Source organism: Triticum urartu, chromosome 4A, assembly GCF_056163025.1.
Source record: "Triticum urartu cultivar PI428250 chromosome 4A, HENAU_Tu73, whole genome shotgun sequence".
NCBI classification, from domain to species: domain Eukaryota; kingdom Viridiplantae; phylum Streptophyta; class Magnoliopsida; order Poales; family Poaceae; genus Triticum; species Triticum urartu.
The window spans coordinates 315163497-315235585 of NC_141876.1; the positions used below are offsets into that span (position 1 = coordinate 315163497).

Here is a 72089-nt window from a genome sequence, read left to right on the forward strand (position 1 = left end):
ATGCACTCACAGCTTCTTCCAGAATTCTTTTCTTCAACAAGATTGTACTTGTTTCCTTATCAAATCCTGGGTCATGTGGGTTATGAGCCCACTTAAAACTTGTATATCCTTAACTCATCCTTGGAGTTACTATTGTTCCATATTCCAACATTATATCTCCTTTAAATCCAATAGTACTTCATTCCTTCATATTCTTGGGGTAATCATCATAACTAAAACCAAACTCCAACTCATTTGTCCAAACTCCACTCTATGAAATACATTTTCCTTTCCACTGGTCTAGTGTTCACACAGACAAGTATCGCCAAAAAAATGCACTGGTTCATCCATAATTCTCTTCATATCAAATCCTTTATTATATCCTTAACCACTTCTCAAAACTCAAATTTCAAAAGTACTCTATTACAAAAGCTGCCACCCACATAGTTTGGTATGGTCAAGCATTACTTCCATCTTTATTCATTTGTCCTACTTGAAGATGTTTTACCCACCGGAATTATGCGATGTGATCCTTGAAATCATCGACCTTTTGCTTCATTGTGGTGGCCATGAGCTTCATCTCCATCATCTCTGCATGCACCTCCCTCAGGTATTCCTGAGTGTGACGGAGTCTTGCTTCTAGTATTTCTCCAATCTGACGTATGGCTTCCATAGCAGCTTCACGAACAGAATCAAAGAATGTTGCTCGTGGCACTCGAGAAATGAAAAAGTATTCTCCCATAGTCTTTGGGCAAACTCCCTTCACACAGTGGAGGTGTACCTCCACATACCAGAGTTCAACTCCCTTCTCCATGAAAGGATAACCCTTGTAAACTGCATCTCCTTCAAGATGAATATGCTTCATCATGTCCTTCAGGATCTTTGGGTAATCCTGATCACTAGTCAGGGTCATGATCGTTTCCGGGCCCTTCAGAAAAGACTCGTAAAGGGTTGTCATCTGCAGGCATAAGATAGAAGGGGTACTCAGGATATTGTATGTATTTCCTTGGGTGAAATGTGGTTGTTTTTCTGGGAAAAGTTTGGGGTCAGCTTGTCCATGGGTTCAAGGTTTAGTCTAGGTGACATAGTGAGAGAGGCACCCACAATCAACAAACAACTCACAACATCTCACATGATATTTCAAACATATCAACTTTTATTGCTTCATGAGCTATTACAATTTCCATTTCACAACTCAACTCAACATCCACAACGAAAATAAAAGTGTGTTCCAACTTTATTACATGTTATTCCAATATCAAGATCTCCACTACTCTGATCAAGCTCTCCTCGGGTCTGAACATTCTCTGGCAAAATGTCCTACTCCTTTGCAGCATAAACAAATGACTTCAGACAAATCCAGGGGCTTCTTGGTGGTTATCTTGGCTTCCTTGCTGGTCATTTGCTAGCGTAATGACCTAGATCCTTGCACCTGTAACAAGTGATTTGACATAGGTCCTTTTCTGCAGAAATTGGGTTGTTGTGGGGATACATGCTCTTTCTCTTCCTCGACTTCTTCGTTCCGATCAATTCCTCTATCTCTTGTCGATCAAACTCCACTTCTTCCATCGGGAAGTTTCCCAGATACTCTTGGCTTTCCTTCGTGCAATACTGTGAAAAATGTCCTTCTTCTCCACATGAATAGCAAGCATTGGAGTAAAATCTCTTTAGGCTTTCTCCATCAGGGTTGTTAACATCTTCCTTCATCACAGGTTCTTTTAAACTTTCCCTAAGGGCTTCTTTCACTGCTTCCTTCTGCTGCTTGGTAATTTCTTGTACCTTGGGGTAAATATGACACTGGGCAGGGTAGTGCGTAGTTCCTTCGCACAAGAAACAAATAACCTGCCTAGTTGGGCATTCTTCAGCTCGGTGATTTCCTTCACAATGAGAGCATCCATCCTTGTGTTTTTCATGGGTATGTCCTATCTCACCACAAATCTTGCATGCGCAAGGTTTCTTCATTTTATTGCCATATGGCTTCTGAATAAGACGAGACCTCAATAGAGTCATCTTGAATTCCTCCCAAGTTTTTGCTCCGTTACATCCTTGTATGGCCTGATGCATTTTCCACCAGGTTGCAACACTTTTTGTAATGTACTGAAGAGCGTATTGAACCTCATAATTCCTTGCAACCAAATTGCTCCTGAAGTGATTCTCCATGCTTTGAATCCATAGCTCTGCCTCCAACTGAGTGATCGGTTCAGAGAATGCAAGTCCATCTTCATTCATCATCTATTGGGTCCAAGGGTTTCGGGATGAGATAAGAGGGATGGAGAGATACACACAATACACACAATATAGTTTTGAAAATAAGTTTTATTTGTGGCTGTCAGGAAAAACATCAAACAATGACAGCTCACAAACATCGCATCTAACGTAAGTATACAACAGGGGTTTGGTCCTCTAAAGTTCATATAAATCTTGGAATTCTTCAGTGTCTTCAAATTCTTCAATTCATCTGAGGCTTCGACTATTGTAGCTTCAACTCTTCTAGTGTATGGTGAAGTCTGATATCTTGTCGTTCTCGGAGTGGCTTCAGTTCATCCTCCGTGTGGTCCAAAGGGAACGGGGTTTGTCTAACTATATGAGGTAAAAGTAAAGATTTGATAAAGCTCAGAAAAGAAGAGAGGTAAAGGACCTTTTTCAAAATAAAGTTTAAGAGAAATCCTTTCCTAAGGGCTTTCCAATTTCTAGGGTCATGTCCTATAGTCAACATGTGCTCTGATACCATCTCTGTAGCGACCCGACCTCAAATGGTCAAGCCTCTGTGTATCCGTGCCATCCCTGGATCGGTATGCTGGCACACACAGTACATCAATGTATATATCAAAGTGCAATCACATGTATAAATAACATAAAATTGATATATACCTCATAAGTCTCAGCGGAAACAACATAAGGGCATGGAGTCCATCAACGCCAACGGTAAGTTGAGTGTAGACCGTAACCCTACAACGTAACTCTTACTCGTCGTAGAAAAAAATCCCTGCAACATAAGACGTTGCAGCCCTGTAGGTTAGTACATTGAATGTACTGGCAAGTCACATCATAAGAATAATGAACCTATTTGTACATGCAATTTGGCTGGTGGAAAGCTCTAAGTTTAGTTTTTGCATAAAGCTAGTTTTTCCTAGAATAAAAGATATTATTCTACCACTACTGTATAGCATAGGATGAGTTGGTAAACCCAACTCAATCCATTCCCAATGTTTCATTTAAAACCCAACTGTTTAATTAAGAGTGATGAGATCTCCCAGCATTTCCACTACTAGATGCTCAAGTTGTCTGTAACCGGGGACACGGCTAATCGATTAGGTTTTAACACTCTGCAGAGGTTTGCGCACTTTGCCCCACAAGACTCGATCGCCTCCCTTGAAATTCTCGCACTGCTTGGTGTTTGAGAACAGGATGACCGAGACATAGTCTTTCGAAAATGTTCCCCCTTAACCCACGGATAGGCTGGTACACCTACATCATTCTACATCTGCTAGCCCATCCTGGAAGGGGTCGCACTAACTACTCAACTAATCCAGAGCCCATATTGGCTTGTGGCTGCACACGTAAGCTTCTAGACATGAGAATACAATTGATCTCTTTGAGCCTGGGCGGACGGACCACTAGTGGTGCACCACCATGGATTTCCCATGCATGCTCCCACTGTACTTCGCCACCATTCAAACCAAACCTCCGCCCAGGTAGTTCATTAAGTTATCTTGGTTCTACTTACTACTTTGTCACTCATCTCTCACAATGAACACTTCCCAATTCACATCTACATTGGCGAGGCAAAATTAAACTTACGCGGTGGTGACAAAGGTATATGGTTCAAACCTACCCCAATGAACTACTAGGTAACGGCATAGCCATTTGGCATCAATAAATCCTACCATGCAATCCTACCACAAAAGGACTGAGTGCATAATATAAAACATAGGTAATTGGAAGAATGGTCAAATGTGAACTTGCCTGGTAATAGTTTATGAAGATGATATCGCTCTCAGAAATTTACTTAATAGAACTATTCGTCACTCTCCGATGAAAATCTATAAAGTCAAACATTGCACTCACATAAGAAATCATTTCAGAGAACCAAGAAGAACATGAAAAGCAAAAGTCTTGGAAAACCAAATGAACATTCAACACACTTAACTAGCATGGAAATATCCTAAGTGCAAAACAACATGTGACATAGGGTGCAAAGATGTGATGTGTACTAAAGTGCATACATGGCATAATACTAAAACTATCATAGATACATCCTAGGTGTGTGAAAATATGTAACAATGGTCCAAGTGATAGGGTTTGGCAATGGTGACACGGTGCAAAAAGAATCACATCAATCGAAGCTACGGTTTAGGAGATATGGCCAGTTGAAGTTTGAATTCAAACCTGAATAAATTCAAATCTGAAATTGTCCAAAAGTTTTAAAAGTTGGCTCTCTGGATAGAGCTATTCGATACGAACATTTTGCCACTGGTTTCATCGAATTTGGACTTACGGTTAAAAAGTTGTGGCTATTCTAAGTTTAGGGGCTAAACTGCTAATTCCAGGGACCTAACCATGAAAGAAATAACTACGAACAGGCCCTGGCCATGTGGCGGCTTGCGGGTGGCTGAGCAGCGTTCGCTGTGGAAGCCTATATGGCGAACAGTCGCTATATAAGTAAAACAACGGTGGCGGCCAATTAGAACAAAAAACGATCGTTTTTTTAATTAAAACCCGCGGTTTAAGGAAACCTCGGTTAACCGATCTAATACTAAACCGATAACAAAAGAATAAAAGAAAACTAAACGAACCGGGAAGGTTTCGCCTTACAGAAGCGATGACGACGAGCAGGAGACGACGGCGCTGGCTTCAGGCGGCGGACGGCGGACAGGGCGGCGGCTCCGGCGGTCCTCGGCGGCGGCGAAGGGGTCGGGGAGGTCGGGCGCGGCGTGGGCGGCGTGTTGGTGGGGTCGGCGGGTGGCCGGCGACGAGCGGAGGGAGGCGGCAGCGTTCGGCGCTCTGGTGAGGACGCGGCACGTCGGGACGTCGTCTCCGGTGGTTCCTAGGGGCAAAGAAAATGTCAAACGGATGCTCATCGACCCCGGCAATATTTTGGTGAAGAAGAACAGGGTCGGGGCGGTTTACTAGCGGCGTTTTACTCCAGCAAGGAAGCTCCGGCTCCGGCGAGATCCAACACGGCAGTGCGGTGGTTGCGAGAAGCTAGGGACGACGTGGAGTGGCAGAATGGAGAGAGGGGGTCGAGGGCTCTTTATAGGCGAGGTTAGGGCATCGGGGAGTACAGGGATAAGCTCTACCCCGAGGGCTTCGGCCGGCGGGTTCGGGAGTGCGCGTGTGCGTGCTCATCCAGCGGGAGGTTGGGGGTGACTCGGGTGGGGCCCTCTTGCAGGGGGCACTGCGTGTGAGCGAGAGGGAGAGGCGGGGAGCGAAGGTGCTCGGGCTCTGGCCCTGGGCCGAATTGGCCAGCGGCTAGCGGCTGGTTGGGCCGCGGGGTGCTCCTCGGCCGAGCTGGCCACGGCCGAGGTGGTGTGTGTGTGTGTGTGTGTGTGTGTTTGTGTGTTTTTAACACAAAGGAAACTGTAGCAGAATAAAATAAAAATAAAAAAATAACATAGGCATATTATATATCAAAATGCTCAGAAAAATACCAAGAATAAGATGAACTATTTTCCAAGTTCAAACAAATTCCAAAGAAAATCATAAAAGTCAAATGGTGCTAGTTTTGCATTTAAAATCAATAAAAATCATTTTTAAAATAGCAAAATGATTTCAAATTTATTTTCTCCTAATTTTCCATTGAAGGGAATCATTTTACCCTTATTTACATTTATTTATTTATTTTAGGAGAAAATATTTTGAAAAGAAACTCAAATAACTCCCAATTGGATTTGAATTTGGGAATTTCAAACAACTTCGAATGGAAAAAATGAGTTTCAAATAACTTCAAAGTGACTTCCAATTTATTTCTTTGAAACTTCCAACTCTCTTTCCTCAAATATGAAGAAGTCATTTTATTTTCCCTCATGAACTCATTGAGTTGCTTAAAGTTTCTAAATTTGAAATATTTCAAATGGAATTCAAATCTTTTCGAACCCCTTTTCATTTCTTTAAATGGAAGAGGTCATATTCTCTTCACTCTAGGGTTTTGTAATGAAATGAATTTGAAATCAGGGAGATCAAAATGCAAGATGAAAGTTTTGGGAAAGTCCTTTTATTCCCCCTCATTCAACTTTCAAAAAGTTTCACACAATCAATCACACAAAAATCAAACAAACAATCACAACTATTTATTTAATATAACATTCCAAAATTTAGAATTTTGGGATGTTACAATGACATATATGTTGTTATTAGTTACCAAAATGACTCGGGGATTAGTTGAACTTTCACATTTCCATAGCCATTCTAAGATATATTGCTATGCAACTTCCACCATCTCGTTATTATGATACACTGACATAGTATTTATGGCTCACCCATCGTTCATCATTTTTTATACATGTTACGCTAGATCATTGCACATTATGGTACACTGTCATATAGAGTCATGTTTTGTTCTAGTATCAAGTTGTAAGTAACTAGAAGTATGATGATCATCATTATTTATTATTAGAGCATTGTCCCAAGTGAGGAAATAAAAAAAGGCCAAAAAGAGCCCACAAAAAAATGAGAGAAAAAGAGAGAAGGGGCAATGTTACTATCTTTTTCCACACTTGTGCTTCAAAGTAGTACCATGTTTTTCATATAGATTGTCTCCTATGAGTCACTTTCATATAACTAGTGGGAATTTTTCATTATATAACTTGGCATGTGTTGGGGAATGTAGTAATTCCAAAAAAATTCCTACGCACACGCAAGATCATGGTGATGCATAGCAACGAGAGGGGAGAGTATGTCTACGTACCCTAGTAGACCGAAAGCAGAAGCGTTTATCAACGCGGTTGATGTGGTCGTACACCTTCACGATCCGTCCCGATCAAGTACCGAACGTACGGCACCTCCGCGTTCAGCACACATTCAACTCGATGATGTCCTCGCCTTCTTGATCCAGCAAGAGGGGCGAAGTAGTAGATGAGTTCCGGCAGCACGACGGCGTGGTGACGGTGTTGGTGAAGAACAATCTCCGCAGGGCTTCGCCTAAGCACTACGAAAACAATTACGGAGGATAAACTAGAGGGGACGGGGTTGTCGGCACACGACTTCGTGTTGCTTGATGTGTCTTGGGTGCTAGCCCTACCCCTCTATTTATATGTTGAGCCTTGGGGTCGAAACTTGGAGTAAAAGCCTCCACAAAGTCGGTTTCACCCGAAAGGCAAGAGTCCTTCTCCGACTCCAGAACCCTGGACCCAGACGCCACGGACCCTGGCGGCTGGCCCCTGGACTCTGCAAAACTTCCTTTTGCGCTTTCCAAAAACCTTGTGGACTTTCCCCCTTGGCCCAAATAAAGTGTTCTCATACCCAAACATTTCGGGAAACATCCGGAACCAGTTTCGGTGAATTCTGGAACCCTTCCGGAGATCAAACACTATTATCCCATATATCAAACTTTATCTCCGGACCATTCCGGAGTTCCTCGTCATGTCCGCGATCTTATCCGGAACTCCGAACAACATTCGGTTTCCAACATACATAACTCATAAATACTATATCGTCAACGAATGTTAAGCGTGCAGACCCTACGGGTTCGAGAACTATGTAGACATGACCGAGACACTTCTCTGGTCAATAACCAATAGCGGAACCTGGATGCCCATATTGGCTCCTACATATTCTACGAAGATCTTTATCGGCCGAACCGCATAACAATATACGTTTGTTCCCTTTGTCATCGGTATGTTACTTGCCCGATATTCGATCATTGGTATCTCAATACCTAGTTCAATCTCGTTACCGGCAAGTCTCTTTACTCGTTCCATAATGCATCATCCCGCAACTAACTCATTAGTTACATTGCTTGCAAGGCTTATAGTGATGTGCATTACCGAGAGGGCCCGGATATACCTCTCTGACAATCGGAGTGACAAATCCTAATCTCGATCTAAGCCAACTCAACAAGTACCATCGGAGACACCTATAGAGCACCTTTATAATCACCCAGTTACATTGTGACGTTTGGTAGCACAGAAAGTGTTCCTCCGGTAATCGGGAGTTGCATAATCTCATAGTCATAGGAACATGTATAAGTCATGAAGAAAGCAATAGCGGTAAACTAAAACGATCAAGTGCTAAGCTAACGAAATGAGTCGAGTCAATCACATCATTCTCCTAATGATGTGATCCCATTTATCAAATGACAACTCATGTCTATGGTTAGGAAACATAACCATCTTTGATCAACGAGCTAGTCAAGTAGAGGCATACTGGTGACACTTTGTTTGTATATGTATTCACACATGTATTATGTTTCCGGTTAATACAATTCTAGCATGAATAATAAACATTTATCATGAAATAAGGAAATAAATAATAACTTTATTATTTCCTCTAGGCATATTTCGTTCAGTCTCCCACTTGCACTAGAGTCAATAATCTAGTTCACATATTTATGTGATTAGTTCACATATCAATGTGACTAATACCCAAAGGGTTTACTAGAGTCAATAATCTAGTTCACATCGCTATGTGATTAATACCCAAAGAGTGATCATGTTTTGCTTGTGAGAGAAGTTTAGCCTACGGGTCTGCAATATTCAGATCTGTATGTATTTCGCAAACTTGTATGCTTACAATGCTCTGCACGGAAGCTACTCTAGTTAATTGCTCCCACTTTCAATATGTATCCAGATCGAGACTTAGAGTCATCTAGATCGATGTAAACAACTTGCATCAACATAACTCTTTACGACGAACTCTTTTATCACCTCCATAACCGAGAAATATTTCCTTAGTCCTCTAAGGATAATTTTGACCGCTGTCCAGTGATCTACTCCTAGATCACTATTGTACTCCTTTGCCAAACTCAGGACAGGGTATACAATAGGTCTGGTACATAGCATGGCATACTTTATAGAACCTATGACTGAGGCATAGGGAATGATTTTTCATTCTCTTTCTATTTTCTTTCGTGGTCGGGTTTTGAGTCTTTCCTCAACTTCACACCTTGCAACACAGGCAAGAACTCCTTCTTTGAATGTTCCATTTTGAACTACTTCAAAATCTTGTCAAGGTATGTACTCATTGAGAAAACTTATCAAGCGTCTTGATCTATCTCTATAGATCTTGATGCTCAATGTGTAAGCAGCTTCATCGAGGTATTTCTTTGAAAAACTCTTTCCAAACACTCCTTTATGCTTTCCAAAAAATTCTACATTATTTCCGATCAACAATATTGTCATTCACATATACTTATCAGAAATGTTGTAGTGCTCCCACTCACTTTCTTGTAAATACATGCTTCACCGCAAGTCTGTATAAAACCATATGCTTTGATCATTTTATCAAAGCATATATTCCAACTCTGAGATGCTTGCACCAGTCCATAGATGGATCGTTGGAGCTTGCTCACTTTGTTAACACCTTTAGGATCGACAAAACCTTCTGGTTGCATCATATACAACTCTTTTTTTAAGAAATCCATTTAGGAATGCAGTCTTTACATCCATTTGCCAAATTTCATAATCATAAAATGCGGCAATTGCTAACATGATTCGGATAGACTTTTAAGCATCGATACGAGTGATAAAATCTCATCGTAGTCAACACCTTGAACTTGTAGAAAACATTTTGCAACAATTCGAGCTTTGTAGATAGTAACACTACTATCAGCATCCGTCTTCCTCCTGAAGATCCATTTATTCTTAATGACTCACCGATCATCAGGAAAGTCAATCAAAGTCCATACTTTGTTTTCATACATGGATCCCATCTCAGATTTCATGGCCTCAAGCCATTTCACGGAATCTGGGCTCATCATCTGTAACGCCCTCGATGCACTCACTACAGAGCAAGTCATGACAATCTAAGCATACACCCATCAAGAATACACATTATACAAGCTAGACATGGCAAGAACAATAGCATAGCATGCACGGATCAATTACAACATCCTCGGCAAAATCGCTAACAAGTAGACAATCTGCCCAGATTCACGAAATGACAAAAGTAGAGCTCGATTGACTCAAGCTAGGGTGCTCCATAATTGCAAACAAAGACATGGATGGATAGAGCACTACAAGATTAACAAAACATCCTTACTGATCATCCTCAAAAGAGGCACGGGTCGCTAGGAAACAACATGAACATATGACATATTGAGATAAACAGCTCAAGGACTTAGTGGAAATGCTAAGTCCTTGAAATCAGCATTAACGAATGCTCCACTTTGCAAGCTTGTGCTAGTCACCACACACATCACAAAAATACATGGATTGCACCTCTGGATAGATGGCAAAACATATAACAAAACTCATGAAGAGCTCAGGGGCATATCATGCACACAATAATCATGGCAAAAATGACAAATATCTAATTGGAGCAGCAGATCTGACAATTATCTCAAATAGCATTCTTCCAACAGCATTTCGGGCATTAAGATGAACTCAAATGAAAATGATGCAATGAGATGAAATGATGTACTCTCTGAGACGAACATTTTGATATGCTATATGCCCAAAACGGAGCTACGGATGAGGAGTTACGATGCTGTGAAGTATGCAAAAAATATAGAAGAGAGGGAGAAAGTCAACCGCGCAAGATCTAGGGTTCCTCGGCACGCGAACCGAGGTAAGTCCGACGAGGTCGATGGAGCGGCGGGGAGGCGAGGGAGAGGTAGATTCTGCCTCTCCCGGCCGGATCCGGCGGCGGGGAGGGCTCCGGCCACCACGGGGGAGGCGAGGAGGCGCGGGGGCGACCGGCGACGAGCTCCCGCCGGTGAACGGAGAGCGGGGCGGCGCACGGCGACCTGGGCGGCGTAGGCGGCGATCGGACGCGAGGAGGGCGAGCGGCTCTCGGGCGGCGGCGGCTCCGGGCCAGGAGGGCCCCGCCTGGGCCCCGGTGGGCCGGCGCGGCGATGTGGGCGCGTGGGCGACGACGAACTGGACGTTGACGCGTGGCGGCGGCGGGCGGATCGGACACGTTCGTCGGCGGCTATTTTGTCCGGTGGCGGCGAGGAGAGTTAGGGTAGGTTTGCACCGCGAATTTTGGAGGGGGAGGTGTATATATAGGCATAGGAGGAGCTAGGAGAGTCCAAATGAGGTGCGGTTTTCGGCCACGCGATCGTGATCGAACGCTCTAGGTGATGGAGAGGGTTTTGGTGGGTTTTGGCCCAAATTGGAGGGGTGTTGGGCTGCAACACACACGAGGCCTTCTCGGTCCCTCGGTTAACCCTTGGAGCATCAAACGAAGTCCAAATGGTACGAAACTTGACAGGCGGTCTACCAGTGGTAAACCAAGGCCGCTTGGCAAGTCTCGGTCCAGTCCGGAAATGTTTAATCCCCACACACGAAAGAAAGGTAGAAATGACCACCGGAGGAGAACGAAGCACCGGAATGCAAAACGGACAACGGGGAAAATGCTCGGATGCATGAGATGAACACATGTGCAAATGCAATGCACATGATGACATGATATGAGATGCATGATAACAACACACGGAGACAAAAAAACCCGAAACCGAGAAAATAAAATAACTTAAGGCCGGAAACGGCAAGAGTTGGAATACATATTGGGAAAATCATATCCGGGGTGTTACAACACTCCACCACTACGAAAGGATCTCGTCCCGAGAGCTAGGACTGAAAGAACGCCGGGTATTCAGAACGGAGGTGATCCTCGCGTTCCCAGGTAGCTTCACGGTCGGAATGGTGTGACCACTTGACTTTGAGGAATTTGATCGACTTGTTGCAAGTCTTGCGTTCAATCTCTTCAAGAATAGCAACGGGGTGCTCACGATAAGAGAGATCTTCTTGGAGCTCGATGTCCTCGAAGTTGACGGTGCGGTCAGGAGTCTTGAAGCACTTTCGAAGCTGAGAGACATGGAACACGTCATGCACATTTGCAAAGTTTGAAGGAAGCTCGAGTTGATAGGCGAGATCGCCTCTCTTGCTGATGATTTCGAAAGGTCCCACGTATCTAGGGGCAAGCTTCCCTTTGATACCGAAGCGACGAGTACCTTTCATAGGAGAGACGCGGAGGTAAACATGATCTCCGATCTCGAAAGCCCAATTACGGTGCTTACTATCATAGTAGCTCTTCTGGCGGGATTTTGCTGCTTTGAGGTTATCTCGAATGACTTTGCACATCTCATCTGCCTCTGTGATTAAGTCATTTCCCAAAAGTTGGCGTTCACCGGTTTCAGACCAGTTGAGAGGGGTACGGCACTTCCTGCCATACAGAATTTCAAATGGGGCCCTGCCCGAACTTGCTTGAAAACTGTTGTTGTAGGAGAATTCAGCATAAGGAAGACAATCCTCCCACTTCATGCCGAAGGAGATCACACAAGCCCTGAGCATATCTTCAAGAATCTGGTTGACACGCTCGACTTGACCGCTAGTTTGAGGATGGAAAGCTATACTGAAGCAGATGTTGGTGCCCATGGCCTTCTGAAAAGAATCCCAAAACTTGGAGGTAAAGATGCTGCCACAGTCTAAAGAGATCACTTGTGGAATACCGTGCAGCGAGACAATTCGAGAGATATAGAGCTCCGCCAATTGAGCTGTAGTGATTGACTCTTTGATAGGCAGAAAGTGAGCCACTTTAGTAAGTTTGTCGATGACAAAGAATATAGCATCATTGCCATGTTTGGACTTTGGAAACCCAGTCACGAAGTCCATCTCAATGTGGTCAAACTTCCATTCTGGAATGGCAAGAGGTTGGAGGAGACTAGCTGGCCTTTGGTGTTCTGCCTTCACTCTTCTGCAGACATCACATTCATTCACGAACTGAGCAATCTCGCGCTTCATTCAAGTCCACCAATAAGTCTGCTTGAGGTCCTGATACATCTTCGTGCTCCCAGGGTGGATGGAGAGGAGAGAATTGTGAGCCTCGTTCATGATCACTTTACGAAGGTCACCTTTGGGCACAACAATACGATCCTCGGAGAAGAGAGTGTCCTTGTCATCAAGGCGGTAGCACTTGTACTTGGGTTGACTCTTGGCAATCCCAATCTTCACCTTCTTCACCATAGCATTAGGAAGCTGGGCTTGGCGAATCTGGTCTTCCAAGGTAGGAGAGACTTGAAGGTTGGCGAGGAAACCTTGAGGAACAACTTGCAGATTAAGTTTGCGGAAAGCTTCACAAAGCTCGGGTTGATAAGGCTTGAGAATCAGACTGTTGAAATAAGCCTTCCTGCTCAATGCGTCAGCAATCACATTGGCCTTGCCTGGAGTATACTCGATACTCGGATTATACTCTTGAATCATTTCGAACCATCGAGTCTGCCTGAGGTTGAGATTAGGCTGAGTGAAGATGTACTTGAGACTCTTGTGGTCAGTGAAGATGTCCACTTTTCTTCCTAATAAGAGATGTCTCCAAGTCAAAAGAGCATGCACAACTGCCGCCAACTCAAGGTCATGAGTGGGGTAGTTCTTCTCGTTGGGCTTCAACTGGCGAGAGGTATAAGCCACAACTTTCTTCTCTTGCATCAACACTGCGCCGAGACCTTGGAGAGAGGCATCCCAAAAGATCTCGTACGGTTTGGATTCATCAGGAGGAGTCAGAACTGGAGCAGTGACCAATTTCTCTTTCAAAGTGTTGAAAGCAATGTCACACTCCAGAGACCAAACGTACTTGACGTGCTTCTGGAGAAGATTTGAGAGAGGCTTCGCGATCTTAGAAAAGTTTTCAATGAATCTTCGACAGTAGCTTGCGAGACCGAGGAAGCTACGGAGTTGCTTCACGTTCTGAGGTGGTTCCCAATTCATAATTGCAGACACCTTCTCAGGATTCACCGCAATGCCCTTGGCAGAGATGATATGACCAAGATAAAGAACCTCATCGAGCCAAAATTCGCACTTGGAGAACTTGGCGTAGAACTGGTGTTCCCTGAGCTTATCGAGTACCAAACGCAAGTGCTTGGCATGATCTTCCTTGTTCTTCGAAAAGACCAGAATGTCGTCGAGATAGACCAAAACGAAGTCATTGGTGTAGGCGTTGAAGATGAAGTTCATCATGCGAGAGAAAGTCGGAGGAGCGTTGACGAGGCCAAAAGACATGACAGTGTATTCATATGAACCAAAGCTTGTCCTAAAAGCCGTCTTGGGAATATCTTGCTCACGGATTCGGATCTGATGATAACCCATACGGAGATCAAGCTTGGAGAATACTTGGGCACCTTTGAGTTGTTCGAACAGCTTGTTGATGTTGGGAAGTGGGTATTTGTTCTTGATAGTCTTCTTGTTCAATGGACGGTAATCAACACAAAGTCGGTCCGTTCCATCCTTCTTCTTCACAAAAAGAACACCACAACCCCACAGAGAAGAACTAGGTCGGATGAGGCCCATTCTCTCTTGAGCATCGAGTTGCTTCTTCAGCTCCTTCAACTCTTCAGGTCCGAGCTTGTAAGGACGCTTGCAAACCGGTTCCGTGCCAGGCTCAAGATCGATGATGAATTCAACGGGCCGGTGCGGAGGCATTCCTGGAAGCTCTTCTGGAAAGACGTCTTGATATTCGCAAACGACTGGAATTTGCGAGATAGCATCCAGTTCACCCTTCTCATTGAGAGAAAACAGACGGATTGTATTATCTCGAGCGGCGAAGACAATTACATCCTCAGACGAATGAGTCAATTGAATCTGCCTGGCTGCACAATCAAGCTGAGCCTTGTGCTTAGAAAGCCAATCCATCCCAAGAATAAGATCAATATCCGAGTTACCAAGAACCATTGGAGAAGCCAGAAACTTGAAATCACCCATCATGATAGAAATATCCGGAACCATCATACTAGAACTCAGACGCTTAGCCGGAGAGACGACTTGCATAGCTCTAGGTAATGCCTTAGTACTAAAATTGTTCTCCGATGCAAATGGAAATGACATGAAGGAATGCGATGCACCAGAGTCAAAAAGTACTTTTGCGGGAACATCATTAATAGGAAGGTTACCCATGATGACATCTGACGAGTCCTCTGCCTGAGCTGCGTTCATCAAGTTGACCTTGGCGTGCTTGGGGTTATGCTTGACCACAGCTGTACTTGCCGATCTCACAGGAGGAGGAGGAGGAAGATGCCTCTGATTGAAGCACTTGTTGGCATAGTGACCCTTCTGTTGGCACTTGTTGCACGTGACCTCTGAAAGCGGACGGTGATACGGAGCACTCGATCTTGGAGCTTGAGACGAAGTCTTGTTCTGAAAGCCAGGGTTGGGTGGGTGGGAAGATCCACTGCCACCTTTGCTCTTCTGCTGATACGACTGACGGAACGGAGGAGGAGGAAGCCAATACTTCTGCTGCTTGGCCACTTGAGTAGAGGAAGAAGGAGTAGCCTCTCTGACTCTCTTCTTGGAAGCATCACACCTCAGTTGAGCGGCCTCTTGCTTCAATGCCATGTTGTAGAACTCATCGTACCTCAAGGGCTCAAAGAGAACAAGAGCTAGCTGGATTTCTTCCCTGAGACCACCCCTGAACTGGTATATCATGCTTTTCTCGTCAGGGACGTCCTGCTTAGCAAAGCGGGCGAGCTTCTGAAACAACTTGTTGTAGTCATAGACAGACAAAGAGCCTTGCTTCAGGTTGCAGAATTCCTCACGCCTGCTCTCAACCACGCTCTGAGGAATATGATGAGCTTTGAAGTCTTGACGGAATTCATCCCAGGCAATCACACGGCCACCTCTGGAATCCTTGTACTGCTGGAACCATTCTGCAGCTTGATCTTTGAGTTGGAAGGAAGCGAACTTGACGAAGTCCTCAGGCCTGACGTTACTGCACTCGAAATGCTTGCACAGATCCACGAGCCAATCGTCAGCATCAGTTGCCTCAACACAATTGTTGAAAGTCTTTGGCCCGTTGGAAGGAAATGGTTGAGTGTAGCAAAGTGATTCTGATTGTTGCCTTGGTTGCCTTGGTTCGCTTGATTGCGCTCTTGAAGAATTTGCATGATCAACTGTGTGTTTGCATTGGTTGTGGCCATCACAGCTTGCCATGCCTCCGGAGGAGGAGGAGGTGGTGGCGGATCTTGATTCTGATTCTGGTTGGTGCTCTTAGCGGGAGCCATCCTGAAGAGGGTGACAACCGTTAGCACATTGACAGATAAAATGAAGCTGAATCAAACGGGTTGAAATTGCAACATATAGTCTTCACATCCGAACATAAGAACGAATGCATTCCACTTGAAATGGTCACATATCCATAAATTGAGAAGCCACTTAGAATTTAGGTAGAGGAATAAATCAACAAGGTACGGATCAAGAACGAATACTCGGTAAGAAATCTCAATCTCAAACCAAATATCTGTGGAAGAAGAACTAGAGCTACAAGAATTCCCACCAATGAAACTCTAGAACCTTTCCGGTTATGCAATCAGGTGTTGGGGATACAGGGGAAGCATAATATCTCACCCAAATCTAGCAAATCCTACATCCAGCTGTATCCATCCTTCAACACATAACCGAGAAAACTTCGGAAACCATCTACCTCAACCTTCGAAAAGCATCCGTTATACAAGTTATGGTGATACTCCCGAACTCCCGCCCCAGTACTGGGTGGCGTCGAGGTTATCTCACCAACGAACTGCATAACAGAGATTTTCGATGTCGGCGTACTAAACTCAGGTATTCCAGAACTGCAACGATAAAATTGTGACGACAACACCTCGGAGCTCAACTCCCCGGGACACTGGCACAACCCCTAAAGACAGGAGGCACCAAGAACAATGTTCTCGTCACAAAACCATCGGAACGATTCCAAGATACCTGCGTGATCCTAATTTTTTTTGTGAAATTTGAGAAGAGAAGAGTCAAAACTCTACGTCAGGATGCCTTACCAGAGCGATGAGGAGACTGGGGAGTAAAAAGAATTCCTAAACTCTCCGATATATAATTCCTAAATGACTCAAAACATTTTTCTAGACTCAACTCGGCCGCTAAAAACGATCAAGCAATGGGGGCTCCTAAGGTCGGGGAAGGCTCTGATTACCAACTTGTAACGCCCTCGATGCACTCACTACAGAGCAAGTCATGACAATCTAAGCATACACCCATCAAGAATACACATTATACAAGCTATACATGGCAAGAACAATAGCATAGCATGCACGGATCAATTACAACATCCTCAGCAAAATCGCTAACAAGTAGACAATCTGCCCAGATTCACGAAATGACAAAAGTAGAGCTCGATTGACTCAAGCTAGGGTGCTCATTGCAAACAAAGACATGGATGGATAGAGCACTACAAGATTAACAAAACATCCTTACTGATCATCCTCAAAAGAGGCACGGATCGCTAGGAAACAACATGAACATATGGCATATTGAGATAAACAGCTCAAGGACTTAGTGGAAATGCTAAGTCCCTGAAATCAGCATTAACGAATGCTCCACTTTGCAAGCTTGTGCTAGTCACCACACACATCACAAAAATACATGGATTGCACCTATGGATAGATGGCAAAACATATAACAAAACTCATGAAGAGCTCAAGGGCATATCATGCACACAATAATCATGGCAAAAATGACAAATATCTAATTGGAGCAGCAGATCTGACAATTATCTCAAATAGCATTCTTCCAACAGCATTTCGGGCATCAAGATGAACTCAAATGAAAATGATGCAATGAGATGAAATGATGTACTCTCTGAGACGAACATTTTGATATGCTATATGCCCAAAACGGAGCTAGGGATGAGGAGTTACGATGTTGTGAAGTATGCAAAAAAAATATAGAAGAGAGGGAGAAAGTCAACCGCGCAAGATCTAGGGTTCCTCGGCACGCGAACCGAGGTAAGTCCGGCGAGGTCGATGGAGCGGCGGGGAGGCGAGGGAGAGGTAGATCCGTCCTCTCCCGACCGGATCCGGCGGCGGGGAGGGCTCCGGCCACCGCGGGGGAGGCGAGGAGGCGCGGGGGCGACCAGCGATGAGCTCCCGCCGGCGAACGGAGAGTGGGTGGCGGACGGCGACCCGGGCGGCGGAGGCGGCGATCGGACGCGAGGAGGGCGAGCGGCTCTCGGGCGGCGGCGGCTCCGGGCCGGGAGGGCCCCGCCTGGGCCCCGGCGGGCCGGCGCGGCGATGTGGGCGCGCGGGCGACGGCGAACCGGACATTGACATGTGGCGGCAGCAGGCGGATCGGACACGTACGTCGGCGGCTATTTTGTCCGGCGGCGGCGGGGAGAGTTATGGTAGGTTTGCACCGCGAATTTTGGAGGGGGAGGTGTATATATAGGCATAGGAGGAGCTAGGAGAGTCCAAATAAGGTGCGGTTTTCGGCCACGCGATCATGATCGAACGCTCTAGGTGATGGAGAGGGTTTTGGTGGGTTTTGGCCCAAATTGGAGGGGTGTTGGGATGCAACACACACGAGGCCTTCTCGGTCCCTCGGTTAACCGTTGGAGCATCAAACGAAGTCCAAATGGTACGAAACTTGACAGGCGGTCTACCGGTGGTAAACCAAGGCCGCTTGGCAAGTCTCGGTCCAATCCAAAAATGTTTAATCCACACACACGAAAGAAAGGTAGAAATGACCACCGGAGGAGAACGAAGCGCCGGAATGCAAAACGGACAACGGGGAAAATGCTCGGATGCATGAGATGAACACGTATGCAAATGCAATGCACATGATGACATGATATGAGATGCATGACAACGATAACAACACACGGAGACAAAAAAACCCAAACCCGAGAAAATAAAATAACTTAAGGCCGGAAACGGCAAGAGTTGGAATACATATTGGGAAAATCATATCTGGGGTGTTACATCATCGCTTCCTCATAGTTCGTAGGTTCATCATGGTCAAGTAACATGACATCCAGAACATGATTACCGTACCACTCTGGTGCGAATCTCACTCTGGTTGACCTACGAGGTTCGGTAGTAACTTGATCTGAAGTTACATGATCATCATCATTAGCTTCCTCACTAATTGGTGTAGGAGTCACAGGAATAGATTTCTGTGATGAACTACTTTCCAATAAGGGAGCAGGTATAGTTACCTCATCAAGTTCTACTTTCCTCCCACTCACTTCTTTTGAGAGAAACTCCTTCTCTAGAAAACATCCATTTTTAGCAACGAATGTCTTGCCTTCGGATATGTGATAGAAGGTGTACCCAACTGTCTCCTTTGGGTATCCTATGAAGACACATTTCTCCAATTTGGGTTTGAGCTTATCAGGATGAAACTTTTTCACATAAGCATCTCAACCCCAAACTTTAAGAAACGACAACTTTGGTTTCTTGCCAAACCGCAGTTCATATGGTGTCGTCTCAACGGATTTAGATGGTGCCCTATTTAACGTGAATGCAGATGTCTCTAATGCATAACCCCAAAATGATAGTGATAAATCGGTAAGAGACATCATAGATTGCACCATATCTAATAAAGTATGGTTACGATGTTCGAACACACCATTACGCTGTGGTGTTCTAGGTGGCGTGAGTTGCGAAAATATTCTGTATTTTTTCAAATGAAGACCAAACTCATAAATCAAATATTCTCCTCCACGATCAGATCGTAGAAATTTTATTTTCTTGTACGATGATTTTTCACTTCACTCTGAAATTATTTGAACTTTTCAAATGTTTCAGTTTTATGATTCATCAAGAAGATATACCCATATCTTACTCAAGTCATCTATGAAGGTCAAAAAATAACGATACCTGCCGCGAGCCTTAACACTCATCGGACTGCATACATCAGTATGTATTATTTCCAACAAGTCTGTTGCTCGCTCCATTGTTCCGGAGAATAGAGTCTTAGTCATCTTGCCCATGAGGCATGGTTCGCAAGCATCAACTGATTCATAATCAAGTGATTCCAAAAGCCCATCAGCATGGATTTTCTTCATGCGCTTTACACCAATATGACCTAAACGGCAGTGCCACAAAATAAGTTGCACTATCATTATTAACTTTGCATCTTTTGGCTTCAATATTATGAATATGTGTATCACTACGATCGAGGTTCAATAAACCATTCACCTTGGGTGTATGACCATTGAAGGTTTTTATTCATGTAAACAAAATAACAATTATTCTCTAACTTAAATGAATAACCGTATTGCAATAAACATGATCAAATCATATTCATGCTCAACGCAAACACCAAATAACACTTATTTAGGTTCAACACTAATCCCGAAAGTATAGGGAGTGTGTGATGATGATCATATCAATCTTGAACTACTTCCAACATACATCGTGACCTCTCCCTTGACTAGTTTCTGTTTATCCTGCAACTCCCAGTTCGAGTTACTACTCTTAGCAACTGAACCAGTATCAAATGCCGAGGGGTTGCTATAAACACTAGTAAAGTACACATCAATAACATGTACATCCAATATACCTTTGTTCACTTTGCCATCCTTCTTATCCGCCAAATACTTGGGGCAGTTCTGCTTCCAGTGACTAGTCCCTTTGCAGTAGAAGCACTTAGTCTCAGGCTTAGGTTTAGACTTGGGTTTCTTCACTTGAGCAGCAACTTGCTTGCCGTTCTTGTTGAAGTTCCCCTTCTTCCCTTTGCCCTTTTCTTGAAACTAGTGGTCTTGTCAACCATCAACACTTGATGCTTTTCTTGATTTCTACCTTCGTCGATTTCAGCATCACGAAGAGCTTGGAAATCGTTTCCGTTATCCCTTGCATATTATAGTTCATCACGAAGTTCTAGTAACTTGGTGATAGTGACTAGAGAACTCTGCCAATCACTATCTTATCTGGAAGATTAACTCCCACTTGATTCAAGTGATTGTAGTACTCAGACATTCTGAGCACATGCTCACTAGCTAAGCTATTCTCCTCCATTTTGTAGGCAAAGTACTTGTCAAAGGTCTCATACCTTTCGACATGGGCATGAGTCTAAAATACTAATTTCAACTCTTGGAACATCTTATATGCCCTGTGGCGTTCAAAACATTTTTGAAGTCCCGGTTCTAAGCCGTAAATCATGGTGCACTAAACTATCAAGTAGTCATCATACCGAGCTTTGCCAAACGTTCATAACGTCTGCATATGCTCCTGCAATAGGTCCGTCACCTAGCGGTGAATCAAGGACATAATACTTCGGTGCAGCAATGAGGATAACCCTCAGATCATGGAGCTAGTCCGTATCATTGCTACTAACATATTTCAACTTATTTTTCTCTAGGAACATATCAAAAATAAACAGGGAGCTACATCGCAAGCAATTGATCTACAACATAGATATGCAAATACTATCAGCACTAAGTTCATGATAAATTAAAGTTCAATTAATCATATTAATTAAGAACTCCCACTTAGATAGACATCCCTCTAATCATCTAAGTGATCATGTGATCCAAATCAACTAAACCATAACCGATCATCACGTGAAATGGAGTAGTTTTCAATGGTGAACATCACTATGTTGATCATATCTACTATATGATTCACGCTCGACCTTTCGGTCTCTAGTGTTCCTAGGCCATATCCGCATATGCTAGGCTCGTCAAGTTTAACCCGAGTATTCTGTGTGTGCAAAACTGTCTTACACCCGTTGTAGATGAACGTTGAGCTTATCACACCCGATCATCATGTGGTGTCTCGGCACGACAAACTTTGGCAACGGTGCATACTCAGGGAGAACACTTTTACCTTGAAATTTAGTGAGAGATCATCTTATAATGCTACCGTCAAACAAAGCAAAATAAGATGCATAAAGGATAAACATCACATGCAATCAATATAAGTGATATGATATGGCCATCATCATCTTGTGCCTTTGATCTCCATCTCCAAAGCACCGTCATGATCACCATCGTCACCGGCTCAACACCTTAATCTCCATCGTAGTATCGTTTTCGTCTCGCCAACTATTGCTTCTACGACTATCGCTACCGCTTAGTGATAAAGTAAAGCAATTACAGGGCGATTGCATTGCATACAATAAAGCGACAACCATATGGCTCCTGCCAGTTGCCGATAACTCCGTTACAAAACATGATCATCTCATACAATAAATACAGCATCATGTCTTGACCATATCACATCACAACATGCCCTGCAAAAACAAGTTAGACGTCCTCTACTTTGTTGTTGCAAGTTTTATGTGTCTGCTATGGGCCGAGCAAGAACTGTTCTTACCTACGCATCAAAACCACAACGATAGTTCATCAAGTTAGTGTTGTTTTAACCTTCTCAGGGACCGGGTGTAGCCACATTCGGTTCAACTAAAGTTGGAGAAACTGACACCCGCCAGCCACCTGTGTGCAAAGCACGTCGGTAGAACCAGTCTCGCGTAAGCGTACACGTAATGTCGGTCCGGGCCGCTTCATACAACAATACCGCCGAACCAAAGTATGACATGCTGGTAAGCAGTATGACTTGTATCACCCACAACTCACTTGTATTCTACTCATGCATATAACATCTACGCATAAACCTGGCTCGGATGCCACTGTTGGGGAACGTAGTAATTTCAAAAAAAAATCCTACGCACACGCAAGATCATGGTGATGCATAGCAACGAGAGGGGAGAGTATGTCTACGTACCCTCGTAGACCGAAATCGGAAGCGTTTATCAACGCGGTTGATGTAGTCGTACACCTTCACGATCCGTCCCGATCAAGTACCGAACATACGACACCTCCGCGTTCAGCACACGTTCAGCTTGATGATGTCCTCGCCTTCTTGATCCAGCAAGAGGGGCGAAGTAGTAGATGAGTTCCGGCAGCACGACGGCGTGGTGACGGTGTTGGTGAAGAACAATCTCCGCAGGGCTTCGCCTAAGCACTATGAAAACAATTACGGAGGATAAACTAGAGGGGACGGGGTTGCCGACACACGGCTTGGTATTTCTTGATGTGTCTTGGGTGCTAGCCCTACCCCTCTATTTATATGTTGAGCCTTGGGGTCGAAACTTGGAGTAAAACCCTCCACAAAGTCGGTTTCACCCTAAAGGCAAGAGTCCTTCTCGGACTCCAGGGCCAGACGCCAGGGTTCCCGACGTCTGGACCCAGACGCCAGGTGAGGGAGTCCTGGATTAGGGGGTGTCCGGATGGCCGGACTATACCTTCAGCCGGACTCCAGGACTATGAAGATACAAGATTGAAGACTTCGTCCCGTGTCCGGAAGGGACTTTCCTTGGCGTGGAAGGCAAGCTTGGCGATATGGATATTCAGATCTCCTACCATTGTAACCGACTCTATGTAACCCTAACCCTATCCGGTGTCTATATAAACCGGAGGGTTTTAGTCCGTAGGACAAGATACACATCAACAATCATACCATAGGCTAGCTTCTAGGGTTTAGCCTCTCTGATCTCGTGGTAGATCTACTCTTGTACTACCCATATCATCAATATTAATCAAGCAGGACGTAGGGTTTTACCTCCATCGAGAGGGCCCGAACCTGGGTAAAACTTCGTGTCCCCTGCCTCCTGTTACCATCCGGCCTAGACGCATAGTTCGGGACCCCCTACCCGAGATCCGCCGGTTTTGACACCGACACCAGGGTTCCCGACGTCTGGACCCAAACACCAGGGACCCTGGCGTCTGGCCTCTGGACTCTGCAAAACTTCCTTTTGCGCTTTCCAAAAACCTTGTGGGCTTTCCCCTTTGGCCCAAATAAAGTGTTCTCATACCCAAACATTTCGGGAAACATCCGGAACCCCTTTCGGTGAATTCGGAACCCTTCAAGAGACCAAACACTATTATCCCATATATCAAACTTTATCTCCGGACCATTCCGGAGTTCCTCGTCATGTCCGTGATCTTATCTAGAACTCCGAACAACATTCGGTTACCAACATACATAACTCATAAATACTACATCGTCAACGAACGTTAAGCGTGCGGACCCTACGGGTTCGAGAACTATGTAGACATGACCGAGACACTTCTCTGGTCAATAACCAATAGCGGAACCTGGATGCCCATATTGGCTCCTACATATTCTACGAAGATCTTTATCGGCCAAACCACATAACAATATACATTTGTTCCCTTTATCATCTGTATGTTACTTGCCCGAGATTCGATCGTCGGTATCTCAATACCTAGTTCAATCTCATTACCGGCAAGTCTCTTTACTCGTTCCGTAATGCATCATCCCGCAACTAACTCATTAGTTACATTGCTTGCAAGGCTTATAGTGATGTGCATTACCGAGAGGGCCCATATATACCTCTCCGACAATCGGAGTGACAAATCCTAATCTCGATCTAAGCCAACTCAACAAGTACCATCGGAGACACCTGTATAGCACCTTTATAATCACCTAGTTACGTTGTGATGTTTGGTAGTACACAAAGTGTTCCTCCGGTAATCGGGAGTTGCATAATCTCATAGTCATAGGAACATGTATAAGTCATGAAGAAAGCAATAACAGTAACTAAAACGATCAAGTGCTAAGCTAACGGAATGGGTCAAGTCAATCACATCATTCTCCTAATGATGTGATCCCGTTTATCAAATGACAACTCATGTCTATGGTTAGGAAATATAACCATCTTTGATCAACGAGTTGGTCAAGTAGAGGCATACTAGTGACACTCTGTTTGTCTATGTATTCACACATGTATTATGTTTCCGGTTAATACAATTCTAGCATGAATAAATAAACATTTATCATGAAATAAGGAAATAAATAATAACTTTATTATTGCCTCTAGGGCATATTTCCTTCAGCATGTATATTCCAATGACGGACTTCCTCAAATGCCCGAGGTCTTATGGAGCAAGCAAGTTAGATGCACACCCATTTAATTTTCATTTTGAGTTTTCATACACTTATAGCTCTCAGTGCATCCGTTGCATGACAATCCATACTCCTTACATTGACATCAATTGATGGGCATCTCCATAGCCCGTTGATTATCCTCGTCGATGTGAGAAGTTCTCTTTTTTGTCTTCTCCATACAGTCTCTACCACCATACTCTATTCCACCTATAGTGCTATATCCATGGCTTGCGCTCATGTATTAGGTGGGGGTTGAAAAAACTGAAGCGCATTAAAAAGTATGAACCAATTGCTTGACTGACACCAGGGTAGTGCATGACTATACTTTGTGTTAAAAAGATGTAGCATGACAAGGCTATATGATTTTGTAGGGATAACATTGTTTAGCATTTTTATTTTGAAAGACATGAATTTTGAAATGACATGATTGCTTGTTGGTATGCCTGAGTATTGATGTCTTTATGTCAAATTATAGACTATTGCTTTGAATCATTCGGATCTAAATATTCATACCATGAAAAAAAGATTACATGATGAACATGTTAGGTAGCATTCCACATTGAAAATTTTGTTTTTATCATTTGCCTACTTGAGAACAAGCAGGAATTAAGCTTGGGGATGCTTGATACATCTCCAGCGCATCTATAATTTTTATTGTTCCATGCTATTATAGTATCCAACTTATTAACCCAATGCCAAGTGCCAGTTGTTGTTTTTTTGCCCGTTTTTGGTTTTTCAGGAAATCTGTACCAAACAAAGTCCAAATACCATGAAATTTTTTGACCATTTTTTCTGTACAAAAGAGACCCTAGAAGCTTCGCGAGGAGACCAGAAAGCAAACGAGTAGACGGTAAGTCACCAGGGCTCCATCTGACCTAAATCTAGCTCTATAAATTTTCTAAAATCGGAAAACCAATAGAGAGCCAACCAAAATACCTTTTCTGCCACTGCAAGTTTCTGTTCTTCCGCGGTCGCATCTGGAGGCCTTTTCCGGTACTCTGCTGGAGAGGGAATCGATAACGGAGGGCTTCTACATCAACCTTGCTGCCCTTTTCGAGGATGTGTGAGTAGTTTGCCACAGACCTACGGGTCCATAACTAGTAGCTAGATGACTTATTCTCTTTTTTTTGATCTTCAATACAATGTTCTCTTTGATGTTTCTTGGAGATCTATTTGATATAATCTTTCTTTTGCGGTGTGTTTGTTGGGATCCGATGAATTATGGGTTTATGATCAGATTATTCATAAGAAATGTTTGAGTCTTTTCTAAATTCTTATATGCATGATTGTTGTAGCTTTGTATTTCTTCCCAATCCATCCGTTTGGTTTGGCTAACTACTCCCTCTTTCCATCTGTATAAGGATAATGCGTTTTTCGAGGCTAACTTTGACCAAATGTTACAGCAATAATATATGACATGCAACTTACACAAAGCATACCGTCAAATCTGTATGTGAAAGGAGCTTCCAATGATATAATTTTCACATTATACATCTCATGTACCATTAATCTTATCAATAGTCAAAGACGGTCTTGAAAAACGCATTAAGCCCTATATAAATGGAAGGAGGGAGTAAATTGATTTATCTTGCAATGAGAGACATCCTCTGTAATGGGTTCAATCTTGTGGTGATCTATATCCCAACGACAAAAGGGGACAAGACAAACATTTGTATTGTTGTCATTAAGGGGAAAACAACGAGGTTTATTCATTTTGGTTGAGTCTACTTTGTCTACATCATGTCATCTTATTTAAGGCGTTACTCCGTTTATTATGAACTTAATACTCTAGATGCATCTCCAGCGGCTATGGCAGAGGAGGCGGCCGGGTCGTTGGAGTTGGGCATGGCCCAGACGGCAGGCGATGAGCGAAATAAAAATGAAGCGGTTGGGTGGTTGGGGCGCTACCGGCCGTTTTACATCTTCTGAAAGGGGAGGTGCATCTCTAGGTGTTGTATATCTGTTAGAGATGATTTTTGAACCTTCACTTAATTATTTTTATATGTACATCATCTATTAGAGATGCTTTACTCTACGAGATATTCGTCCGAGGAAAGGAAAATAGAAAAACTGTCGCCAAATCCAAGCGCCGGTAGCCGTGCATTATTGGGCTGTTTAGTTCCCAGCCACACCTAGCCACACTTTGCTACATCTCACCTTAGGCAAGTTTGACCAAGTTAGGTACTCCCTCCTTCCATCTATATAAGGCCTAATGCATTTTTTAAGACCGCCTTTGACTATTGATAAGATTAATAGTACATGACATGCACAATGTGAAAATTATATCATTGAAAGCTCCTTTCACACACGAATTTAACGGTGTGCTTTGTGTAAGTTGCATGTCATATATTATTGCTCTAGTATTTGGTCAAACTTAGCCTCGGAAAACGTATTAGGCCCTATATAGATGGAAGGAGGGAGTAGGTGTTTGGTTCTAGACACATCTAAGAGCATCTCCAACAGCCGCGTAACGCCCGACGCGCTAAAAGTCAGAATACAGCGCCGGGTGAGCCAGCTTTTGCGCGCGGCGGTGCGCTGGCTCTAGCGGCCGCCGCAAAATAAAGCGCGCCCAAACCGCTCTAACAGGCGCGCTATATTTCATCTATTTTTTCTTTACTATGTGACGATTTGATAAATATTTGGTTCCGATAGTACAAATATGGAGATAGTTGATAGTTCATAGTCTTCTTCTACGATAGATAGTTCATAGTTTGTCACATAGCCTGCTTCTACGATACAAAATAAAACGAAAAAAATACTACTACTCGTTATTCTCCGACTTTGCCTCGGTGATGTCCTCCTCCGACGTGAGCGTACGCGTCAAGGAACCGCTCGTCGTCGGAGTCCTAGGAGGACGCATCTCCTAGCGTGGTGCTGTATTTAGCGACCGCCTTCCACGTTCGCTTGTCCTCATGATAGGCGGCTCGCTCCTTCCTCCTCTCCGTCCTCCTCTCGGCGAGAACTGTTCCTCGTTGATGATGTCTTGCGGGAAGCGATGGCTCCACAGCGCCATGGCTGCCTCGTCCATCTCGGCCAGGCTGAGATGGCGCTCCGCCTCCGGTTCTTGCGATGATCCTCGTCGGTGAGAAGCCGCGGGAAAGGCGCCAACTCCTGTGCCCGCTCCCGCATCGCCACGTCGGCGAAGTTCATGTCCTGACGGGACCGCCGGAGGAACCACGCCGCATCGTCGTACGCGCGGGCGCCCTCCTGGGCGGTGTCGAAGGTTTCAAGGCGGAGGCGCATGCCGTCGCCTGACCGAATCTCGGCGGAGTAGGTGCCGGACGGACGCACGCGGACGCCGCAGTAGTCCGAAGCTCCCCGGCAGCGAGGCGCCATGGTGGCGTGGTGGTGTCGTGTCGTCGGCGAGGAGAAAAAACGATAGAGGGAGCGATGAGAGAGCGGCGGAGGGCGCTGCAATTTTATAGGCGTGCCGGGCGCGGTGCGTCAAATCTAGCGCACGAGCTGCCGCCTTTTCCCGCGCACTAGTTTTCCGCCACCGCTGGAGCGTGAAAACATCCCCGCATGCTAAAAAGCTAGTTTACCGCGCGGGCGCGTCTTTTGGCGTCGCGGTTGGAGATGCTCTAAGGCAAGAATATTTTTATGAGCAATGAACCCCACATGTTATAGACACAAAAATGTGGCAAGATCCCTTAGGCAAGCCAAAGTATGGCTGACAATTTAAACAACTCAACTAAAACAAATATGATAAGTCTGACAAAAATCATATGACAATATATAGCAAATATAGTCACAATCCAAACAGCCCTATCGTTTGTTCTTCTATACTCGAGAAACCCCGAAAACCCCCTTGCACTATTGCCGTCCCGTTTCGCTTTCCCTGCTACCCTCCCTTCTCCTCGCCCACCCTTTGTTTCTCTCTCTTCCCCTTCGGCCAAGCCATGCCTCCTACTACTACTTCCCCCACCATATCCGCCTCCCCCCTCCACCTCCGCGTCCCCTCTGGCATCCCCCTCCTCCCGTCCACAAACCCTAACCCTAATCTCGCCGGCTCCTCCGCCGTCGCGGCCCGCCCCCACCGCCGTCCTCGCCGCTCCCCGCGTTCGCCTCGGTTCCCGCTCCACCCCCGGAGCGTCCCTCCACGCGCGCGCGCGGGTGGGCACTAGCTAGGGTTTCGATATGGACCCGCGCCGCCCTTCCCCGCGCGGCGGCGCCAACGGCAGCGGGTTCTCCTACTCCAACCTCTTCAACCTCGAGGTAGTTGCTCCTTTCTTTTCTCTTTCTTCGCTTGACTGGAGGCCTCTCTGCGTGGTGCTAGGAACGCGGCGTGATCACTGATCGGGGCTGGGGATGGCTGTGGAGCACTTTGTCACTGGACTCGGGGATTTCTCTCGGGGTGTGGTGGGCCTGTTTCTTGTTTGTCCGGTTTGCAGGTGCAATTCGGCAGTGGTTTGGGTGGGAGCTGCCGGTTTCGGCTCAGGGTTAAGAGGCTCGCTAGTTGGAACCTAATGCAGGTTATTTGGTGATGGTGTTGCAATCATGCTTACTGGCTGATGCCTTGTGCTACCGTTTCCTGGTTACTGCTGCTCCGGTTTACCACTTGTCATCTTGTATCATCTCTGCTGCTAATGCCTTTGCCTAGATTGTCTAGTATTTCATACATTAGGAGGATATCGTTTTGATGCAATTGCATACGTCAGCTATGTTTCCGTTACATTTAAAGTTTTTTAGTTGCTGGGATCTCCACATGACTCTTGGCTTTAGTTTCTTGCTACCCTTAGAGCTTACAAATTTATCATTTTGGTGATTCCGTAGTGGTATTATTGCTGTCTGCTTTTTTCTGTGTGGATGTAGGTTAACTGAAATATGTATTGCCTTAGGTAGCGATCTAGTGTGGAAAATACAAATAGTGGACATCATCTCTCTTTTTTTACGGGGAATCTGCCTTTTGTTTTTGACTTGGTGAAGCAGACAACTTGTTTCTGCTCTTGTTTTGTTGACTTCTGTTGATCTATATCATTCTTATTGGTTTTTTTACTGGACATTGTAGCCATTGCTAAACTTTAAGGTCCCTTTACCGGAAGATCTTGATCGATATGGGAATAGTAGCCCAAATGGGAGCGTGAGTAGTCAAGGTAAGCTTTATTAGTACATTTCTTTGCTCTCTCTCTCTCTCTGGCAAATGTCTAAAATCCATCTGTGTGGATCTTGCTGCTCACCCAACTTTTCCTTTAAGGTCAAGGGTCCTTGTCGGATCAGTACAATGGTGTGAGTGATGCTTCTCATGGGCTGCATCGAAAGCGAAAAAGGCATCTTGGTGTTGCGAGCGATGATGAGGAAGCAGATGACCACAGTAACCAAATAACCGAGGAGCACTACCGTACAATGCTGAGTGAACATGTTCAAAAGTACAGAAGGTCAAAGGATAAGGAGGGTGTTTTTGGTTCTGATCCTCCTCGGGCAGACACCCCCCAAATGATAAAACACAAAAATGGCAATACAAGAGTTATGAAATACAGAAGTGATTTCAAGGATGTTGCAGCATTAGGTGTGTTAGAAACCTCACCTGAGTATAATGGGATGGGATCTATTAGTGCATATGGTGGTTTCAATAAGATTGTAGCTTCACTTGATTCTTCCTATTTGGATATGGGGGATAATGTGAGCTACTTAATTCCAGAGGGTTATGATAAGTTGGCATCTTCCCTTAATCTGCCTGTTTTTTCTGATATACGTGTCGAGGAGCATTTCTTGAATGGCACGCTAGATCTGCGCACCCTGTCAGCAATGCTTGGCACTGACCTTAAGTTTGAGGCTACTAGTCGTGGTGGATTAGCCGAACCTCAGCCTCAACATGAATCACTCAAGGAAAGGGTAAAGATCCAGAAATTTGCACTTCAAGTAACTGAGGACCCCTTTGCAATTCCAGAGGGATCAGCTGGGAGAATACGAAGATCTATTATTTCAGAATCTGGTAGTTTGCAGGTTCATTATGTTAAAGTCTTGGAAAAAGGAGATACATATGAGGTTGGTTTCATTTGTTAAAATACTTGATTTCATGCTGTTGTATTAGTGTACTTAGCAACAATGTGATGTCATATATGCAGATTATCGAGCGGAGCTTGCCAAAGAAGCAAATAGTGAAAAAGGAACATTCTGAAAATGTGAAAGAAGATTTGGCAAGTTTTTTGAAACGCTGGCATATTATTGCTAGAAACATTCCAAAGCATCACAGAAATTTCACTGCTTTGCTGAAGAAACGGCAAATGGATGCTAAACGCTTTTCTGAGAATTGTCAACGGGAGGTATTGCATTTGTCTATTGTGTCACCTTAAAGCATGACACCATTTCAATGTGTTCTAGTTTACATTCTTGCTGAACAATTTGTCTTTCGAAGCCTTTACTCATTTCTTGTTTAACTTCCAGGTGAAGCTCAAGGTCAGCAGGTCACTGAAACTGATGAGAAGTGCTCCAGTACGCACAAGGAAGCTTGCTAGGGATATGTTGATATTTTGGAAACGGGTAGACAAGGAACAGGTATTTGTCTCATAAGCTTACAATTGTTTAACTTTGTTGCAATTATAAAAGTATACAATCTGTCTTTATTAGGAATGCTTATCTATTTCACAGTATTGAACTATATGAGTTGATTATACTATATCCATTTCTTACATCCCCTGAGCCATTTCACTATACGAGTACCGTTATCCCAAATCTATTAATGTTTTGTGTATTGTCTTGTATTGCCTTCAGTTCAGTTTAGCACATGGTGTTTATTGCCCTTGTGCGCTGTAGAACAAGACAAAATATTACGTCACTTATTCTTTGTGCCTGTTTCGCAGTATGAGTTGAGGAAAAGAGAGGAAAGAGATGCAGCTGAAGCTTTGAAGCGAGAAGAGGAACTACGCGAAGCAAAAAGACAGCAGCAGAGGCTCAACTTTCTGCTATCCCAAACTGAGCTCTATAGTCACTTTATGCAGAATAAGGCTGGCGAATCAGCACTGCCTGATGAGGGATCTGCTCCTGAGGTTGATGACGAGGAAGATCCCGAGGAAGCTGAATTAAAAAGAGAGGCTTTTAGAGCTGCTCAGCATGCCGTTTCCCAACAAAAAAGGATGACAAATGCATTTGATAGTGAAATTGTGAGGCTTTGTCAATCTGCGGAGTCTGGCATTCCAACGGACGATTCAGCTACTATGGAGCCTAGCAAGATTGATCTCTTACACCCGTAAGCTATATCTGGAATTGTCTTTTTTCATTGCAAACAAGCATTGTAGAACAAAAGAAATTGTATTCTCTAAAGCTGATTGCCCGGGAGTATCTTGTTTTCAGCTCAACAATGCCTGAGCAGTCATCTGTGCAGACCCCTGAGTTGTTTAAAGGTGTATTAAAAGAATATCAGTTAAAGGGCTTGCAGTGGCTGGTCAATTGCTATGAACAGGTAAAGTCTTACAGAGCTATTGTATTTTGGTCACTTGTGGTGACTGCCATTATTAGGTTATAACGTCACACATTGGATTTCTTGCAGGGGTTAAATGGCATTCTTGCTGACGAGATGGGTCTTGGCAAAACTGTGCAGGCTATGGCATTCTTATCCCACTTGGCTGAGGTTTATGAATATATTTTCTTAAATTTTCATTTAGTTATTTGTTGCCCAACTGCTTTTGGATCTCGTTCCGTGTTACTTTTGAACCTGATCTCAGTTGTATCTGAACTTAATTTATCTCTTGCTCTTTTGTTTATTCCTTCTGGAGATGTCATATTATGTTGTAGTTTAATATTGCATAGCAAGCATTTGATATGACATGGGTGTCTCATGCAGGATAAAAACATATGGGGTCCCTTCCTGGTGGTTGCTCCTGCATCTGTTGTGAATAATTGGGCTGAAGAGGTAATCAGATTCTGCCCTGATCTTAAGATACTCCCATATTGGGGCCCAGAAAGGGTGGTTCTTCGCAAGAACATCAATCCCAAGCGTCTTTATCGGAGGTAGATTCTTATCGAAGCATTGCTATCTTCATTGTCTCTCTTATAACAGGGTCATAAACCAATCATGTGACATTGTTTCTCATTTATAGAGATGCTAGCTTCCACATTCTCATCACAAATTATCAGATACTTGTGAATGAAGAGAAGCTTTTGAGACGTGTTAAGTGGCAGTACATGGTATTGGATGAGGCCCAGGCTATAAAAAGTTCAAGCAGGTGATTTTTCATGTGTCTTGTAACTTGTGCCTATCTTCATTTGTTTATTCTGTTTTTTTCCTTATTGCATGGCCCTTGCTTGACAAATAATTACCATCCTTTTGCTCTATACTGCAGCCAGCGCTGGAAGACTTTGCTGAGCTTTAACTGTAGAAATCGCTTGCTTCTTACTGGGACACCAATTCAGAACAACATGGCTGAGCTATGGGCACTTCTTCATTTCATCATGCCCACTTTGTTTGACAGCCACGAACAGTTTAATGAGTGGTTCTCAAAAGGGTACTGTTTTCGTACAGAAGTTATGTTTTTTTTTTGGTCTTAACTTTATTGCTTATGTTTTTTGGCCTTCCAGGATTGAGGGCCATGCTGAACATGGAGGGACCTTGAACGAACATCAACTTAGTCGACTGGTAAGATAGTCATATATAGTGAATGCCATGGTTTCATGATTATTTCAAGTGATTGCCTATGTCTCGGGCTTGTTTAGAAGACTTTAAGTTCTCAAATGGGTAAAGTTTGGTACAGCCTTGCTATTTCTTAAGATTATGACATGTTCTCTATTTGCACAGCATGCTATATTGAAGCCGTTTATGCTCCGCCGTGTTAAGATTGATGTCATAGCAGAAATGACGGAAAAGAAAGAAGAAATTGTGCCCTGCAGATTGAGTTCTCGCCAGCAAATCTTCTATCAAGCCATAAAGAATAAGATCTCTCTTAATGAGTTGCTTGATGGAAGTCGTGGCAATCTAAATGATAAGAAGCTGCTTAGCCTGATGAATATTGTCATGCAGCTACGTAAGGTACAGTTCCGACAATTAAATTTTATTTAGTTTATTTTTTAGGTCCCTACTGAAAATTATGATAGTGTAGGTTTTTTTAACTCATAGGGTTTTCTTGATATTGTTCTCTGCGTAATTCTTAGGTCTGCAATCATCCAGAGCTGTTCGAGCGCAATGAGGGAAGCTATTACTTTTATTTTGCGGAAATCCCAAATTCTCTTCTTCCTCCCCCATTTGGGGAGTTGCAAGATATACATTATGCAGGCAAGAGGAATCCTATAGTGTTTGAGGTACGATCTCTCTGTTAACAGTTTCTTTGTTGATCATATGGTTTACAATACATTTCTTCTTGAGCACAGACAGTCAAACACTACTAATATATTTCTTTCTCAATCTCCACAGATTCCAAAGTTAGTTTATGAAGGGATCATCTGTAACACAGAAATACCCGTCGATGGTTGTGGATTCCGGAATGGATATATCAACAGGCTGTTCAATATTTTTTTGCCAAGCAATATCCATAATTCGGCAGTTCCAGAATCAACTTCACGAACCACATCTGTTCTGCCATCTGGTGCATTTGGCTTTACACGTTTAACGAATCTGTCCCCAGTTGAAGCTTCCTTCCTGGTCACTTCTTCATTATTTGAGAGACTAGTGTTTTCAGCGACACGTTGCAAGATGGAGTATGTTGATGAAATCGTGGATCTATTCCTTGATTCAGAAGGTTCTGATCTCCAGCTCAGTCAGTATGATGCCACAAAAGTCCGGGCTGTTACTAGATTATTGCTTTCACCTAAAAGGGCAGACTCCAGTTTGCTCAGAACAAAATTTGAAATAGGCCTGAGCGATAACCCGTGTGAAGCACTAGTGCTTTCTCACCATGATAGGCTTGTCTCGAACATACGGCTTCTTCGTTCAACATATGGTTTTATCCCACCAGCTAGAGCACCGCCGGTAAGCCCATCTGTTTCATCTGTGTCGACGCTGGTTTTTGCATTTCTTTCTGCATCAGGGCATCTGTTCAGTAATCTTAGCTTTAGTGTTAAAATTCTGGAACTTCTATATAGTGGAGATGTTTTTTGGTTATGCATGTTAGTCACTTGTAACTATGGCCGTATTGGTTAACCCTCCTTTCCCCTTTCCTCTTCTTCCAGATAAATGTCTGTTGTTCAGATCGGAATTTTGCCTACAAGTTAACAGATGAGATGCATGATCCCTGGATCAAGAAGCTGTTTCTGGGATTTGCTCGCATTTCCGAGTTTAATGGTCCTAGAATACTGAATGGTCATAATACTTTCATACAGGAAGTATGTACTGATTTGCCCATCCCTGAGCCGATGCTACAGTTACCGTACAGGATATTCGGGTCATCTCCGCCTATGAGTAATTTTGATCCAGCTAAAATGCTCACGGTAAGTTTATAACTTTTGCTTGTGCATATAATGCTAGAAATTGTCTGTTTAGGTTTGTAGCTTTGGCTGCACAATTTCATTCTCTTTTTATAGTTATGATTTTAAATCAGTTTTTAGCTACTTAGCTTCATGAACTGCTTAACTACTTGTACATTTTTTCCGAAAATTTCGTATAGATCATTATGAAAAGTTGGTGTAATGTTGTTTTTATTGCACATATTTATGACCCCTTATTAACTGTCATGAAATGCTTGATGACAGGATTCTGGGAAGCTCCACACGTTAGATAAACTACTGCGGCAACTCCGAGCTGAAAATCACCGTGTGCTCCTATTTGCTCAGATGACTAAAATGTTGGACATCCTTGAGGTACTATAGAAAAATGTTCAGATCTTTCTTGCAATAATAGTTACTCCCTCCGGACAGGTATGCAGGCCGCTCTAGTATTTTGAGTAAGAACTTTGACCACCGATTTAACTAAGAAAATATGGGTTATATACCCCCAAAATTGTACCATTGGATTTGCTTCTGAAAGATGTTTCCAACAGTATGCTTTTTTTGGGACATATTTTCCTTGATAAATTGGTGGTCAAGTTTGACTCAGAAAACTAGGGGGCCCTCCGGCCCTGTATACTGGCCCCGGAGGTTGTAAATTCACAATTTTAATTTTGCTTTCTTTAGACACCCTCTGTTCCTAAATGTAAGACGTTTTGGCAGTTCAATTTAAACTGCCAAAACGTTTTATATTTTAAAACAGTGGTTGCACTAGATAGATAGATCAGACACATGGGAAAATGTTATTGAAATTTGTTTAGCTGAAAGTTTGTGCCATCACAATTATCTTCATTTCGTAGAATTGTGCTGATTTTCTATAGTGAAGTGTTTATGTTATGTTGGATACTTTGGTTCCACTAAAACCACTATATTTCCCAGTTATGCATGGGATTTTTAAAAACAATATTATTATTATTATTTTAACAAATCTCAGATCTATAACTTCAAATCAGAAATCACAAACTACCACCGTACTGTTGCTAGCGGCACCGAATAGAGATCTGTCGTTGCCAGCCGCAACGAAGAGAGCTGGTCGCTGCCGGCGGCAAAGAAGACCTGCTGTTAGTTGCTGCTTGCAACAATAGCTGCACGTGCCATACTCACGTATTGCTCCGCATTGATCCAGCTGCTTGCTGAGAATCAGTGCACAAGCCTGAATGCTTTAGTAAGTATATGTGCATGTGTTGCTCTGAATCCATGCTTGCTTGTACGCGCACATCGGTGAAGGTAGTATGTTTGTTGCTTGTACGAGCATCGGCGAACAAGCTTTAGTACATACTCGTGCGTGTGATCTGTTATGAAAGCAACTTATCTCTATTGAAGGCCCAAGGGGCATATATATATTACACAAGACTTGAGATGCAAGGAAAGGAAACATAGTATAATAAGGACTCCTAGACCAATACTAATACTTCCTAACACCCCCCTCAAATGCAGAGCGTATGCAATGGCATTGCATTTGAAGAAGTGTAATACTAGAAAAAAAATGATAATCCAAATCTCCGTGTCTTGAGTGTCGCCATAGCATGAAGAGTCTTCAAGACCTGTCGAGTCAAGCCAGGGATAACGAAGAGATGCCACATCATAGGAAGACACCGCGTAAGTAGAAGATACACGAGTAGATGTAGGAGTCATAGCATGCAAGCAGTAGGAGGAGCAACACGTAAGTAGCAGCAGTAGCCAGGAAAACTAGCAGACGAAGAGTGACGCACAGGGTAAGCTGACAGCCGCGTGTCATGCCCCTTGTTGGCAGAAGGCAGCCGGCGGCCCGATCTGGCCGAGGCATTGACAACGGGCGAAGAGATCTATCGAGAAGAGAACCATCGGAAGAACACTGAAAAGAATTGATCTTACGAGACCGACAAAAAAAAAATCAATCGTGAGGACGAGTAGCAGCGTCCGGAGACCTAAACCTAGGCTCTAATACCATGTTATGAAAGCAATTTATCTCTATTGAAGGCCCAAGGGGCATATATATATTACACAAGACTTGAGATGCAAGGAAAGGAAACATAGTATAAAGACTCCTAGACCAATACTAATGCATCATGACATGATCCACGGCCAAGACCGCTGGTTCAGCCCGAGCGTGCCCAACCCTGACATCCACGGCGGAAATCATTGGTTCAGCCGGAGAACCGCGACATCCACAACCGAAATCACGGGTTCAGCCTGCCCAACCCCCATGTGCTGGAGCTCAACTTACGTTCGTGCTATCCGTGGACATGAACCTGATGTTGCCACGAATCATGGTGCACACGGCCAAGTGCAAAAATAGGACAAGGGATAATGTCTAGGTGGCTGGCTACATCCAGATGTGTAGATGAGTGCAAGTGATTGCAAAATTTCTCATCGAGTGCGATGCAAAATTCGTCCTGCACAATGCATGATTCGAGCCCTTCATCTGGATGGATTCTCCTCGTCAATACTGTCCTGGTGGCGTGAAGATTCGGCCAAGGCAGCTCCAGTGTGTCACGATGTTCAATGCGTTGATGTTGCGATTTTTTTGTTGCCCCTCCAAACGAGAAGCCACTTTTCGTTACGAACAACCACGACCAGCTCTTTTCGTTGCAGCTAGCAAGGATAGGGTGATAGTTTTGCAATTTCTTAGTTTGGAGTTATAGATCTGAGATTTGCTAAAATAATAATAATATTCTTAGAAAAAACTTTGTTATGCATGCACATCTAAAAACATCACTGTGGATTTGAGCTTACATAATTGACTAACAGGATGCAAAATGTTGAGTACCGTGTTTCAGAAACTTTAGGAGCATCCTAGGTTTCCATTATTCTTTGACTGGCCTTGTGAACTCTGTGAAGGAACTGAAATGAACAAGGAAGTGTGTGCCTTACTATCATATGGAGCTGTATCTATGAACTACTCATTCAAAAGATCTTGTTGAGTTTATGATCGTAAGTTTGAACCCTTATCTAACTTTGCGTGTCATGCACTGCTATTTTCAGGACTACATGAATTTCAGGAAATTCAAGTATTTCAGACTGGACGGGTCTTCTGCAATTTCTGATCGTCGTGACATGGTCCGGAATTTCCAGAACAGGTAAGGCATTAGTGGATACTGTATAGGACATAAATACTGCACTGAGATTATAACACTCCTCAAACATGACCTCAGCTGAGTTTTGTTGTCTGCAGGAATGATATATTTGTCTTCTTGCTAAGTACAAGAGCTGGGGGACTAGGAATTAATTTGACTGCTGCTGACACGGTTATATTTTACGAAATTGACTGGAATCCGACACAAGACCAGCAGGCAATGGATAGAACACACAGACTTGGTCAGACGAAGGAGGTAAGTTAAACCTCAATGTATACATATGGAACAAACTCTAATTACAAGGCCTAAAAGATAGTAATACTCTGAATTCGGATGCTTTATTGATCATGGGAAAAGCCCCATATATAACATGAGCCGAGTACCAGCAGGCAACGCGAGTCTATATGCAACAGAACCAATGACTTCTGTGACTTGGAAAGGCCCATAGAAGCGAGGAGACAATTTGCCATGCTTGTGACCTGGTAATGATGCTGCTGCATGATGGTGAAGGCGAAGCCACACCCAATCACCGACGCCAAATGCCAGCTCCTGATGCTTGTCATCATAATAATGCTTTGCCCGCTGCTGCGCTTGATGAGACGCTCACCAACCTCACGAACGAAGTTGGCGCGATCCTGCAAGGCGGTGTCCACAACCGCCACCTTGGCCTCGCCAGGAACATAGTCACGAAGACGTGGCGGTGGCCGACCATAGACAACCTCGAATGGAGTGGCATGAAGAGCGGAGTGGCGGTGGCCGACCATAGACAACCTCAAATGGAGTGGCACGAAGAGTGGAGTGGTAGGACGTGTTGTACCAGAATTCCGCCCAGGGCAATCATTCGACCCACCGTCATGGCCGATCACCAGTGAGGCAACGTAGGTACATTGCGATGATTTTGTTGACAACTTCAGTCTTCCCATCAGACTGGGGGTGGAAGTCTTGGGCTCATGTGAAGCTGAACGCTGGACAACTTGAATAACTCACGCCAAAAATTGTTGGTGAAGACAGGATCTCGGTCACTGACGATGGACTGTGGAAGTCCATGGAGGCGCACAATGCCCTCAAAAAATGCCTTTGCCACAGAGGCAGCTGTGTATGGATTGGACAATGGAGTGAAGTTTGCATATTTGGAGAAACGGTGAGTGACCGAGAGGATCACAAACTTGGCAGCGCCTTGATGAAATCCATGGAGATATCACTCCACACAGACGTTGGGACCGGCAGAGGCTGAAGTAACCCGACAGGGAGGAGTGTTTTTGTCTTGTTGCGCTGACAGATTACACAAGCACGGACCAATTAGCGATCACCAGGGACATGGAAATCAACTCGGAGTCGATGAAGCGTCTTTTGGACCCCCTCGTGAGCGCGTGAGCATGTAGTAAAATCATTGGTATGGACGGGGAGGTGAGCAACACATGCACCTGACGCCCATGAAGAATCAAGTTGTCAGCATACCTTCAGGGGTGGTCGTGATCACCGGTGCGAATGCCATCACGAAGGGAGGTCAACTTGGGGGAAGCGTCAATCTCACGCCGTAGGTCCTCAAAGATGGTGAAGATTGGCAGCGAGAGAGCACAAAGCTTAGATGCTGCATCGGCATCACGACGGGAGACGGCGTCAACGACGTTGTTGAGGCGGCCTGATGGAACTCGACAATGTAGTCGAATCCAAACAATATGCTGACCCATTGGTGTTGAGGGATTGTCGAAAGCCGCTGGTCGAGGAGAAACTTCAGGCTGTAGTGGCCGGTGCGTTCGGTAAAGGCATGACCCCAAAGATATGTCCGCCAGTGACGTACAGCCTGAACCAGTCAATGAGTTCCCGCTCATAGGCAGCAAGCTTGGCATGGCATGAAGCAATGGGCTGACCGAGAAAGGCCAAGGGCCCCGCACCTTGCTGAAGAACAGCACCAAAGCCAGTCCCGGAGGCGTCACACTCAAGAATGAAGCAATTGTCAAAGTCCGGCATCTGGAGCACCGGATCTTGACCAAGGGCATGCTTGAGCGCTTGGAAGGCATCCTGTGCCTCTGGGCACCACCAAAATCTCTCCTTGCTCATTAGGCGTGTGAGAGGGGCAGCGAGCATGCCGAAGTCCTTGATGAACTTGCGATAGTAGCTGGCCAGCCCCAAGAAGCCGCGTAACGCCCGGAAAGAACGAGGCATAGGCCAGTTAGCAATCGCGCGCACCTTATCCTTATCCATGGCCACCCCATCAGCAACAATGACATGACCCAGGTAGGCCACGGAGGACTCACCAAAGCAACACTTTCTGCCCTCGAGGAAGAGGGACTGCTGCCGCATGACCTGAAAGACAACACGAAGGTGGCGCAAGTGCTCCGACCAGGATGAGCTTTAGATTAAGATGTCATCAAAGAAAACAAGGACAAATTTGCGCAAAAAAGGGAGCAAGATGTCATTCATCAAAGCCTGGAAGGTTGCTGGTGCGTTGGTTAAGCCAAATGGCATAACCAAGAACTCATAGTGGCCATCATGTGTGCGAAACGCCGTCTTAGCAACATCATCAGGGTGCACCCGTACCTGATGATACCCCGAGCGCTGGTCAAGCATGGTGAAGAACCTAGCGCCCCGGAGTTCATCCAGTAGCTCGTCAACAACAGGAATTAGAAACTTTCCTTCATGATATGATCGTTCAACACCCGATAGTCGACGCAAAAGCGCCATGAGCCATCCCGTTTCTTGACGAGGAGGACGGGTGAAGAGAAGGCCGAGTCGCTCGGGTGGATGATGCCTTGGGCCAACATCTCCGTGCACTGGCGCTCGAGCTCGTCCTTCTGAAGTTGCGCATAGCGGCATGGCCAGACAGCAACTGGCGTGGTGTTAGGTAGAAGCCGAATGCGGTGGTCGCGAGAGCGTCCTGGAGGCAACATGGTCGGAATGGCGAAGATGTCAGCAAACTCGTCGAGAGCGTCCTGGAGGCAACATGGTCGGAGTGGCGAAGAAGTCAGCAAACTCGTCGAGCATGTCACTCATGAGGCCAGAGTCCTCGCTCGTGATCGTGTGAACATCAGGCAAGGCGGGCACCACCAATCCGTTCCCACAGCCATCCCGTTTCTTGACGAGGAGGACGGGTGAAGAGAAGGCCGAGTCGCTGGGGCGGATGATGCCTTGGGCCAACATCTTCGTACACTGGCGCTTGAGCTCGTCCTTCTGAAGTTGCGCATAGCAGCATAGCCGGATAGTAGCTGGCGTGGTGTTAGGTAGAAGCCGAATGCGGTGGTCGCGAGAGCATCCTGGAGGCAACATGGTCGGAGTGGTGAAGAGGTCGGCAAACTCGTCGAGAGCGTCCTGGAGGCAACATGGTCGGAGTGGCGAAGAGGTCAGCAAACTCGTCGAGCATGTCACCCATGAGGCCAGAGTCCTCGCTCGTGATTGTGCGAACAGCAGGCAAGGCGGGCACCACCAATCCGTTCCATGTGACTTGGGAACCAGCAAGGACAATAGTCATGCTATGGTGATCAAAATCGGTCCGAGGGAACGGAGCCAATGGACACCAAGGACAAGGTCGAAGCCGCCAAGTGGAAGCATGAAGCAGTCAACCCGGAAGTGGCAGCCGTCAATGTTGATGGAGATGCCGCGACATAGGCCAACACTAACAAGCGTGTCCCGTTGGCCACCATGACCCATAGACCGGGATGAGTCTCTGGAGTTAGGCCGAGTGCGTCAACCATGACCGAGTCGATGAAACTTTGTGTTGAGCCTGTGTCCAGTAATGTAGTGAAGGTATGAGTGCCGATGACGATACGCAGCTGTATGGTGTCAATCACGCGGATACTCCAGAGCCCGGTGATGGCGTCAAGCAAGATGTGTGGCGTCTCCAAAGGTGCATCCTCGGGCGCAAAATCATCGAGCTCGATGAAGAACAAGCGTGCATATCAATGACCTGGGACGTACTGCTCATCGCAGTTGTAACAGAGGCCTTGGCAGTGGCGTTCACCCATCTCGGTAGGCGTGAGGCGACTCGTAGTGCGAGGAGCCGGTGTAGGGGCAGCAGTTGTAGCAGGAACGCCTTGTGGCATGGGCATGCAGCAGGCAGCAAGGTCGGCCCTTGTGCCCAAGACATTGAACCACGGGGACGTGTCGGGGCCATGAGTGGTCGGGAACGGATGGCGTTGTTCATATGCCTTAGCGAGGGATACTGCCGTGTGGAGGTCCACCGGTTGCTGAAGCTCTACATCGACTTTGATGCCTTCAGGAAGTCCGGCTGTGTGTACAGGAAACACTGCTGGGCTGAGCTTAATGGTTCGCTGGTCCTGCACAACAGCTCCATAAATCTGCTGGTGTAGTCGGCAACGGTAGAGGTGAACGGAAGCCGAGCCAACTCGCACAAGGGGTTGGCGTGTACAGATGGCCCAAAGTGAAGGTGACACGCCTCCTTGTAGTGCTGCCAGGAGGGAATGCCATGATCACGCTCAAACTGGAGGTACCAGACTGAGCATTGTTGACTAGGTGGTATGCCGCTGTCCACACCTTGTTAGCCTCCTCCGTGCGCTGTCCCCAGAAGAATTGCTCACACTGATGAAGCCAGCCAAGCGGAACGACGGAACCATCGCAAGTAGGAAAATCAAGTTGTGAAAGCGTGGGACACCGGACCCGGAGCCAGAACCAAGGTGCTGGTATACGAGGGGGGCAATTGACGTGAGGTATGGTGAGGCGGCATAGGTGGGCTGGGTCTGTAGTGTTCGAGGAAGTGGCTGATAAGGATTGGCGGGTGGCTGTTGGTAGGGAAGTGGTGGTAGAGATGCGTGGTGGAAAGCTGGGTTGAACGGAGGGTAAGCACGAGGTTGCTGTGGGAAGAATTGGGAGGCGGAAATTGGGGCGGTGAGCCGGTGACGGCGGCGGGGGAAAGCATGGATCAAATCCTGCGATCAGGAGGGTGGGGACAGTGGTGGGGCCGGTGGTGGCGAGGGCGGCGGAGGTACTAGACGGTGTAGAGGAGGCGGCGGAGGAGCCGCTGGCTGCTGGCAACGCCGCGCGCAGGTCGACCAAGGTGGAAGGTGGAGCGCTGGGGCACTGCTCCAAGGTGTTCAGGTGCTGGACGAGGCCCTCCATGAAAGCCTGATCCGTGGCCCGTTGCACCACCATCTCCTTCAGCTGGGCCGCTAGCTCCTTGAGTGCGAGGTTGATGTTGCCGCTGTCGTCTTTGTCATCGTTCACCATCGTAGATGACGCTGATACCAGATGGAACAAACTCTAATTACTCGAAGGCCTAAAAGATAGTAATACTCTGAATTCCGATGCTTTATTGATCATGGGAGAAGCCCCATATATAACAGGAATAACTTGGCTGACAAGCTGACTTAAAGGGAATACAATCTGGACTCTGGAACAAGTTCTAATCTGGACTCTGCACTTATTTCGAATCTGAACCTACTAACTAATCTGGACTCTGAACCTAATACGAATCTGAACCTCAATAACTACTTGTAGCAGTACAGGAATCCTAGCCACTTTGGGCTGGACCAGGGGGTGGTGCGTCCAGGGCTTGGGCCCTCCGTCCATATGTGGTTCCCCACATAACAACATACTATTGTCTAGCCATGGTTTCTTGAACTACTATTTGATCATTTTTTACTGGCTATGATATTCTGTATAAGTGTGTGATGTGCTTGTGAATTGTGTAATTTTGTTTACCATTCACTTGTTTACTTTAGGGCTGCCTTTGCAACCTGTTGCAACTTTAGCACCATATTGTTTGTAAATATGTGCATTTATGACAGTCTTGTTGAAGATTTTCATACTAGAACTACTGTTTGTAAAATATGTGCATTCTTTGTTATTACAAAGATTCTCGGACTAAATCTGCCAATCTTGTCCAAGATTTTCGTACTAAAATTGCTGATCCTGTTGACTCTGTCCCTGGTATTCCTTGGGTAGGAATGTTGTAATCTAATGCCTAAATCTAGATTCATTGTCTCTATTCTAGATTGACTGTCTTTATTTGGCCGGTAACTATTCAACATCATGGCAAGTAAAGATTCATTTGTAAATGGGTCTGAACGTTTACCAGAGAAGATGATTTGTTATTATTGTGTTGTTACTGATTCATCCATAGGCAGCCATCATGAGGTTCTACATCCTGTATTGGATGTATTCATTATTTGAATGGACTTGTATTAATTATGAGATCATTACTGCATAATTGACAATATTGACAGAGGGGTTGCTCTGTTTCTTGTTATATAGGTCATGCTGCTATTGCTGCTGTCATTAATGTCATGCTTTTTGGGGTTGAGTGACAACACAACTAAAGTTACAAACATGCTCTGTAACCCTTTTTTTATACCAGGCTGGACAAGCTTGAGACTAGCCAATCTTTCATTTTTCATGGTTTCTGGCTAACTGTTAACTTGTATTTAGTCTTTTGGACTTTTAATTTTAAAACCTTGTTTGATCACTAATTTCAGTGTTTGTAAAAAAAGCACTGAAGTTCATCTCATATCTGTTAACTGTTTGCTTTCACCAGCTCAAATAACACTAGTCTGTTATCCGAATATACAAATTCCACCAATACTTATAATTAATAGTTGAGTAGCTCAGTTTCTTATATATTATTTCAAACCTGGAATTGTAGGTAACCGTGTATAGACTTATATGCAAAGACACTATTGAGGAGAAAATCTTGCAAAGGGCAAAGCAGAAGAATGCAGTGCAAGAGTTGGTTATGAAAGGGAAACAAGTTCAGGATGATCATCTGATGAGACAAGAGGATGTTGTTTCATTACTTCTTGATGATACACAGATTGCACACAAATTGAAAGAAATATCAATGCAGGTAAATTATTCCCTCATAAGTAGATGATGATTTAGACTTGTTATTTTGTTTGAGGATAACATTTTACATGATTTCTGTGTGGGCATTATTTTAAATGTTACTGACTCTTTACTCCTGCTTTTCGATACCGTGAGGTGTGTTTGTTGTGCATGCATCATTTGATGTATAAGCGCATATGTTACATTGTGAACAGACTTGCATTAAAGATGGGCTTTTTACTCGAACACATACTTCTGAAGGAATTAATAGGGCTAGCGTATCAGCTCCTTAATCCGAGTGCCCAAAGAGAGCTATTATGTCATGTAAATATGAACTAAGGGGGTATATCATTTCCATCTTTTTACAGACTGCAATGAAATCTACACGGCCAACTTGTATCTTGAAATGCTACTTGGTCTAATATCTCTACAAATTTTAATTCCAAAATCAGTTTTAAATTGGAAAGTTTCGTTGGTTCTCATTTTCTCTTAACTCACAGGGAAAGGCCATCCCACCATGAACATGATCTCTGCTAGGTTGTTTGACTGTGAGTTTACTGATATGTCTTGTGTTAGCGATTCTGCCGATTATGAATTAATTTTATGGAGAAACTGTACAGTGCCTTGTTTCTAGCAAGCATCGGGTAATTGGTACAGATGGGCCTTGAAAAACCTTAGGCTTTCGTAATTCAGACCTTTGTCAGCAACCACTTCGCTCAAACCAAAACATTTTCTAAGAATTGTCGAGTTCATTTTGAGTGTTTACAGATGATTTTGAGTTAGTGGTAAAAGTCTGGCAAGAATATTCCTCATCTGCATATTCACCCCTTTAGGCAAAGGATCGATTAAAGAAGAGGCGAGCAAAGGCCATCAAGGTTGACAAAGAAGGAGATTTGAAGCTTGAAGACTTGGATGATCCAACTGAAGAACCTGTAGAACAAGATAATACAACCAGCAAAAAGGTACACAGAGAAACGTTTCTGAGTTATCGAGTGATGAGGAAAACTAGATGAGGAAGAAAAATCGTATGTTATATTTGTTTGGTTACTTCTAGATGCTTCCACTCTAGTGTAGTATTCTTCTCTTTTCTTTTCTACCCTACCTACTGTTTTCTAGAGTCTTCTAGTTGTGAGTAGCTATGAGTAGAATGGTGAAACTTAATAAATGTTTTCTAGAGTATTCCAGCTATAAGTAGAAGTATGTGAAGGCTTCCCAAAGCCTCTACTTTGTACCCAGACTATGTACCCCACAACCTATAATAGAACCTGGTGTTCTTATCTAAGATCTTGGAGTAGATCTTGTGCTCTAGGAGTTCTGGATTGAACTCCTGCTGCCATATTTTGGCCTCTACATTCGCCTCTAGAGCGATATCTATTGTTCGTTCAACACTTGTGCTGTACACATTGTAGCAGCAAGGTGGAGTTGCTCCTCCACAACCTTGTGCTGCTTCATCGAGTCACTTCTTTCTTTGTGATAGGATAAATCACACCCTCGGTTGGGGCTTTGAGGTTTCTTTTTCTGTATTTTCTTAGGAATTCATATCACCCTGTGCGTATACAAACACAAAATCATTGAGGCATTACTTAGGGCCCGTTCGGCAACACCCCAGCTCTCAACTTCAATAACTCCACGGTGGAGCTGAGCCGAACGTGTGAACTCCGTGAAGCTCAAATCTAGAAGCTGGCTCTTCTCTTAGTGCAAATTTGATGGAGTTGGAGAAGGTGCCTTTCCCTGGCTCTGCGAAAATGAAAAGGTTGCAGTTGAGCGTTATTACAAGGTGCTGCCATCGCCAAGTGACCTCTGCGTACCGGTTCGAATAATCTCTCCTCCGTAGCTTCTCTCTCACCATCGCTGCACATTATCTTTACGAGGAAAAAGGTGCCGCTGTATGTCTTACCGAGCTGGGCTTTGCTCCCTTCCCTCTCAGGCGGGCCTCATCCCCATCTAAAGTTGTCAGCCCATGTCAGCGATGAGAAGCTGGAGCTGCGACGCCGAACGTTTTTTCCATCGCTAGTTTTCACTTGAGAAGCTAGAAACCGGAATGAGGAGTAGAAGTTGAGGAGTTTGGGAAGCTAGGCTGTTGCCGAACGGGCCCTTAGTATGCAAGCTTAAAATTCCAATTGAAGCAGATATAAAGGAACAAGTGATGCAGTTTCACATATTGGATTGGCACCCATATAGAACTTCATTAGCTCCTTGTGTGATTGACATGCATAGATGGGTTTAGCTTGCATTTTAGTACATATTCTACCAAAAAATGAAAAGAGATGATCAAAACAAAATGAGCTGCATTATCTTACCCTTTCAATTTCAGTATCTTTGCCTGCACCAGTCCTTAATCTATTGATAGCCGTGCCCGCGGATATGGGGATATGGGCCCAGTTCATAGTAGGTCACACTATGGGTCAACAGTAATAATAATAACCTGATTAATAAACAATCCTGGTTCGATGAGGAAAGAAGTTGATTGATCTTTATGTAATCGTGAGAGGATCACAGTGGTATCGTTGATACCGAAGTTGGTTGATCTTTACGGTGTCATGTGATGACCGCGGGTAAAGATCGAGCTCCTTGTGGTCACGAGATGATCACGATGTAAGTCGATACATGTAGTGGTTACGAGGTAACCTCCAGAGTAAGTTGTTCATGATACCTCAAACATGCTGTTTCCTTGAGGCTTTGTTAGATTCACCTAACTTTCTCAGCCTTGCTATGTGTGAGCTTCATTTGTTTAATTAACTACTAATATATATTTCCAGAAAAAAAGCTCGCACAAGAAACCTCCAAAGTCACAGGATAATGATGGTGCGGATGGCGATGTTCCTGAGAGTGGTCCTGTCAAAAATGAGGAGCATATTGCTTCCCTGAGGCCTAAAAGATCAAAGAGACTAGTGAGGAGCACGGGTGAGGATAAGGAACCCGTTGCTGCTTGTGATGTTGAGAAACCTGCAGATGCAGCTGAAAACAATGACAACAATGATGCAGAAGAGTTGCAAGACCAGACTCCTTCTGCCTAGTTGACCTACTGGGCTGACCTGATGAGAACATAAGATGCGAATGGCAAGACTCTAATTTGTGGTGTCGAGTAGGAGCATCAAAGATGGCACCCAGAGAAGGAGCTCTGGATCTGCTTAAGGTGTTACGCGGTTTATTAAGTATTTTAACTCTGCTGTGCAGCTTCTTTTCAGAAGCCTGGGACTGCAACTTGGCTGCAGTTGCAATGAGCTGAGCCCAATGATGGCTGTTACGCCAGCCTTTATCCCTGCTGTTGGTGATACTCGCTCTAGCCATTTTGTAAATAAGTATTAGCAATGTTCCGTCACATATAGGAATAATTTTGCTGTGTAAAGAGAGTAGTGATGTAGACTTTTGTTAGGCTAAAAATGAACATGGCAGGAAATATCTGCTGTGCTTCCGAGTTGGAAACATATATCACTAAATTTATGACTTTATTTAGTCGGTCTAATAGATGATATGTGTGTCTATTACTCCCACCGTTTCAATAAGGGTTTGCCAAATCACTTCTTTCATTGTGTACTTAATTTATACGAGTGAAAAATAATGCTCCATCCGATTCATATTGTCTTAGATTTGTGCTATGGATGTATTTAGTGTTATAGATCTTAGATTTGTGCTGTGGATGTATTTAGTGTTATAGATCATGTTAACATTACCTGTTTTAGATTTGTCAGATATGGATCGAGCACGCTGGGGTAGGAAAAAGTTTCACCTAACATTTTTACAAGTTTGCCAAGAGAATTAAACCCTGCAGTGTAAAAGTGCAGCGTCGATAGCTTATGCACACTGGTTATGGAGGGAGGGTTAAAAAACGGCAGGCAGACGTGAGGCCAACAGCACACAACATTTGTCAAGAATTCTGCAACTCTTCAAACAAGCAAACGATGATACGACCTGTATTACAAGCATTCAGCGCACATATGAGTAAATTGATACTTCAGTTGGTCATACACAATCAAAATCACAACTCAGTCTTCAAAACAACCGGAGGCTCCGGACATAGATCTTTTAATAGCTAGCGAGAACTCCATACAGGAATACGTTATCCTTCTCATATCAAACATATTATTCGGATAAGGCGGTGCTTGAAATTGAACATGGCACACAACCCCAGAGGAACTGTTTCTCATCTGACACGAGCTTCATGGCGGTAAAAACTAGAAGTAGAGGACCAAGTCCTTTGCTTATTTGGCTTTGGGGTGCGAGGCGATGAAGTCCACTGCAGCTTTAATGGAGTCAATTTTGTCAGCTTCATTGTCAGGTATCTCAAAGCCAAATTCCTCTTCCAAGGACATCACAACCTCTACTGCATCCAAACTGTCTAGGCCAAGATCATCCTTAAAGTGGGCATCTGCTTTCACCTACAGGACAATGCAAAGAAACCAATTAATGATTTCAAACGCTACAAAACTCATCACAAGGAGCACTCCGCAATTCAGTCCACCCAACCAAAGCAAAACAGAAACAAATCACCATGCCCAAACGCTGAAACTGCAGCATTTTACCTCTGCTCTGCTGTAAACTTCAGTAGCACAATTGTGCAGGCCAAAGACTCAGAATGCAAGTAAATGCAAGCTAGCTAGCGCAGTTTTTCTTCTGAAAATTAGATGGTTCACAGCATGGAAAATTGGGTTGCTATGAATGGTTTTCTGTTCACACCATTTTTTGCTAATTTACTATGTGTAGTGAAACATATTATTCGTTTGCAATCCAATCATTTTACATGACCTAGTTCGAGTTAGGTCACAGAGAACACCAGCTACAGTGCATAAAAAAACGAAAATGCTATTGTGCTGACGTTCCCTGGGAGGGCATGGCAAAACAAAAACTTTTCATGGCAATTTATGTTCTCGCGAGGATGGCAAATTTCTTCAGCCTATGCGTGACTAACTAGTGTTTTGTACAACTCAAGTCAAAATAGGAGGTGCAGTGCGCAATTAACTCTAAACAGTAATCACCAGATTTCTAAAAGATGTTCTGGATCTGGAAATCAGCTGATCAGTTACCAAATATTAGTGAGCTAAAGCAGAAAGATTGCCCATGCGAATCAACAGAAGCATAGTGATGACAAGAACGCACTAATAAAAAGGCACACATGTTATGTCATCGAACTGACAATCTAAAACCACTCATGAATGATTCCTCGGGCATTCTGGCTTTGAAAGCTCCGCCAGTGGTTCCTCCCCGTCTCAAATCCATACAAACTCGGATGCACACATATAATTAAAGTGGCTAAGCTAGAGCTCCTCATGAGCATCCATAGGTTTGGGCGTTGGCTCTCCCTGTGTTGACATGTGTACAAGTTTGATTTTTCTGTTTTTGATTAATTTTTACTGCTTTTGGAATTTACTGCTGAAGGTCTTCGTTTTCCACGTATTCGGTGTTCTCCGGAAGGACCCCGACTCTTTGTTGAAAATATCCAGTCTCTCCTTCTAGGCTCTCCCCCTCCTACATATGTTTCCTCTCAATCTCTACCACCGCACATGAGAAGTCCTCCATTATCGCATCCATCCCTCGCGCGCCTGCCACCATCTGCCGCCGGCTGTCGCTGGCTGGTTGGTGGCGGCTCTCCACGCCCATGGCCCCTCCCTCTGTTCTCTCGAAGCCGGCGGCAGCGTTGTGTCCGCGTCATCCGCGACCTTCCTTAACGAGCGACATCCACCTCCAGTTTGCCCCTTCCTCCCGGTGTACCAAGCCGCACATCGACGCGGCCATGTCCGCACACGTTGTGCGTGCTCTGGCCCATGTTCTACCCAGGGGTGCCTCCTCCTGCTCTATAGTAGGCTGCTGCCACGTTCCCTCCACATGGTTGCATCCGTGAACTTGGGAGGCGATGACCCTGTATCTTTTCTCATGCTATGTGTGGTGAATTTTGACCAATCTTGGCTGACTTGCTGCACAACTTCATATATGTGAAGTTGTCATGTACTTGGATTTTTTTGGCATGTACGATCTTTTGAAAGTGGTTGTTACATGTATAGCAATTTGATTTTGTTTTTCTGTTACTGATTAGTTGATCCATTTAGTTCGGAACATAAACCGGTTTTCGTTAGAAACATTCACAAATTAGTGTGGTTAATAGAAATGAAAATTTAGAAACACTATATGCTGCCACATAATATATAGTTGATTGTTTGGTTGCAAATCTACCTCATACATATAAATTGATTGGTTTGGCATAATCCTTAAGAAGTATTCCATTGCTGACAGTTTGTTTCAAAATGGATTGTTCTGACTTTGCAATCCTCTATAACTAGAATGGCATGTTTTCTTATGCTAATTTTTTATGTGTTTCTTGCAGGGTCGAGGAGTACTTGACTCAGGTCTGCATCAAGAGATTGGAGTTAGCCACAAGAACTTGAAATTGATTCTAACAAGGCTGATGCACCCTACGGCATGGTGAATGCACCTACACACACAATCCATGCTATTGAATTATCTAAAAAGATAACTTGTTGTTCCCAAGAACCTGGTTAAAGTGGTATGTGTAGTCTGCCATAGTGTTTGTCAATATATCAATTATATGAAAATAGACGGGTCGTGATTAGGTAAAGACATCAGTTATTTATAAAGTTTTAGACTCTTGCTATCATGCATGCCTCTATAGATCACTAGCAAAATTTGTCCTAATCATTTCATTGTTGTCATTATCTGTTGTTTGTTCACGAAGATAGATCCCCTTTTGCAAGCTGACCAATACAAATTAATGGTAATGATCATGGTTGATTTACGCTGTTAGATCAAATGTTTGAGAAATTGTTCCCTAAATCCAAAAATATTCTGTTTGTTACTACCCCTTTAATATTCAGTGTATTGATTCCCTTCATGTGTGTCCAGATCTATGTCAATTGGAGATTTCACAAGGAATTGATGAATTTCAGGATCGACTGAGCAGGGAGTGACGCAGAGAGGGCAACAAGGCATATGAAGCAACAACAAGCCACCAAGCTAGCATACACATGAGATATGGGTTTGATTTGTGAGTGATTCGACATGTATTGTCCTTCATATTGTGCAGTGAGTAAGGTACAATTAATTCCTTATGGTAGTTGGGAGCCCAAAGGTAGTTCCGACAACAGACATGAGGTAGCAGACTAATCCCATGGTCTTCCCCGCTGCCCAATGTTGGTGTGCTATTTCAGATCAATACCTTCATATAGCAGCAATATGAAAATATCTAAACATGTTGTTTCAGATATTGGTGCTAGCAAGCATAGGTATCTGTATTATCAATAGTTGCATCTGTACTTTGTATAATTAGTCAATATTTTCATATTTTGGTTATCTCAATATGGTGGAAGAAAGCATGTTATTTTATGAAAATTAGATAGCTGCTTTTGCGCTTCATATCTAAGGGTGTTGTTTGAGTGCTAATAGTTTTACACTTTTACTAACTGTATATTCCTTTGACATTTCATATAGACCTATCTGAGCCAATATTCTAAGCCTCATACCATTTGATTAATTAGACAATATATTTGTCGCAAGTCGTAACTGTCCTGCTTGATTACTAATTTCAGATTTGTTCTTCCTTATTGTGGGGGGCATATCTATATTCTAAGAAACATTGGTGTACATGGTAGACATTTCTTGACATGGCTATTATGTCTAGATTTTGGTTCTATGGTACATAACAAATTAGCTTCTTGGTCTACATAACTAACTTGCCGAGGGTTTTGGCTGTGGATGTCGTTTAAGGTGTATGCTGCAACCATTGTGAGCAGTGTGTCTACTAACATTGTCAAGAGGGCTTGCTGATTACTGGTTGTTTGAGCCACCAGCGGCCTGAGCTGTTCTCTTTTGTGTTATTGGATACTCATTTATCTACAAAGATAGTACTCGAGAGCGAAGATCTCAGAGATTTTATTTCCCATTGCCTCTGTCTGAGCAGTGAGTAGTCCTCTTCACCTTGGCTAATTCTGTACTCATATAGAGCAAGATCTCTGGACGTATCAACTGAATTCCATTCACCTGGATACTCTTCTACCTCGCAGGTGTATCAAATTTTGCACTCTGGTAGTCTTGAAACCCCTCCTACTTTTAAATGGAAAAAGAAAATCTTGCTGTCAAAGCAAGCATCAATTTTTTTTCTGGCCATAACTAAGACAAATCCAAGAGCAATCTTACTCACGTGTCATGTGTGGTCTTCAGACAATTGGATCAAGGGATCACCTCTGTTTCAATTGGTAGTTTGCAAAGTCGTCCTACTTATGCCTTGGCATTAATCTGGGACATTGTTTTTTTATTGTTTTTGAGGGACTGCTTTTTTGGATAATATTTCAAACTCTTAGGCAAGCAATCAGTAATCTTTTTTTAGAGAGATGATCACTCACTGCTTTTTCCTTGCTATGCTTGCAATAGGAAAACCACCTACTTTTTTCTCCAAATATAAAGCAAAAACTACGGATGGATGGATCTGTCAGTCATTGATTGGGTTTCTACAACATAAACAAGTGAAATTTTCTGCTTTCATGCAACGGATCTTATGTGCTCTAAGAAGTTCAAGTTGGAAAAAAAAATAGAACCATATTGCTTTCTTCTGTGGTAGATGCAGGATGGAAGAGCAGGAGTGAAATTGCAATCAGAAGCTTCGAAAATTCAACAAGATTCTGGGCAGGCATCATCAAACGGTGGAAATCTCTTCTCTCCCAACAAACAAATAAAAACACACGCACGCCCAGCTCGCTCTCAAATCCACTACCACCTATTCTCCGCTCGGAATAATAAATAATAGTATAGATGTACACACGAGTTTCTGCACGGGCGGTGTGCCGCCGCGCATCCGCCTGCTAGTAATACCTATAAGCGGCTAAGCTAGATTGCTTAATAGGAGGGGAGATCTATCTAACCAACAGCGTACAACATGTCAACATTTGAAACAACGCCGATCAATGTTGCTTCCTCCCAACAGAAAGAAAATGTAAGAAATGATAAACAAAAGGGAACACTGGGCATCCAAGCTGTTGATTTGATCCTACTATGGAACTGGTAGCAAGAAAAGGAGGGCTTGGAGGGGGACCTTGGATGGGTCGTCGATCTTCTGGAAGTTCTTGACGACCTTGATGGTGCGCTCGGTGACCTCGTCCTTGTCCAGGAACGACCCCTTGGCGTCCTCCGACGACATCCACCGCCGCCGCGACAGGGCCCCCTGCAGTGCCGCTGCCGGCCTGAGGGCCACCGACGACGCGGGGGCCGCGGCCAAGCGGAGGTGTCGCAGCACCAGGTTCCTCGCCGCCGCCGCCGCCATTTGGGTGGGATGGGTGCTTAGCTCCGGGGAGGGGGGCAGAGGGGGTCGGAGGAAGCGTGATGCGTTGCGGCGGCGGGGCGAGAGTTTTCTGGGCTGGGGACCTGGGGTGGAGTGGGGGAAGAGGAGAGCGGCCGGGTTTTAGGCCAATTGGGCTTACGAGACCTCCCGTCTACGTGCCTTGATTTGATTAAAACAAAATAAGGTTTGACTTTACCCATTTAAAATCATCAGGGAATAGAAAGAAAAAAGAAAAAAAGACACGCGTAGGATTAAGTGGGAGCACGGAGAGGGAGCAGGCAAGCCGGATCCATTAAGCTTAGGTTTGTTCATGGTGTATCCTACTCGCTCAGTTCGCCCCTCTCGACACCAAAAAAGCGCATATGAGAGAACAATTAGTTAACGAGCACTGAGTGCTCGTAACAAGCGGTTCGGGAGCGCTACACAGATGACAAATGTCACGCGCGGAGCGTTTCTGTAAGGAAAAACCAGCTGGCGCGGTTGGTTCTTGGTCTTTCCTTTTCGTTTTGTGGTTTCGTGCATTTTGCAGTTTGACTTTCGAACTACCAGAATTTTCCGTTTTTCTTTTCACGTGATAACACAAAGAAAATACCAGTTCGCGCGGTTGGTTTCCCATTTCCCTTTTTCGTTTCCCTTTTTGTTCCCATTATATTTTCGGATAATGAAGATTTATGGGATAGTTACGGGCAGGGACTACCAACATTATTAAATGTGACCTTTCAAGTAAGGAAAAAACAGCAACTTTTTAATGCAAAACATCAGTCTTCAGAATCGTTCAATCGTGTGAATTCTGTATAGGCACAGGTATACACTAGCAGAGGCACATGTGTATAACTTTACTAAATTGAAGAACAGCGCCCCCAGCGCTTGTGAACCTCCTGCTCGTCTTCGGCTCGTTTAATTTTCATAAACATCTTGAAGGGGGGCATAGGTCGAAGTGTGTTTCGGTCGTGCAGCGTGCTGGTTCGTGCGGCGCGTTGTTCGTCATGGTGTGACACGGCGCCTCCGGCGCGAGGGAACCTCCTGCTCACCTTCGGCTTGTTTAATTTTCATAAACATTTTGAAGGGGGGCATGTGTTTCGGTCATGCAGCGTGCTGGTTCGTGCGGCGTGCTGGTTCATGTGGCGCGTTGCCCGTCGTGGTGTGACACGGCGCCTCCAGCGCGAGGGAACCTCCTGCTCGCTTTCGGCTCGTTTAATTTTCATAAACATCTTGAAGGGGGCATAAGTCAAAGTGTGTTTTGGTCGTGCAGCATACTGATTCATGCGGCGTGCTGGTTCGTGCGGCGCGCTGTCCGTTATGGTGTGACACAGCGCCTCCAGCGCGAGAAAACCTCCTGCTCGCCTTCGGCTCGTTTAATTTTCATAAACATCTTGAAGGGGGAGCATAGGTCGAAGTGTGTTTCGGTCGTGCAGCATGCTGGTTCGTGCGGCGTGCAGGTCGTGCAAAAGGCAAGCTCCTTTGTTTCGAAAGGCACGGGTTTGAAGCATGTGCAGTCACGTCTACTTAAGAGCTAGGCATGGTTGAGGCTCTAGAGGTATGTGCGTGCATGCACATGTGTGGATCCTACGAAGACATTGGTATGTTGCCTCCGGAGGCACGTATTTGAAGCATCTGCAGTCACGTGTGCATAGGAGCTAGCCATGGTTGAGGCTCTAGAGGTATGTGCGTGCATGCACATGTGTGTATTGTCCGGAGGCATAGGGCTTTGTCGCTTCCGGAGACAGGGTGTGAATCATCTACAGTCATGTATGCGTAGCAGCTAGCTACGGTTGAGGTGCTTTTGGTATGTGTGTATGGATATTGCTCAGGGGCATGGTGATCCAGGGCTTTGGTGGCACATGGCCATGTCATCTCTGGAGACACGAGAGGGTGGTCTCCTGTGACGCCTGGATAGTTAAACTACAGAAAACCTCTGCTAAAGATGCCACGTCACTTCAATTACTGTTGCTAATCTCGCGTTAGTTCAAAAAAGATTCGAATTCAAATTTGAAATCAAGCAACGATAAAACTTTTCAAATATTAAAACTAAAATGTGCGGAGTGAACCAATTAATTCATAGGAAATTATGGTGGAGAAAACACACTTTTATAAAGTAGTTAATTGCACAATCATAAATAAAGCAAAGGCAAAACTATTAATTACATACTTTTAAATTAATAGACAAATACAAACTACTTTTATTTAATGTGCCACTATTATCATAGTAGTAGTATAATTAAATATACAAGTTTAAGTACTAAGTGATAAGAGTTTTTATAAAATTAAATCTAAAGAAGAACACAAAAGGAAAGTAAACGAAAGAGAAAAGAAAAGAACCCCTCCCCCCCGAAAAAAGTTAAAAATAAACAAAAGGAGCCCCCCACTGGGCTAGCTAGGCCGGCTCAGCCGGCTCACCCCACTCCCCCATATCCCCCCTGTCGATGGAAACCTAGACCGAACCCACTCCTCCCCCACGTTCTCCACACCACGATCCCCTCGCTCCCTCTGCCCCTCCCCCGATCCAGGTCAAGGGGCAGGGAACCCCGCGACCGCGCCGCCCAACGCCTGGACGCTGGCGCCCACCCCGGTGCCGCCCCTCGCCGGATGCCTCGCCCTCCTCCCCGGAACCCCTCTCATTGCGACGCCCCTCACCTCACCTCCCCGCTCGACGGCGCCTCTCATCACACCGACCTCGTCGCCCCCGGATCCCGTCGGCCGGAACGCCTCGCCGCCCTCCTCCTCGACGAACCTCCCCGCCGGACTGCCTCCCTGTCGCCGTCGTCTTCGACTTCCTCCTCGACTCCGCCGCCCCGTCCCTACAAACCCCGGTGAGGCCACGGCCTCCGCCCTCCTCCTCCTTCCCTCGTTTCCTCCTTGCTCGGCGTCGTTCGCCGCGCGCGCGACACGCCCGCGCGCCCGATTCCACTACCCGCGTGCACCTGCTCTTGGCGCCGGACGCCTTCGCCGTTGCTGCGCGCGCGCCTCCGCGCTTGGCCATGCCCCGGCTCGCCGGCGCGTGCCCACGCCCCACCGCACGCACTGCGTGTGCCCACGCTCTTCGCCCCGCTCCACCGTGCTGTCGCCGCGCGCTGCTTGGCTCCCTGGCCATGCCCGCTGATGGCTTCAGCGCGCGCCTCCCCACACTCCCTGGCCTCCACGCCCGCCCGCGACGCGCATCGCCGCCCCTGACCGCGTCCACCCCCTGCTACCGCTCCTCTGCCGCCCGCGGGCCTGCTCGTCGCCGGCCTCGCTCCCCGCCTCCGCACCACCACTTCGGCCACCGCGCGCCCCCGCTGCCCACTACACGCGTCCGCCATGGCCGCGCCCATCCCTGGCCTGCGTCGTGCCCCGCCGTGGCCGCCATCCACGCCCATGGCCGCGCCCTCCCCCCCTGGCCGGAGTCCGCTCCTCTGGAAGCCACGGGCGCACGCCCGCACCCGCATGCCCGTATGCCCGTTAAGGCCCATAGGGCCAATGACACATGGGGCCCAGCCCCCCAGAACGAAATTAAAAAAGGACTTTAAAAGAATTAAATAAATAAATAATAAACAAGATAATTAATTAATTAACTAAATAGTTAACTTAATTAGTTCTGATTAGATTAACTAATTATGATTAATTAACCTAATGACTAATTAACCTAATTAACTACTGTTAATTAACTAAACAGTCTATGACCAGTGGGACCCACCTGTCAGGTTGACCAGGTCAACCGCTGACGTCATGCTGACGTCATCAAGCACTATTCTGGATAATGTTGTTTTAATTAATTAAATAAATCCTAAAAATGATTTAAATCTTTTAAAATTAATATACAAAATCAACCGTAGCTCGGATGGGAAAACTTTGTACATGAAAGTTGCTCAGAACGACGAGACGAGCCCGGATACGCAGCCCGTTCGTCCGCCACGCATCCCTAGCATAGCAATCACGCAACTTTCCCCCTCCGATTCATCTGTCCGAAAACGTGAAACACCGGGGATATTTTCCCGGATGTTTCCCCCCTTCACCGGTACCACCTCAGACCGCGTTAGGGCACCCCTAGCACCGCTACTTGTCATGTCATGCATCGCTATGCATCTGTTTGCTTAATATTTATTGTTTCTTCCCCCTTCTTCTCTCGCTAGACACCGAGACCGACGCCGCTGCTACCCAGTACGACTACGGTGTTGACGACCCCTCTCTCTTGCCAGAGCAACCAGGCAAGCCCCCCCTTGATCACCAGATATCGCCTACTCTCCTCTATACTGCTTGCATTAGAGTAGTGTAGCATGTTACTGCTTTCCGTTAATCCTATTCTGATGCATAGCCTGTCATTGTTGCTACAACTGTTGATACCTTACCTGCAATCCTAAATGCTTCGTATAGGATGCTAGATTATCATCAGTGGCCTTACACTCTTGTCCATCTGCCATGTTATACTACTGGGCCGTGATCACTTCGGGAGGTGATCACGGGCATATGATATATAATTATACTGTTACATTACTTATGATACTGTTCGGAGATGGGGGCTAAAGCGGCAGGTGGCTCCATCCCGGTAGAGGTGGGCCTGGGTTCCCGACGGTCCCCGACTGTTACTTTGTGGTGGAGCGACAGGGCAGGTTGAGACCACCTAGGAGAGAGGTGGGCCTGGCCCTGGTCGGCGTTCGCGGATACTTAACACACTTAACGAGATCTTGGTATTTGATCTGAGTCTGGCTACTGGCCTATACGCACTAACCATCTACGCGGGGACAGTTATGGGCACTCGACGTCGTGGTATCAGCCGAAGCCTTCGTGACGTCAACGACTGAGAGATGCGCGCCGGATTGGACTGGAACGCCTGTTAGGCTAGGTCTGCTTCCGGCCGTGTTCGCAACGTGCAGGTGTGCAAAGGGCGATGGGCCCAGACCCCTGCGTCATAGGATTTAGACCGGCGTGCTAACCTCTCTGTTGTGCCTAGGTAGGGCTGCAACGTGTTGATCTTTCGAGGCCGGGCATGACCCAGAAAAGTGTGTCCGGCCAAATGGGATCGAGTGTGTTGGGAAATGTGGTACACCCCTGGAGGGAAGTTGATATATTCGAATAGCCGTGTCCCTCGGTAAAAGGACGACCAGGGGTTGTACCTTGACCTTATGACAACTAGAACCGGATACTTAATAAAACACACCCTTCCAAGTGCCAGATACAACCGGTGATCACTCTCTCACAGGGCAACGAGGGGAGGATCATCGGTTAGGTTTATGCTATGCGGTGCTACTTGGTGAACTTACCATCTACTCTCTTCTCCTGCTGCAAGATGGAGGTTACTAGAAGCATAGTCTTCGATTGGACTAGCTATCCCCCTCTTATTCCGGCATTCTGCAGTTCAGTCCACATATGATACCCTTATTCCATTTGATACCAATGCATACATATGTAGTGTAGCTCCTTGCTTGCGAGTACTTTGGATGAGTACTCACGGTTGCTTTGCTCCCCCTTTCCCCCTTCCTTTACCCGATTGATGCGACCAGACGTTGGAGCCCAGGAGCCAGACGCCACTGTCGATGACGACTACTACTACTCGGGAGGTGCCTACTACTACATGCAGCCCGCTGACGGCGACCAGGAGTAGTTTAGGAGGATCCCAGACAGGAGGCCTGCGCCTCTTTCGATCTGTATCCCAGTTTGTGCTAGCCTTCTTAAGGCAAACTTATTTAACTTATGTCTGTACTCAGATATTGTTGCTTCCGCTGACTCGTCTATGATCGAGCTCTTGTATTCGAGTCTTCGAGGCCCCTGGCTTGTAATATGATGCTTGTATGACTTATATTATTTGTAGAGTTGTGTTGTGATATCTTCCTGTGAGTACCTGATCTTGATCATACACGTTTGCGTGTATGATTAGTGTACGATTGAATTGGTGGCGTCACATCTCCAGAGTCATGTGTAAGGGTTCGTTTTAGGAGTCACTACCGTCGAACAAATAAAAATACGCACTGTTATTTATAGTGTACTGGCACTCTCTAATGATGTTCTCTTTTCAACATGAACACACAATTTGTAACTACATTACATACAAATATGAGTTATTGATAAACTGTTTTGTCACTTTTTGATGGAATTAGCCTCGTTGGATAAATCAAAAGTTTTAGTCTTCATTTTTACTGAAGATCTTGCTAATCTTGTTATCCATTTCATTAGCTTTGACTTGATTCATCTTGCTGCGTAAAAGAATGTACATTGCCGCTTCCCTCCAGTCTTCGACTTCATCCTGTGAAATTTTGCCGAGAGGAAAAGTATGTTATTAGAGTTGGTGCAAAAAAGTTTTATATAAGTAAATATATGTAGACTTACTGTCAAATCTTCCAGATCTTCGATGATCGTTTCACCATTGTAGAGGAATGCAAGCTTTAAAACAGCGAACAGTGATTCTCCATTTTCTACCACTGGAACATCTTGCACGGTATGACACTGTCATCTTGTACCCTTGGGATTCATTGTTTGTTCTAGTATGACGTTGAAGACTTCTTTAAACCTAGGTACCTGGGAATTGCATTTTGTAATTGTTTTAATACTGCAACTTGTAAAACTGAAAAAATTATTATGCACAAATGCTTACGATTGCCGACTTATGAACATGATATTCCTGAAACTGTGTTTCTCTTTCTTCTTCAGCGTCTTCATTTTCCTGAAGAACTCGTTCTGCTTCAAATGGATCCAATTCATCCATGTCTATCTTTTCTTTCTCAAATTCCTCTGGAGTCGCTTCTCGAGAATCAATAATGTGAACTTTGTGTTTATATTTGTCCAGCATATATAATACGTAACTGTTATCCTTCTCCATTGGAATAAATATCTGCGTATAAAATACTTTTTGGTTAGATGACAGTTTAATATAAAGTAATTTAATACAACACATATTTTGTGATTTTGTCATGGAGGAAAGGGTTGTCACCATGTTTGCTGTTGAGAGTTTTTTCCATTGATTTTCTTTGAGATACATGGGAACCAGCTGATTCTTTGTTTTTTGCAATTCACTTTTAAATTTTGTAATACTAGTTTTGTGTTTCTTTAAATCCAATATATGCTGCAAATAATAATTACGATAAAAAGACTGTCAGAAGAAACAGCTGTGTAACAATATAAAAAGAGTAGGTGTTGCAATATAGACAAGATTTTGCTTTTTAAAAATTTATCTCTGCAAAGTTTGGTCCTAATATTATTCTGTCACTCTCTTTTGAATCTTGTCTGCTTTCCCAGATTTCTGCTATATCATCGAGCACCCTCTTTTCCATATGATGCGGTATGTTCGTCTGTGCTGGTCTTGGACCAAATACTGCCTTCAGTTGGGCTCCAGTAAGTTGCGTGCTTTCACTCTCTCTAAGGATGCGCCTAAATATAATTTTGCTGCGACAGGGAGATACAATAATTTTGTTGTGCTAGTGTCAGTGAGAAACAGATTTATTTACCTTATTTTCGGTCTCGTTCCAACTATTTTGATGTGCAATAGAAAACAACTCACTTTTTGAATTCCTCCTGCCAGTTGTCGCTCATGACTATTTGGAAGAGGTCGGACGCCTCTTTTGTGTGTTGGAAGCAATATGAATGTTTTGGGTATAGATTGGTGCTTCGTCCCTTTTTCCTTTTTGTTGCATCTATTTCTGTCAGGGGAAGCAAATATGTAATATATAAGCTCTCGTGATACCAAAGACATTGGTCAATCATGGGATGTGTATGTCATTGCAAAAAAAAGGTAACCAGAAACAATTTTCTTACCTTCGTTGGTGGAAAATAAGTTTGAAGTTTCTGGTTTGAATTCTTTGATTCTTCTAGGTAGTTGCTCGCACTTTACTTGGTTTGTTTCGCCAAATATGGCTGTAAAAAGGAACTCTAGTTTTCACTCGGCATCTACCTTGCTATGCTGCATGAAGGTCATTGGATATTCTTTTTTTTCTTTGATGAGATAATTGAAGTATTCAAGGAGTGTCGCTTCTAAAAATAAAATTGTTGCTCTCATACTATTCACTTACATGGAAATCCTCATCATCTTTTGTGAGATCAATGCCATTCCAGTATTTTGCAAATTGAACCATGAAGTGTCCACATTGGGTACCCTGCTGTTTTGGCACGCAAACTCTGTTTGGTGTTTGTGCTATCCTCGACCAGTTCGGTTCGCTGTTGGCTCATAGTTCCGCTTCACCGTAATGCTTCTTCATGAGTGCGTGCATCCTTTTAATCCATGATTATGGTTTGGTTTTATTGTTGGATTTTGCCATAAGAAAAGGAATGCAAGAATTGGTAAACCAATTAGAAAACCAAGGTTGAATTGACGTACCAGTTCTGGGTGATCCTTATGGTGTTTTTCCATATATTTTTTCCTCCTCCGTGTCTGTAATTCAGTGAGTCAAGTATGTCGATGGAGCTCGTGTACGTGTTGAGCACGTACAATGTGAAGTGTTTAGCTGTGTTGTGAGGTATCATAATCTGCGGTGTTTGGAGACAGAGTGAGTTAAAGTTCATTCTTGTCAGGAGAATTAAATGACATGTAAATGTGCATTCTTTAGGAAGAATGAATTATATTTGTATATTTCTATTAACTTACCAGCTTTTTCTTTAAAAGTCTCTTCCCTGTTACAAGGGGTACAAACTGTTTTAATGCTTCGTCCTCATTGAATTCTGCTAGTCCTCCTTCTTCTCTAGTATTAAGACCGAGCACAATCTGCGACAATAAAGTTTTCCACTTTTTAGTTCAAACTTGTAAACACTAAAATGATGCAAGTGTTTTTGTCCGATTGGACTTCATACGTTTGCAAATTCTACGGGGAGTATGGCTTTATCGCTTGTGTTGTATTATTGCTACCCTGTCCATTCTTCCAACATTGTGTTTGCGATGGAGCCCTCCATCTGTCCTGTATCTCCTTTTTGTAGCTGTTCCATTATTTGCTTTCCTGTAATCCAATCGGGTCGCTTTGAGCTATTATATATGTTTAGTCTGCAAGCAGAAAAAGTTTATAAATTAGTTAGGTGGGTTTAAAAAGGAGCAGCATTTTTTTTGTTGTGACAAGAGAAAGTACTTACTTTCCACATTCTTCCTGTCCTTCTTCGCTGAATAGGTATTCATGAAGTGCTTTGGCTTTGTTCATAAATTTGAAATCTCCTGGGACAAATGTAGGAATCTTGATTTTTCCATGGAGCCTGCTCGAAGGCTTCACCGACCTCTTCTTGACCGAGGTTTTATTAGCTGAGCTGTTCTCAGATGATCGAGTCATTGAATGTTGTCCTGATTCTTGCTACAAGCTTGTCAGATACGGCGTGGCATTTTTGTTGAACTCAAAGTCTTGCTGGTAAATCAGTGATGTTTTGATTTCATCAAATGTTTGGCCCATCTGTTTAAGCATGTCGTATTGCATCAGTTGGTCTGGGTCAAGGCTTAAAAGAAATTCATCAACTTCTTCATGCTTTTTTGTCGTTTTGTGTTTTAAGAAGTCTAAAGAAACGGTGCTGGAGATGCCTTGTTGATTGCTTGTCGAGCCTACTTCTTGTAGAAGAGGAACATGTTGTTTCTTCTTCTCGGAAACCTGTTCTTGTGTAGTTGGTACGTCATTTCTTCTGTCATCTTCTTTTAAAGCAGTGCATGTTTGTTTAAGTTGCTCTGTGCTCGGGATATTGCTGTTGATATTTTGCTCATTAGTGGTGTCCGTTGACTCTTCATTATGGTGTGGTATCTTGTTGTCTGGTGGTGGTTGATCTGGTTCTATTGATGGACCCTTTTCTTCGTGCTCTATGCAAGATTCTTGGGCGATAGCGTGGCTGCTGACATGCATAAGCTCATTCCGTTTACTAGATACATCAATAACTTCTTGCTCTTGTGTGGTTGTCGCATGCATAATATGTTCCTTTGGCTTGGGATTTGGCGGGAACTATTCTAGTACGCAACATTTTGCCTGTTGCATTTCTTTGTCTCCCATATCGACTTCATACTTCAGCATATCTGTTAGAATCAAAAAATAATAATTAAAAAACTTATTACTTGTTGCAGTGTGACAAAATTGTAAGGTTTTATTTCTGAAAAGACTAACCTGTTGTACACTTGATTAATGACAGTTTGGTATTCCCTCTGTGTTGACTGATTAGTTGATATATAATTTTTTCCTCAACTCTGGTACTTGTTCTGGCTCTAAGGTTGCTGTTGTTCCATCTTTCGAGTAGTGCTTCAGGTTCATGTACATATAGAATGCGTAGTCCATTCTGCATGTAGAGGAATGGTACTAGTAAAATTATTGCATTCGAGAAACAGAAAGAAGAGAAATGTTGGAGGAATGGTAGTGGTAATTGTTGCATTGAAAAGACGAAAGAACAGAAATGGTAGTAGTGAATCTTGCATTGAAAAAAAGAAAGAAGAGAAATGTTGGAAGTGCTTATGTGTCTTCTCCTTGAAGTGGCACCTGCAGTTTGACCTTTTTGAAATGGTCGATGCTTCTTTGTGAAAACTGTAGCTCTGTGCTTACGTGTTTCCAGATTATCATTAATTTGCTGGTTACGTTGTTGAAGAATTCTATTGTGCCTGGATATGCAGTCGAAGAGTCAAGAAGTTCAAAGCGTTGTTTTTGTATGTTAACTGTAATGGTGAAGTAATGACTTATGGTTTCGTCTTGCTCAAACCCGCGCAATGAACATGGTAGAAGGAACTACTTAACACAAAATAAAAAGAAAACATTTGGAAATCGTCTTATATTTATAAACATAAAATAAATATACACATTTGTATTTCGTTTTTGAAACAACTGATATGCTTACCATGTTATAATCTTGCAGTTTTTCTTCTTCTTGTATGTCGAAAAATGCTCTAAGCCTGGCAGGTAGTAATTTCTTTCTAATGTGTTCTTGATCATTATTTTGTAGCACATTGGATCTTCGTCGTCGGCTTCCTTTATCGAGTGCTGCTTGTTTTGTCACAGATACACAAATGGAATTTGTTAGTTCAGTTATAGGGGAATTTTATCTATTTATAAGGTCATATTTATCGTTTTAAATGTGATTCTTTTGCCGTGATCTTTACTTACAGTGTTGCTTAATGACAGAATCTTTCTCCCTGTGCCATTCAGTTATTTTCTCAAGATCGTTAGCATGGGCTCGATTGCTTCATTGCTCACTGGTTTACCGACCTTGAAGCTTTCGGCGACATGGCCTAGATTGACATCAAACTTGTTCGTTGTAATGAAAAGCTCATCCCTGCAAAGTATATTTACAAAAATGTTTTAGTTTACACATGATATAGTTAAAATAATCGCGTGTAAGAATGTGTTTTGTGTTAGTTGCATGAACTTACCTTTCTTTCTTTGTCCATGGCTTGCATACAGCGTTGTACAGGTCTTTGATGGCTTTGTTGACGGAATCACTATCTTTGCCCCCTTTCTCCATTGTGCCTGCGATGATTTTGAATTTAATTTAAATAATTCCAAGTCACAAGATAGCAATTAAGTTTGTACTGTCTTTCCTGCTTCGATGCTAGAAGATATGTCCTATCCAGTGTTGTTACTTTCTTGTTCTCCTTCTGCTTCTTGCGGCATGTTATGTTCTCCTTTTTGCGTTGTACCCTTTTGTCCAGTTTCTGCTCCATCCCCATTTGAGTCGTCTGTGCTTTTCTTCGCATCATATTTTCCCTTGTCAACCATCATGTCTTGCTGGTGGTTCCGTCTTGTTTCTCAGTCTCGACCTGGTTGGCACTGACCTCTCTGACAGGGGAATCGACATCGTACGACAGTGTAGGGTTTTCTTTGATAGTTTCTGGTTCTTTTTCTGGAACAATCTGTGTGTTTGGTTCATTGGTTGTATCTCCGTGGTTGCCTTCTTCGTGTTTCTGCGTTATCATTGAAAACGCGTTGAAATAATTTAACTTGCTACTTTATTTTAATTATAGCAGCTGTTATAGGAAAATAGCGAAGCGTTCGGTGCGTGCTTTGAGCTATTTTGATTGTGATTAAGTTGTAATTTTGTGGAAACATTTTGTGCAACTTCACCTGTTGAGTTGTCATTGATGCTGCCGACTATTCCACCAGTTCTTTGTTGAGTGGAGTTTCTTGGTGATCCTCTTGTTCTTTCTTTTGGTGTTCATCATCACTGTCATCGTTTTTGTCTTGCAGCTGTTCGATCATAAAGGTGGCTAAGTTGAAGTGCATTTGAGTTTTTATGGAGCTACTTTATATTTTCGTAGAGTCATCTTACATAACTTTACCTCCTCAGTCGTTGCTGCTTCTGTTGTCTCTGCTACTGTTCTCGTTGCTGCTGCTGACTGTTCTGCCTGTTCTTCGTTGAGTGGAGGTTTTTGGGCATCTTCTTGTTCTTTCTTTTGGAGTTCATCGCCGCTGCCATCGTTTTTGTCTTGTAGCTTTTGAAACACACAGGTGGCTAAGTGGCAGTGCATTTGAGGTTCCACAGAGCTATTTTATACTTTCATAGGATCAGCTTATGTAACTTTACCTTTTCAGTCGTTGTCGCTGCTGCCGTCTCTGCTGCGTGTTTTTCGGTGAGTGAATATTCTGGGGCTTGGTCTTCTGTGACATTGATGTCTGCCGTTTGAAGAAGATGTTGCCCTTCTCCAGTGGCCTCATTTTTCTCATTGGTCTCCTCTCTCTGCGATGGAGGAAAGTAGTGAAATGTGAAATGTGTATTTTTGAACTATAAGATTGTGAAGAGGTATTATGTGTTTTCACCTCTGTACTTGTTACTGCTGATTGTTCTATGTGTTCTTCGTTGAGTGGTGGTTTTGGGTCCTTCTCTTGCTCTTTATTTTGCTGTTCATCGTCACTGTCCTTGTTTTTTTCTTGCAGCTGTTCAAACATAGAGGTGGCAAAGTGAGTGCATTTGAGTGAATACAAATGTGATAGGTTGGAGTTTATTTGAGTGTGCACGCAGCAATTTTACAATTCCATAGTTGCAGGTTTCGTAACTTTACCTTTCAATTGTTGTCAATGTTGCCGTCTCTGGTACATGTTGTTCGGTGAGTGAATTTTTTGTGGCTTGGTCTTTGATAACCCACAAGTATAGGGGATCGCAACAGTTTTCGATAAGTAAGAGTGTCAAACCCAACGAGGAGCTAAAGGCAGAACAAATATTCCCTCAAGTTCTATCGACCACCGATACAACTCTACGCACGCTTGATGTTTGCTTTACCTAGAACAAGTATGAAACTAGAAGTACTTTGTAGGTGTTGTTGGATAGGTTTGCAAGATAATAAAGATTACATAAATAAAAAGTAGGGGCTTTTTAGGTAAAGACACAACTAAGTTAGTTTTAGTAAAGAGCTTTTTGTTACGAGAAAGTTATTTGTCCCTAGGCAATCGATAACTAGACCGGTAATCATTATTGCAATTTTATATGAGGGAGAGGCATAAGCTAACATACTTTCTCTACTTGGATCATATGCACTTATGATTGGAACTCTAGCAAGCATCAGCAACTACTAAAGATCATTAAGGTAAAACCCAACCATAGCATTAAAGTATCAAGTCCTCTTTATCCCATACGCAACAACTCCCTTACTTGGGTTTGTGTTTCAGTCACTCACGCAACCCACTATAAGCAAATCATGAACGTATTGCAACACCCTACAGCGGGGATCCCTCACGCTTGCGCGACACGGAGAGCACCATAGGACATCACCAATAATAAAACATGCAACTCAAACCAATCACGATCATCAAATAGCCCATAGGATAAAATGGATCTACTCAAACATCATAGGATAGCCATACATCATTGGGAAATAATATATAGCGCTGAGCACCATGTTTAAGTAGAGATTACAGCGGGTAAGAGAGAGGTTATACCGCTGCATAGAGGGGGAAGAGTTGGTGATGATGGCGGTGAAGTTGTTGGTGAAGATTGCGGTGATGATGATGGCCCCCGGTGGCACTTCGGTGCCACCGGAAGCGAGGGGGAGAGAGCCCCCCTCCTTCTTATTCTTCCTTGACCTCCTCCCTAGATGGGAGAAGGGTTTCCCCTCTGGTCCATGGCCTCCATGGAGTGGGAGGGGCGAGAGCCCCTCCGAGATTGGATCTGTCTCTCTGTCTCTCTCTGTTTCTGTGTTCTCAAATTCTACCCTTTCACCGTTTCTTATATTCCCGGAGATCCGTAACTCCGATTGGGCTGAAATTTTAACACGATCTCTATCCAGATATAATATTTCTTGCGACGAAAGAAGGGCACCAACCGCCTTACGGGGTGACCATGAGGGTCAGGGGCGCGCCCCTGCCTCGTGGGCCCCTCGAGCATCGTCTCGCGTTGATTTCTCTTCCCAAAAATCACATATATTCCAAAAAAATCTCCGTCCATTTTTATCCCGTTTGGACTCCGTTTGATATGGATTTTCTGCGAAACAAAAAACATGCAGCCAACAGGAACTGGCACTGGGCACTAGATCAATATGTTAGTCCCAAAAATAGTATAAAAAGTTGCCAAAAGTGTATGAAAGTTGTAGAATATTGGCATGGAACAATAAAAAATTATAGATACGACGGAGATGTATCAGCATCCCCAAGCTTAATTCCTACTCGTCCTCGAGTAGGTAAATGATAAAAAAGATAATTTTTGATGTGGAATGCTACCTAGCATAATCTTGATCACATATCTAATCATGGCATGAATATTAAGACACGAGTGATTCAAAGCAATAGTCTATCATTTGACATAAAAACAATAATACTTCAAGCCCACTAATAAAGCAATCATGTCTTTTCAAAATAACAAGGCCAAAGAAAGTTATCCCTACAAAATCATATAGTCTGGCTATGCTCCATCTTCACCACACAAAATATTCACATCATGCACAACCCCGATGACAAGCCAAGCAATTGTTTCATACTTTTGACGTTCTCAAACCTTTTCAACTTTCACGCAATACATGAGCGTGAGCCATGGACATAGCACTATAGGTGGAATAGAATGGTGGTTGTGGAGAAGACAAAAAGGAGAAGATGGTCTCACATCAACTAGGCGTATCAACGGGCTATGGAGATGCCCATCAATAGATATCAATGTGAGTGAGTAGGGATTGCCATGCAACGGATGCACTAGAGCTATAAGTATATGAAAGCTCAAACTAAAACTAAGTGGGTGTGCATCCAATTTGCTTGCTCATGAAGACCTAGGGCATTTGAGGAAGCCCATCGTTGGAATATACAAGCCAAGTTCTATAATGAAAAATTCCCACTAGTATATGAAAGTGATAACTCAAGAGACTCTCTATATGAAGAACATGGTGCTACTTTGAAGCACAAGTGTGGTAAAAGGATAGTAACATTGCCCCTTCTCTCTTTTTCTCTCATTTTTTTGTTTTTTCTTCTTTTTTTGGGCCTTCTCTTTTTTGGCCTTTTTTATTTTTTCGTCCGGAGTCTCATCCCGACTTGTGGGGGAATCATAGTCTCCATCATCCTTTCCTCACTGGGGCAATGCTCTAATAATGATGATCATCACACTTTTATTTACTTACAACTCAATATTACAACTCGATACTAGAACAAAGATATGACTCTATATGAATGCCTCCGTCGGTGTACTGGGATGTGCAATGATCTAGCGTAGCAATGACATCAGAAAACGGACAAGCCATGGAAACATCATGCTAGCTATCTTACGATCATGCAAAGCAATATGACAATGAATTCTCAAGTCATGAATATGATGATGATGGAAGTTGCATGGCAATATATCTCGGAATGGCTATGGAAATGCCATGATAGGTAGGTATGGTGGCTGTTTTGAGGAAGGTATGGTGGGTTTAAGGTACCGGCGAAAGTTGCGCGATACTAGAGAGGCTAGCAATGGTGGAAGGGTGAGAGTGCGTATAATCCATGGACTCAACATTAGTCATACAGAACTCACATACTTATTGCAAAAGTCTATTAGCTATCGAAACAAAGTACTACGCGCATGATCTTAGGGGGATAGATTGGTAGGAAAAGACCATCGCTCATCCCCGACCGCCACTCATAAGGAAGACAATCAATAAATACCTCATGCTCCGACTTCGTTACATAACGGTTCACCATACGTGCATGCCACGGGAATCACAAACCTCAACAGAAGTATTTCTACTAATCCACAACTACCCACTAGCATGACTCTAATATCACCATCTTTATATCGCAAAACTATTGCAAGGAATCAAACATATCATATTCAGTGATCTACAAGTTTTATGTAGGATTTTATGACTAACCATGTGAATTACCAATTACTGTTATCTCTCTAAATAGATATAAGTGAAGCAAGAGAGTTTAATTCTTTCTACAAAAGATATGCCCGTGCTCTAACAAATATAAGTGAAGCAAAAGAGCATTCTACAAATGGCGGTTGTCTATGTAAAGAGAAACAGGCAATCCAAACTTCAAATGATATAAGTGAAGAAGCACATGAAGCATTCTATAAAGCCATACTCAAAAGATATAAGTGAAGTGCATAGAGCATTCTATAAATCAACCAAAGACTATCTCATACCAGCATGGTGCATAAAATAAAAATGAAAACTAAATGCAAAAGACGCTCCAAGATTGCACATATCGCATGAACGAAACGAATCCGAAAACATACCGATACTTGTTGAAGAAAGAGGGGATGCCTTCCGGGGCATCCCCAAGATTAGACGCTTGAGTCTCCTTGAATATTTACTTGGGGTGCCTCGGGCATCCCCAAGCTTGAGCTCTTGCCTCTCTTCCTTCTTCTCACATCGAGACCTCCTCGATCTTCGAACACTTCATCCACACAAAACTTCAACAGAAAACTCGATAAGATCCGTTAGTATAATAAAGCAAATCACTACTCTAAGTACTGTTGCAAACCAATTCATATTTTGTTTTTGCATTGTGTCTACTGTAATATAACTTTTTCATGTCTTAATCCACAAATATAAATCGATAGTTTCATCAAAACAAGCAAACTATGCATCAAAAACAGAATCTGTCTAAAACAGAACAGTCTGTAATAATCTGAACATTCACCATACTTATGATACTTAAAAAATTCTAAAAAAATTAGGAAAAATAAAAAATTTGTATATAAATACAGTTCAAAAATAATCATAACCATTTGACGTTCCAGCTAAAAATGTAAAATCGCGCACTACAGCCAAAGTTTCTGTCCTGCACCGTACAAACCAACAAGCACTGAAAACATCCTAAAGGCAAACCTTGGCACATTATTTTTATAATACAATGTAATTGTACAAGGGGATAATTATTTTTGTTTATAAGTTTCTGTAATCAAGATTCACAAAGTTGGCGTGAGCATGAACAAAGTTCAAGGAGCTCTCCCACTTCAACAATGCTTGTCTTTCTCACTTTCACTTTCCTTTTTGAAAAAGTTTTGGGTTCACCTCTTTATTTTTGTTGTTTTTAAACTATATTAAAGCACTCAATAGAAATAAATGACTCTCTAAAACTTCTGGGTTGTCTCCCTGGCAGCGCTTTCTTTAAAGCCATTAAGCTAGGCATATAGTGCTCAAGTAATGGATCCACCCGGATCCCAAGGTATATCAAAGCCAATTTTAATTAACAATGATTTGTAATTTAGTAGTGAGCACAAAGTAACATATATCATGCAACACAGAAGTCTAACTCTCTTCCTATGCATCGGCATGTCTTAAAAGAACAATTCATGCACACATAGGAAAGGCCAATGCATAGTATAAACAGTTTAATGCAATTTTATCATATTGGAAACATAGAGTGGTGGAGATATAGTTCCTCTCTCATAATAATTGCAAGTAGGAGCAGCAAGCACATGCATATTATATTCATCAAAATCATCATGTGTAATAGTAAGACGCAACCCATCAATATAATCCTTAATAAGTGCAAAC

At 43.9% G+C, this 72089-nt stretch overlaps 2 protein-coding genes across 6 annotated transcripts; one reads left to right on the top strand and one right to left on the bottom strand.

Moving 5' to 3' along the window:
- Positions 1-28657: 28657 nt before the first annotated feature.
- Positions 28658-51927, top strand: INO80 (DNA helicase INO80-like protein). Of its 5 annotated transcripts, none has more exons than XM_048715000.2 (23): positions 28659-28978; positions 29772-29856; positions 29958-30748; positions 30829-31026; positions 31148-31258; positions 31564-31949; positions 32054-32162; positions 32250-32330; positions 32544-32710; positions 32800-32925; positions 33043-33204; positions 33278-33335; positions 33495-33725; positions 33848-33994; positions 34107-34661; positions 34862-35119; positions 35381-35488; positions 38138-38232; positions 38328-38484; positions 44825-45025; positions 45837-45965; positions 51323-51420; positions 51903-51927. In XM_048715000.2, the coding sequence occupies exons 1-23, from the start codon at positions 28901-28903 to the stop codon at positions 51910-51912; spliced, it is 4341 nt and encodes a 1446-aa protein (XP_048570957.1). In that variant the 5' UTR covers positions 28659-28900; the 3' UTR covers positions 51913-51927. The 5 variants fall into 5 exon arrangements, with proteins under 5 accessions (XP_048570956.1, XP_048570957.1, XP_048570958.1 ...); XM_048715001.2 differs by lacking the exon at positions 51903-51927 and adding an exon at positions 51859-51874; XM_048714997.2 differs by lacking the exons at positions 51323-51420; positions 51903-51927 and adding an exon at positions 47763-48524 and having other exon boundaries at positions 28661-28978.
- On the bottom strand, positions 48890-54395 carry LOC125551705 (acyl carrier protein 2, mitochondrial). The gene is made up of 2 exons (XM_048715003.2): positions 54041-54395; positions 48890-49382 (listed from the first exon to the last, which is right to left on the bottom strand). The coding sequence occupies exons 1-2, from the start codon at positions 54266-54268 to the stop codon at positions 49206-49208; spliced, it is 405 nt and encodes a 134-aa protein (XP_048570960.1). The 5' UTR covers positions 54269-54395; the 3' UTR covers positions 48890-49205.
- Between the last annotated feature and the right edge of the window lie 17694 nt (positions 54396-72089).

Bases quoted from the DNA above. Each gene is read 5' to 3' on its own strand.
- INO80 (XM_048714997.2), top strand. From the start codon at position 28,901: ATGGACCCGCGCCGCCCTTCCCCGCGCGGCGGCGCCAACGGCAGCGGG. The intron at 33,995-34,106 runs GTACGATCTCTC...CAATCTCCACAG, and splicing joins GGAATCCTATAGTGTTTGAG to ATTCCAAAGTTAGTTTATGA. The intron at 38,233-38,327 runs GTAAGGCATTAG...TGTTGTCTGCAG, and splicing joins GTCCGGAATTTCCAGAACAG to GAATGATATATTTGTCTTCT.
- LOC125551705 (XM_048715003.2), bottom strand. From the start codon at position 54,268: ATGGCGGCGGCGGCGGCGAGGAACCTGGTGCTGCGACACCTCCGCTTG. The intron at 49,383-54,040 runs GTCCCCCTCCAA...ATTGTCCTGTAG, and splicing joins AGATCGACGACCCATCCAAG to GTGAAAGCAGATGCCCACTT.